The 72,089-nt window shown below is 38.3% G+C and overlaps 2 protein-coding genes across 2 annotated transcripts; both read right to left on the bottom strand.

Annotated features, from left to right (window-relative positions):
• Positions 1 to 23,079: 23,079 nt before the first annotated feature.
• On the bottom strand, positions 23,080 to 59,065 carry LOC130033670 (amine sulfotransferase-like). The gene is made up of 6 exons (XM_056125464.1): positions 59,056 to 59,065; positions 37,385 to 37,593; positions 33,809 to 33,935; positions 32,922 to 33,016; positions 24,598 to 24,781; positions 23,080 to 23,265 (listed from the first exon to the last, which is right to left on the bottom strand). Exons 1-6 carry the CDS (start codon positions 59,063 to 59,065, stop codon positions 23,144 to 23,146), a joined length of 747 nt encoding a protein of 248 aa, XP_055981439.1. The 3' UTR covers positions 23,080 to 23,143.
• A 5,576-nt stretch (positions 59,066 to 64,641) lies between these two features.
• On the bottom strand, positions 64,642 to 71,237 carry LOC130033552 (amine sulfotransferase-like). Its single transcript, XM_056125318.1, has 3 exons — positions 71,144 to 71,237; positions 66,722 to 66,905; positions 64,642 to 65,095 (listed from the first exon to the last, which is right to left on the bottom strand). Exons 1-3 carry the CDS (start codon positions 71,150 to 71,152, stop codon positions 64,974 to 64,976), a joined length of 315 nt encoding a protein of 104 aa, XP_055981293.1. The 5' UTR covers positions 71,153 to 71,237; the 3' UTR covers positions 64,642 to 64,973.
• Positions 71,238 to 72,089: the final 852 nt, after the last annotated feature.

Raw genomic sequence — 72,089 nt, 5'->3', positions numbered from 1 at the left:
TGGGGACATACCTGGCCCTTGATAACCTGAATTAATAAAAGCTTTTATTTTGTTTTGGATCACACCTACAGTGCTCTGGGATCACTCCCAGCTTGGTGCTTGGTGATCACTTCTGGCAGTGCTTGGGCAATCTGACATTGCCAGGTTGAACCCAGAATAGGCACCATCCTGTTGAGCTATCTCCCCAATCCTAATAAACCAAAGGTGGCCTATAGAGATAGTAAGGCAGGTAGGACACTTGCCTTGCATGCAGCCTACCGGATTCTATTCTCTGCTCCCATCTGGTCCCTTAATTCCCCATCAGGGATGATCTCTGAGCACAGAGCCAGGAGAAAGTCCTGAGCACTGCTTGGTATGGCCCCAAAAGAAAACCAAAAAAATTGAATATTTGGATTTAATACTACATTGATGAGATGGCTTCAAGTTAAAAGGTTGCTCATAAATTATAAATTCATAGAACATAATATCTTTTTACTCCCAGATATTAAAACTGGAGCTCAAATCCTTTACTAATTTAATAGGAAATATGAGTACTTTTTAAAGGATTATTATTATTTGAATTGTATCTTCACAATATTGTTAATTTTTTTCTTCAGTTTAAAATTCTAGTTATTTTCTTAGAAACACCACTTGGTGTTTGACTTAGGCTTTATTGATATTTGTCCACAGTATCATTTCCTAATGAAATTAACTAGTTCAGCTTAGTTAAATCAAATGAAATCATCACTGTATCACTGTATTACTTTCATCCTGTTGTTCATCAATTTACTCGAGCAGGAACAAGTAGCATCTCCATTTGTCCCAGCCCTGAGATTTTAGCAGCCTCTCCTTGCTTGTCTTTCCCAACGCTGCCTTACTGGAGGCTCTTTCAGGGTCAGGGGAACGAGACCTGTTATTGTTACTGTTTTTGGCATATTGAAAAAGCCACAGGTAGCTTGCCATAATCATCCAAATTGTTAACTACTATTAGCTAAATTTTTAATTTGCATTTGTTAAATATAGCTGAAGTTTTAAGTACAGAAAGTACAAGAATAAACCAATGGTAACGTGAAATTTAGATCATCTGGGCAATTTATAAAGCGGATATTCAAGAAGTCTGAGGCACAATTGCAAGAGAGAGAAAGTTCTTGTTTAACCTACAGTAAATGATAGCAAGAAAAATTAAGACGTAAAGAACAAAGGGAATTTCATTGTAAAAATGCTATCAATATTTCTGTTCTAATATATTTGGCTTTTACCTTTAGATCAATGTAAGAGAAAAATTTATTTAAAAATAAAAAACAAAATTTTGGTCTGTCTATTAAATACTTAGAAACGTTTTCATTTTTAATTGATGTAGACATTCATGTTGGAAAAACAAAATCCAAAACAAGGTAAAAAGGGTATTGAGTCCCATAACAAAAAATCAGCCTATTTTTAGAAAGAAATCTCTATTTACCTCAATATCTTTACCTTGCATTGCCACTGAAGATACTGTTATGAGAAAACTTTTTGTTTTTAAACCATAGACAAAGAGCTTGAATGACCAGATTAACAAATAAAACAAATTCAGAAAGTATTTAAAGCCATAAGATATTTCTAGTAATTAGGAATAGTAGTATTTCCTAGTGTTTCTTGCAGAAACCAGCATTCATTTGTTACTCTAAAATTTTTTTTATTCAGTGTTTAAACACATCAAGGAAAATATATTTATTTAAATTCACAACCTTTCTTTTGTTCTCACACCAAAAAAGAAATAAACTTAAGTTTCCTTCAATTTTCTCATTAAATATGATTTTGCTTTGTCTACCCTATTGTGATAACTGGATTTTTAAAGGCTATCATATAAGGTTTCTTAAACATTATTGGATTTGGGGGAAAAATTTTATAAGACAACCATAGCAGTAGTGAAGAGATGAATTTGTTAGACATTCTCACTCAAATTATGAGTCAGAAATCAAGAAATAAGTAATACCTTTTTTCCTGCTGGAATTTAGAGGATTTTTCTATGTTAAATGTTGCAGTGTAGAAAGTTCAACTACATAAAAGAGATGGTTATAAGAATAGGAACTTTTAAAGTTTTCAGTTGACTGTTTTACAGTCAGTTTAAATCTTTTTTGGGGAAGAATTACTTTTGACATCTCTTAGCAAAATATTAATCAAAAACCCTTTTATCCAGACTAACATAACAAACATGTGCCAACAACTTTAGCACACCAACCTCCATGCTCAAAGTTCAGGCAAACCAAAGTAATCCCTTTTTAAGTCAAAGTTCATATTTGGAAAGATAAAACAAAGTGTTTGAACTAGAACCAAAATATTGTTTTGGTTTAGGAGACTTTAAATGAAAAATGGTTGTGAATAATACATAGGACATCTACTTTTTGGAATATGTTGCAAAAAAATAGATGTTCTATTTATTATTTTTAATTTACTTTTAATTTTATTACTTTCTAATATTTACTTTTAATTTTACAAAAAAAACTCCAGAGTTGTATTGTTCTGAAAAGCAATGAAAGGCATGCACCTCTAATAGAAGATTTAGCATATCTGACCAAGTAAGACACCAACTTCTAAGAAAATATGCTTCATGCACTGTACTGGTTTTGTTTTGTTTGTTTCTTAAGATGGAAATATTAATACATTATTTATTTTTCCGAGAACCAGGATGGAATGATCCAGATGACCTGTGATGCTTGTGAAAGGTAGTGGTTGTTCCTAGATACTGTGTCCTGGGTTCAGGGTTCTTCAGAGTTTTCACCAATCTCCTGGCTTTCAGGGGATCTTGATCTTGTTTGTCTTCTTTTTATGATCACCAGATAAAGAATATCTAGAACAACTTCTCTTTCTGGTCCTCTTAGTAGAAGATGATGAACTTGAATAAGATCTTTGATATGGGCAAGAGGAGCCCATGTGTAACCTGGAACTCAGTCTTTATTTTGACCCACAAGATCTCAACCATTCTCTGGAACTGGAATGAGATCTGAACTGCAAACTGGAAGAACTTCTTGAATGGGACCTGGACCTAGACCTTGAACTTGAGTGGGCAGAATGTGCATGATGAAGACTGAATGAGAAGATTGAGACTGAGCAACTTTGTGTATTAAATTTCTTTAATTGTTATCTTCTTCACTGGCATCAAGATAATATATTGAGAGAACATCATAGTCACCTCATTCTCATCCCTCTGTATTTTTTCCTCTTCCATATGTTGGGTATGGAGTGGGACATGACAGACTACATAATGGACTCCATTCTTGAAGCCCCTGCTCCATGCCCCTTTTTGCATTCCCCTGTCCCACAAGTTGTTTTTCTAAATAGTTTGTAGCTCTCAACAGTCTGGTTTTCTTAGGATTGTGCCACCCCCTCCCCCGGCCAAGACTGTCTGCGAAAAAGGGGCATCTGGGCTGAAAACTCGGTCCTGGTTCTTAGAATTCGACCTTGGCCAATAAGACTCTACTGTCCACTATCTAGAGAAACCACCTGGACAGGGCAGGGGAGGGGGAACTACCGCCAGTGTAGTCTAGAAAACAGGATAAGGCAAACTATCTGCAATTGTTCATTATGCTGTTTGAAATTATGCTGAAGCTTGCTTTTTTACTTATGTTTTTCTCTGAACTTGTAAGTGTGGGCTATGATGTAAGTGTTAACTACAAAACTTGCAGCTTCTCCCTTGCTCAGGGTCTTGCTTTGGCCACGTGCCTGAGAGCTTGACCCCAGCTAGCTGGCTTGAATAAACTCCACTTGTGTTTTGCATTACTGGCTGTACTCTGTGTGGTTCGGAGAGGGGAAATTATCAACCTCAGACCCTAACAAATGCAAACTAATATTCACTATCAGATTCATCTCTGTATATTTGACATTTTCTCTTTCATTAAAACCACCACCATATCCTGTTCTTTCCTTTAACTTAGCATACATTGGAGTTTTACCCATTATACTCTGATCTTCAGCTCCAGTTCACATTCCTGCAAGTTTTACACTGCCAGTCATTAGCACTAAACAGTCCTTGGGGATATGCCACAGCCATTCTGCCAGACCCTGCACCAGGCTGTTTCATTTGGGGCAACCCCGGTACAGGGATGGAAGGGGAGTGGAAGGAGGCCCCTCCCGTCCAAAAGGAGCCAACCCTAGCAGTCAAAAACCTCCAGAAGTCAACCAACACCATGATCACATCCACTCTCCACACACTCTGAGGAGCCTCACACTGTGAGTTAACCAGTTCCTGGATATTTCATCTTTTATACCACTGATATACCAAGGATAGAACACAACATCTGATGGACTTTAAAGTAGAAGGCAACCAATCTTAGGGGAAAATATGTATACAGATACAACACACACACACATATCATTTGTATCACTTGTATCACTTGTCATCCCGTTGCTCACCGATTAGCTCAAGCTGGCTCCAGTAATGTCTCCATTTGTCCCTGTTGCTTGCTAGTGTAGCCCAATGGCATTTTCTTGCTCCAGGAACATGAAGAGCCTCAAACCATTTGTTCAGGGTTTTGACAAAGAAGTATGACCATCTCGTAGGTGGGCGGCCATGCATTCTTTTGACATCCCATGGAATCCAGTTGGTAACAGGTAGTCCAGCAATTGTCTCTAAATCGCATTATGTCTGATTTTCAATGCCTTGGCAAATGAGACAGCGTCCCTGATTTTTGATCCTCAATGGAGGTTAAAGCTCCGGATTCCTTCTCTCATTTGATCAAAACGTGATACTCCAAGCACAGATCTTTTGACTCCTCTTTGGGATACCCGAATAGGGTTCTCATCCTGTTTTTCAGGGCCCAGATCTCTGAGGTCTATGTTACAGCAGGAAGAATGGTGGAATTGAAAAGATGTGCCTGGAACCAAAGGTTCTTCATCTTCTTAACCACTTCTTCAATGCTCTTGAAGGCGTTCTACTCTGCTCTCTGGCACCTTCGCAGTTCGGGTGCCAGATCATTCATCATGTTGAGTTCTCAACCTAGGTACACATAACTGCTGCATCTGGAAATGTTCGTTCCATTGAGAGCAAATGGAACATCAGGGACTAGTCCATTTCTCATGAACATTGTCTTGGTGAGATTCAGCTGCAGTCCGACCTTTCCACAGCCACGGTCAAATTGGCTGATGTTTCGTATTATTAGAACGATGTCATCAGTGAAACGAAGGTGGTGTAGTTGCCGACCATCTATCTTCACTCCCATTCCTTCCCATTCCAGTCATCACATGACATTCTCGAGGGTGGCACTGAAGAGTTTCAGTGAAATGGTATCGCCCTCTCTAATTCCTCTTTACATTTATGATCACTTCCTTGTAGAATGGTGAGTTCCTGGTGGTGAATCCATAATACAGCTCATGGAGGATCCTGATGTACTGAGTTTGAATGCCCTGTTTGGCTAGTGTTTCGATGACCACTTCAGTCTCAACAGAATCAAAGGCTTCTTTAAATCAATGAATGTTAGACAGAGTGGCATCTTGAACTCTCGCAAAACCTCAATGAGTTTGGTCAACATGTGGATAGAGTTCATTGTGCTGAATCCTTTTTGGTACCAGGCTTGCTCACATGGTTTTCCTTAGTCTAGTGTTCTGCCAAACCTATTCATGATAACTTGAGTGAATAACTTGCAGACGACAAAAAATAGGCAGATCGGGCGAGAGTTGCCAAAGTTTTGGATGTCTCCCTTCTAGTACAACAGAACGGTCCTGCTGGTTTTCCATTGGGATGGAACCTTGCCTTTAGACAGGTAGTGTGTGAAGAGATGAGCCAGTGTATTGACGAGTACTGGCAGCAGATTCTTCAGGTGTTTGGGTCTGACCTTGGCTGGACCGAGTGTTCTACGCTTCTTTACCAACAAAATGGCATGTTGGATTTCAGAAGGGAGAATATGGAATGAAATATCCATCCTGCAGAATTTGGTATGTGAGCAGGTGGATGTGGCTATTGAAGATCTCTGAGTAGAAAGCATGGATAACCTATTCCATTACCCTTCTGAAAGATGTGATAGTTTCATCAGGACATCAGAGGGCAGTCATCTTGGTCTTATACTTGGCGAAGGACAGGCGGGTGTTGAGAATACTTTTCCCGGTTTCTGCCACATCAGCCAACACTGCTGCTCTTCTCTTTTTGAGGTCTTCCTTTATCACTTCTCTGTACAGCTTTTCATGCTCAGACATTACCTTTGATTGCCTGAGGCTAGTGCCAAACCACATTAGTGAATCAGTTCGAGAGTTTCGGAAGACAGGCATCTTTTGTGGCTTTCTCTCTCTCTCTGCATTCCCCACACAATCATGAAGGTGCTGAACCAGTCAATCATATTCTTTGTCAGTGTTGTCAATAAGGCATCTTTCCATATTTCCACAATAGTGCCAAAAAGTTCCCAGGTGGTGTTTGTTCTGGGAGTTTTCTTCTTAAACTTAGCAGCCCTTTCTCCCCACTCTGTGAAGTAGAATGTAGCATGAAGGAGATGGTGGTCTGATCCCATTTGGAATTTTGGGACAACAGCAACATCAGTCAGACAAAACCATTGATTGAATATGACGTGATCAATTTCATTGTGGAACTGTCCACCTGGAGACTCCCATGTCAACCCTTTAGATTTGGCCTTCTGGAACTGCAAGTTGCCATGGATGGTCTTGGTCGACATGATGAACTCAGATAGTCTCTCATTCTGTTTGTTTCATTCTAGGCTATTGGTCCCGATGTGGAGTTCTTAGGGCAACCCAGAATATATCTGGGTAATATCTCAGTAATATCTTGGCATTAAAATCACCAAAAATGACTTTGTTGAAGGTGTGGTCTTCTTTATAGAACTTCTCCAGCACCATGTAGAACTTCTCAATTTCTTCTTCATCATAGGTGGAAGTTGGTGCATAGACGACAAAGATAGAAACTGCTGACAATGAGCCACATCAATTCAAATGTAAGCATCCGATTTGGGTTGTTAGGCATTCAAACGGATCAATGCTCATGGCCAAGTACGTGTTGACGGGGACACCGACACCACTGACACCTCTACTATTGCATGTTCCAACGAACAGTTCTTCTCCAGTGTTGAGACTGTGTGTATGTATGTACACATATGTATACATACCTATATGTATATGTATGTATATATGTATACATACCTATATGTACCTATACCTATATGTATATACATGTTGTTGTACGTAACATGTATGTACATGTTACCAATCTTTTATAGAAGGGTTAATGGTTCCTGGGTGAAAACAACAGTCTTCACACACTTTCTTCTAAGAAACATTTTTGTCTCATTTTTTTAGTAGATAATCATAACAAGCATTACAAAATAAAATATTTTGGTTCTGCTTTAGGGGGCAGAGTTTGGGGTTCAGGATGGAAATATGGTGGTGGGAAGGTGTAATGGTGGTGGGATTGGAGTTCAAATATTAAATGTAATCAAATATTGTGAACAACTTTTAAAAAATTAAAAAGTAAACAGGCCTTGACTCTTCTCTGCAAATCTCTTTACTATTTCAGTGCACTGAGCTTTCCTCACCTTAACCTCAGTCCTTGTTCCCGACCACATCTATTACAACTGGTTCTTCTGGAAAAATTTACCACATTTTTGACAAGGACAAATCCAGTTGCCTTCACAAATCACAAATCACAACCATCCTGTTATTTGTCGATTGCCTCGAGCAGGCCCCAGTAACGTCTCCTTTGTCCTAGCCCTGAGATTTTTAAAAACTGCTATATTCAAGGCTCTTTCAGAGTTAGGAGAATGAGACCCATCATTGTTACTGGTATTTGGCATATTGGGTACACCACGGGGAGTTTGCCAGACTCTGCCGTGTGGGCAGGTTACATTCGATAGCCTGCCAATTTGTCCAAAGTATAAATGAGATAATAAAATGTCATAATAAGATGTTGCGCGGCCAAGAATGCAGCCACGCACTTCCGGGAGCTGGGTTTTGTAGTCTCTGAGTCTTGACTGTTGATGGGATTACAGGGCGCCAGGGGGCCAGTTGGTGGGTGTGACCCCCGCCTACTGGAATTTGGAGGATCTGGGTGGAGGATGCTCAGTCCCGGTCCGAGTAGGCCTACTCGATTCCAAGTAGCCATCCAAGTTGCCTTCACTCACTCAGAAATTCTTGGTTGACCTCTTGGGTGCCGCCAACACAGCCACCTCCTGTTACGTCTTCCATGTTTATGGCTTTGATATAGTTAATGTGCCTCATTTCCATCAAAGTGCCCAAGATCCTCAACCAATAGGCTTATTTTTCTTCAAATCCACCCCGTTCACCTTACTCATAGCTTGCTTAACATTCTTAGTTCTGTAATCCAAGGTCAAGGATTTGTTATCATTTGATAATATTTTCCCTTTTTATTCCTCTGTTTACTCTAGGTGGGTAAGATCATCTTGTATTTGTGCTCTAACTTATTTTGCTTAATTTGATACTCCAGTTGCAGTTACTGCATGATTTCTTCTTTTCTTAAGGTTATATCATATTCTATTGTGAATATATTCTACAACTTAATTATGCAGTCACCCGTTATTGAACATTTGGGTTTCTTTCATATCCTGGCTATTTTACTAAGGACTGCATGAACACAGTGTGCACATATCTTTTTGAACTAATGTTTTAGTGTTTGAGGAGTCAGATGACAAGAAATGGAGTGTCTGGGTCATATGAAATCCCTATTCTTCCATTTTTTGAGAAATTGATGCAGTTTTTCATAAAGGCTGGATCAGACAACATTCTACCAAAATCTCCAGATCCCTTCTAGCCCTGGTTACCAGTCTTTTTGGTATATGCCATTTCACTGGCATAAGATGATTTCTTACTTTGATTCGTAATTACCTAATAGTGACTATGAACACTGTTTCATAACATGCTGGCCACTTGTTCCTTCTCTTTGGCATCTCTTTGGCATCTCCCCATTTTTATGGGGTGTTTTGTTTTTTCATTATCCTTTTTTTTCATTTACCAGCAATATATTCAAATTTTACTACCATTTTCTACAGAATTTCAATACCAGCCTCTGTGCGCCCAGTCCAGGGAGACAGAGAGAAGAGCTTACGCACCCCTGCAACTAAGAGAAAACTTTTGACAAGACTCTCAATTCCATGAACGGAGCCCACCAAGATGAAGGAATCTAGTTTGGGGACATCAGTGAACCTACCACTGAGAGAACACTACAAGGAATAGTCGGATATCCCACAGACTGAGGGGAGTTCAGCCTTCCTCCAGGGATTTTATATACACGGAGATATTATCAGGCTCACAACACAGAAGCCCGTACATGATAGCTCTCTGCGGAGTTAGCAAAGCACTTGAGACACATTTGCTGCACAGTTCGAGCTTATTGTGTGAGACATGGACAGTGCACTTATACTCGAGTCACATCCACACAGACCAAGAATAGGACCCAACAGCAGGCTACTGAGGAATACGAGGTCCATCTGGACTGCGCTATGTAGGGACAGTCTTAGTGCAGACAGGTCCAGGGCTGGCAGATTCCAGACATCGGTGGGTGGGCAGGTGGGCCGCTGTGGCCAGCTCACAGCAGGGCCATTTCCAGAGGGCAGCAGGTGTCTCAGGCAGATGGCCACAGGGCATCAAGGTAACAACTCGTTTTTCTCACAAGCTGCACAGGGTCAGTCTGGAGATCATCAGTGGCGCCTCACCAGCCATAGCCTTTCAGGACAAGGAAGCATTGATGATGGGTGCCAACGTCTTCCGGGAAAGTGAGCACAGGGTAGTTTCTCACGGGAGTGCGGGAGAGGCACGGAGCTTCCCAGCGAGAGCTTGGCCTGTGTGCAGATGGGCTAGCATCAGCCTTGTGCCTCAGGGCTTCGCTGTCGGGCCACTAGTTTTCGTTGGGTTTCGGTGGTGCTGCAAAGGGGGCCTGGGATAGACATGCAAAGCACATACATGCTCCATGCCCTGCCACTGACCCAGTAGACTATGCCCTGTACACTGGACTGTGAACGCAGTGTAAAGGCAAAGGTGGGGCCATCCAAGAAAACTGAAACAACAAAATTGGTCTCTGAGGAAGTGGGCACTTCCTGCTACCTAGGGGGAACATGGAGAGATGTTCCCATGGATGCCGCAAGGTGGCGAGTCCCGTAAAATTACGAGCTGGTAAGAAGCCACATGCCAGAGCGAGAACAGAAGCATTTCGCTATTCAGAGGAAGCACAGATCTTCATGAGAAGTCCTCACCACCACTCACCGCTGCATCCCAGAGCTTCTGGGCGGGAGCAGGGTTTCAGACTGACCCACCTTTGTTTGGTCCTCAGAGGACCCGGGTGGGTGCCTTGCTCTCGGGGGTCTGGCACACCCATGGGTAGCTTCCACCTATTATTCTTTTTGGGCACTTTCTACATTTTTAATATTAACCCCTTACCTGACATATTGTGCACAAATATTTTCTCCTACGAGAAGAGGGAGAAAACTTTATATATATTTTTAAATTCATTAATTTTTTTATTTTGTAGAGGTATTCACAATATTTGATTACATTTAATATTCGAACACCAATCCCAATACCATACACCTTCCCACCACCATATTTCGGGTGTTTCCATCCGTACCCCAATCCCTGCTCCAAAGCAGAACCAAAATAATGTATTTCCCTCTAAGGTTGGTTGCTTCCTACTTTTCATGCCATCAAAAGTGGTGCAAAACTCTTGGAGTATGGGTAGGGTGTGTTCTTTGAAGTGTCACATGGCCACATTTGTGGCTGTGCGGTCTAGGAAAAGGTTCATTAGTGTCTGAGGCTGGGCCTGAGTATGTGGAAAGTGGCCAAGAACAGGGTAGTGGTTGATTTGTGGAGGTTTTCAGCTGCAGGGACTGAGTCCCTTGGGGCAGATAGAGGTCTCACCCAGCTATCTGGGCAACTCGAGTTGAGGGCATGGGGTCCGGCAGCATGGTTATGGTGAAAAGATCTCAAAATAGCGCTAGGGAAAATCAGAGAGCTAGGGGATGAATCCAAGAGGAACAACATTAGAATCAGCAGAGTGCCAGAAGGAGAGGGAGACAACTCCAATGAAAAGGCCACAGTTAAAGATGTCATTGCTGAAAAGTTTCCAGAGCTGGAGAATGCAGGTATCCATATCCAAAGAGCCTGAAGGGTGCCAGCTAAAAGAGACCCTAATAAAAAGACTCCAAGACATATCATAGTCAGGATGATGGATGCCATGAATAGAGACACAATGTTGCAAGCAGCAAGGTCAAAGAAGGAAATCACATAAAAAGGAGCACCCCTTAGATTCACAGCAGACCTATCAGAGGAAATCCTTCAAGCCCAAAGACTATGATGGGATATAGTGAAAAAAAAACTCAAAGAAATAAACGCTTCACCGATACTTTATCCAGCTAAACTCTCACTCAAACTTTAAGGAACGATACACTATTTTAAGGATAAACAACAGCTCAGGAACTTCATAGACTCAAGACTAAACTTAAAAGAAGGACTAAAGGGGCTACTGTAAGACAAGAAAAACACCAACTGTAATACAAGACAAGTACAACAAGCCCCTACAGAAAGATGGCACAAAACTCCATAACAATAATTTCTCTCAACATCAGTGGTCTAAATGCACCAATTAAGAGACACTAAGTGGCAAAATGGATTCAGAAACTGAACCCAACATTCTGATGCCTGCAAGAAACACAACTTAACAGTCAGAGCAAGCACTGACTCAAAGACATAGGATAGAAAATTATGCTACAAGCAAATAACTCCCTCAAAAAAGCCGGGATTGCCTTGCTAGTATCCAACAACATAGATTTCAGGTTGAAAAAGACTAGAATAGGAAGCAAAATCTATTTTTTATTAATCAAGCGATATGTAAAGCAGGAAGAAATCACTCTTCTAAATGCATATGCACCCAATGAGGGACCAGCTAAATACATAAAACAACTTCTAACAGATTTTAAGGAAGACAATGTTAGCAACAAAAAAGTACTTGGAGCCTTCAACACCACCTTATCACCTCTGGATAGATCAACAAGATTAAAACTCAGCAAGGAAACATTGGCTTTAAAGGAAGAAATAGAAGAGAGAGGGATAATAGATCTATACATGGCATTACATCCCCATAAAAAGAGTACACATTCTTTTCCAGTGCACATGGAACGTTTTCCAAAATAGATCATGTGCTGGGCCACAATACATACCTCAATAGAATCAGGAAGATAGAAACTATATAATTCTCTTTTCAGACCACTATGCACTGAAAATAGAATTTAATCATGCACAGACGCAGAGAACTAAATCAAACATCTGGAAATTAAACAACTCAATGCTAAGCAACGAATGGGTCAGGAAGGAATCAAGGAATAAATCAAAAGATACCTGGAAACAAGTGAGAATGAAGACATGAGCTACCAGAACCTGTGGATGCAGCTAACACCGTGTTAAAGGGAAAATTTAATAGCTCTGCAAGCTTATCTCAGGAAGAAAGAAAGGGCCCACATAAATAACCTCACAGCTCAAAACCTTAGAAAAAGACCAATAAAGGAAGCCTAAACCAGGCAGAAGGAAAGAAATAATAAAACTTAGAGCAGAAATCAACGACGTGGAAACCTAAAAATCTATCTGAAAGATCAATGAAACCAAAGGCTGGTTCTTTGAGAAAATAAACAAGATTGATAAACCCTTAGCAAGACTCACAAAGAAAGAGAGAGAGAACCCTAATAAACCAAATAAGAAATAGGGGGCATCACAACAGAAACCAAAGAAATTCAAAAGATCATCAGAGACTACTTTAAAGTTTGTATGCTACGAAACAAGAGCACCTAGAAGAAATGGAAAAATTCCTGGATTCCTATAACCTTCCAAGGCTGAGCAAAGATGACTTGGAATTCCTTAATAGACCTATCACGATCAAAGAAATTGAAACTGTAATCAAAATTCTTCCCCAAAACAAAAGCCCAGGTCCAGATAGGTTCACTAACGAATTCTTCCAAACATTTATAGAGAAGCTATTGCCAGTTCTTTTCAAGCTTTTCCAGGAAATCAAGGAAACAAAAACACTCGGAAATAGTTTCTATGAGGAACATATCAGCCTAATACCAAAAACAAACAGAGACACCACTGAAAAAGAAAATTACAGGCCGATATCTCTGATGAACATGAATGCGGAGATCCTCAACAAAATATTAGCAAATAATAAAAATATTAGCAAACAGAATCCAACAACTCACCTGAAAGATAATACACCAAGACCAAGTGGGATTCACCGCAGGGATGCAAGGATAGTTTAACATTTGGAAGTCAATCAACCTAATTCATCATATCAACAAAAGAAAAAATAAAAACTATATGATAATATCAATAGATGCAGAGAAAGCATTTGACAAGATCCAGCGCCTGTTTATGATGAAAACTCTCAACAAAATGGGTGTAGAAGGGACCTTACTCAAAATAGTCAAAGCCATCTACCACAAGCCTACAGCAAGCATCATCCTCAATGGGGAAAAACTAAGAGCCTTCCCTCTAAAATCAGGGACAAGACAAGGATGCCCACTATCACCACTGCTGTTCAATATAGTACTGGAAGTACTTGCAATAGCTGTTAGGCAAAAAGATATTAAGGACATCCAGATAGGAAAGGAAGAAATCAAGCTCTCACTATTTGCAGATGATATAATACTATATTTAGAGAATCCCAAAACCTCTACCAAGAAACTCCTAGAAACAATAGATGTGTATAGTAAATTCACAGGCTATAAAATCAATATCCAAAAGTCCATGTCTTCCATATATGCAAATAATGAGAGAGAAGAAAGTGACATGAAAAAAAATCAATCCCATTCACAATCATGCCTCAGAAAGTCAAGTTAAGCTCGGAATCAGCTTAACTAAGGAAATAATGAACCTGTATATAGAAAACTACAAAACGTTACTCCACGAAATAAAAGAGGACATGAGGAAATGGAAATATATCCCCTGCCAATGGATTGGGAGAAGTAACATTGTCAAAATGGCAATACTTCCCAAAGCATTATACATATTCAATGCAATTCCTATAAGGATACTCATGAAATTCTTCAAAGAATTGGATCAAACACTCCTGAAATCCATAAGGAACAAAATACCCCCAGGAATAGCTAAAGCAATTCTGGGGAAAAAAGATGGGAGGCGTCATCTTCCCCAACCTCAAACTCTAATACAAAGTGTTAATAATTAAGACAGCATGGTTCTGGAACAAATGCAGAGCAGTATACCAATGGAACAGGGTTGAATATTCTTCCACACACCCTCACATATATGATCATCTTAATCTTTGATAAGGTAGCAAGAAATATGAAGTGAATCAAGGAACTCATCTTCAACAAATGGTGCTGGCAAAACTGGACAACTACATGCAAAAAATGGGCTCAGACCTCTACCTAATGCCATGCACACAAGTCAGATCAAAATGGATTAAAAACTTCAACATCAGACTGGAATTTACAAGGTAAATTGAAGACAATGTCGCAGAATCCTCCAGGATATCGAAGCTAAAGGTATCTTCAAAAATGAGTCGCAAATGAACAGGCAAGTGGAAACAGAGATAAACAAATGGGACTATCTCAAACTAAGAAGCTTCTGTACCTCAAAAGAAACAGTGACCAAAAAACAAAGACAATCTACAGAATGGGAAAGAATAATCACTAGTCACCCAATACCTATCTGATTAAGGGTTGATATCAAGGATAAACAAGGCACTGGTTGAGCTCCACAAGAAGAAAACATCCAACCCCATAAGAAAATGGGGCGATGAAATGAACAGAAACTTTCTCAAAGAAGAAATCCAAATGGTTAAAAGGCACATTAGAAAAATGCTCTACATCACTAATCATCAGGGAAATGCAGCTCAAAACAACAATGAGATATCATCTCACACCACAGAGACTGGCCCATATCCAAAAGAACAAAAGCAGGAGGTGCTGTCATGGATGGGGGAAGAAAGACACTCTCCTTCACTGCTGGTGGGAATGCCAACTGGTTCAGTCCTTTTGGAAAACATTATGGACTTTTCTCAAAATATTAGAAAATGAGCTCCCATTTGACACAGCATTACCACTTCTGACAATATACCTCACAGATGCAAAAAAAGTATAGTAGAAATAACATCTGCCCTTGTATGTTCATTTCAGTGTGTTTACAATAGCCAGAATCTGGAAAAAACCCGAGTACCCGAGAACAGATGACTGGCTAAATAAACTTTGGTACATCTACACAATGGAATACTATGCAGCTCTTAGAAAATATTAAGTCATGAAATTTTCATATAAGTATATTAACATGGAGAGTATCATGCTAAGTGAAATGAGTCATAAAGAGAGGTATAGACATAGGAAAACTGCACTCATTTATGCAATATAAAGTAACATAATGGGAGACTAACACCCAAGGATAGTAGAGACAAGGACCAGGAGAATTGCTCCATTGCTTGGAAGTAGGCCTCGCATGCTGGGGGAAAAGCAGCTCAGATAGAGAAGGGGCCACCAAGTAAAGGATATTTGGAGGACCCGCTCGGGATGGGAGATGTGTGCTGAAAGTAGACCATAGACTGAACTTGATGGCCACTTAATACCTGCATTGCTGACCAAAACACCCTAAAGAAGAGAGAGAGTAAAAGGCAATGTGCCTGCCACAGAGGTGGGGGAGCAATGGGGGAGGGGAGGGATACTGGGAACATTGTTCATGGAGGATGGGCACTGGTAGTTGGATGGGACTCGATCATTGTATGACTGAAAATTTGTAAGTCTGCAACTGTGTCTCATGGTGATTCATTAAAAATTTTTAAAAATTTTAAAAATAAAGAAAAAAGTATTGTCTGAAAATAACAACAGCAACAACAACAAAAAATCAGGAGAAAACCCCACTGACAAAAAAAGAAAACAGACAGTACTTGAAAGATAAGGAAAACAGTGTCTGCACATAGAAACAAGTTTCAGTTGGCAAGAAGGTGAAGGACAAACTGTCCCAAGCAAGTTGAGATAACAGAAGCTGGTTGATAATTAACTATAAACTTGAAAGGCAGCACAAAGGATGTATTTCCAAGACCTCTAGAAGTGTAGGATTATGAGTTTAGAACAAGGTGAAGGACAGGTTCCTTGAAAGATTAGACTCTTGACTGAAGCTGGCAGTCTAAGAGGTAAAATACAAACAATAAAGGATAAATTGAAAGGACACATTTGGAGTTGATCAAAAGTGATTTTTTTTTACTTTGTTTATTGAATCGCCATGAGAACAGTTACAAAGCTTGAGTCTTGGTCATACAATGACCAAACACCCATCTCTTCACCAGTGCACATTTCCCTCCACCACCAACCTCAGTATTACCCCCTCCCACCCCTACCCCTGACAGTGTGGCAAATAATTTACACATTACTCTCTTTATACTTAGATTACATTCACTATTTTTACACCAGTCCCAACATTAAAAAGCAAAGGCCCTCCCGTTGATCTTCGATTTGCTCGAGCGGGCCCCAGTAAGTCTCCATTGGAGACTTTGTTGTTACTGTGTCTGGCATATCGAATACATCACGGGGAACTTGCCAGGCTCTGCCGTGCGGGCGAGATACTCTCAGTAGCTTGCCGGGCTCTCCGAGAGGGGCGGAGGAATCGAACTCAGGTCAGCCATGTTGGCTGTGTGCAAGGCAAACGCCGTACCGCTGTGCTATCGCTCTAGTCCCAACATTATTATTTGGAATTTTCCTCCAACACTCAGACATGCCAAATAGGCAATATTAGACAATTTTTTTCTATTGCTGGTTATGAATAGCATATGATGTCATGGGTCCGCTTGTGACCGACCGATCTTGGAATTTTAAAATTTTAATAATTAGGCTTGGGGAGATTTCTGTCAAGAGCCACTCGGTTCCGAGATTCATTTCTGTGTCTCTGGGATCATGGCCTTTAAGAAACTTAATAAATACCTGGGAGGGCTGTTCAGAGGCAGCAGGTTGGGGTCCCATCAGGGTGGGGGAGGAGAGGGACTGGCTATTCCCCAATTCTGTGAGGCCCGGTGTGTGTCATCACTTCTGGCCCATACCTGGTATGCCTAATGACTTTAGGAAGTTGGCAGCCTCCAGGCTTCCTAGAGAACAGGCAGAGGGACAGCATCTATTCCTAATTGGGGTGGTCCAGTGAAGGTGGCCTAATGCAAAGTCCGGAGGTTTGTCTGCTGAGAGTCGCTCTGTTCCAAGATTCGTTAGTGTGTCTCTCAAAAGTGAATATTTTTTTACCCTCATACAACACACTACAATGTATTTAGTCATTGACATTTTTTGAGTAAATAAGAATGATGTTAAAGTAAGGCTGAATAAAAATTAGAGGTATTAAAATTAGAGGTATAAAAGAGCAGAATGTTAAATTACAGAATTAAGTGTATACATCTTCTAAAGATATAACAAAGTACTGAAAAGTAGATGTTTTTAGGCAACAGAGTCTAGAATCTGGGTGTAGATAAGTAGGGCCATAAACTTTCTTCAAAATCTTCCTTGCCATTTGAAATCCATTTTTTGATAACCCCAGGCAGTCCATGGATTGCCATGTTATCACTCCAATCCATGCACCCGTCTCTACATAACATTCTTTATGTCTTCATATACCTTTGTATGTGTGTGTGTGTGTGTGTGTGTGTGTGTGTGTGTGTGTGGACACCACTTAGGGGCTGGAGAGATGCTACAGTAGTTAAGATGGTGTATTGATCTCTGGTATTGTATATGCTACCCTGAAAACTTCCAAGAGTTATCTCTAATCATAGAACAAGGACTAACCCCTGTGCACCACATGGTGTACCACTACTAGCCTCCACCCCAGTGGACACCCAGTCATGTGGATTAAGGGTCCACTTTATTCTAGTATAATCTCATTAGTTAACTGCATCTGCAGTAAACTTATTTCCAAGGAAAATCATGCTCTGAGGTTCCAAGAACTTTGGGAGATTAATGATCTAAAATAGCATTTTCTTGATCACAAATGGGGATTTTTTTCATATACCTAGTGCCCATCTTTATGTCTTCTTTTGAAAAGTATCAATTCATTTCTTATTTTCACCATATTTTGATGTAAAAATGTGGTTATGTGTGTGTTGTTTGTGTGTGTGGTTTGCTTAGTTTTACATGTGCTTTTTATATCTTGTATATTAACTCTTTGTCATATGAGTGCTGGATATAAATATTTATCCCATTCTGCGGACATTGTTTTATTCTAGCCATCAATATTTTGATTTGTCTCTTGTGGTGAAGGAGCTTAAATTGAGGAAGTCTTAAAAAAAGATTTACTTCTATTTTATTGACCAAATACATTGAGTTATGATGATGCTAGATTCAAATCAATTTCCACCTATTTTTTCCTCAATATAATTTATGGTTTGGATTGACATTTTGGTCATTGTTATATTTTAGAATGACATTTTTGTAAATACAAATTCTTTTACATGGCTAAGCAGTTTTCAAATGCCATTTCTTGAAGACACTTACATTGCTCCATTCCACATTCTAGCTCCTTTATTGAAGACTTAACTGACAATATTCATGATGGTCTGTTTCCGTGCTCTCAGTCCTAGTTCATTGATCAGAAATTCTTTTAATATTCAATTTCTTTATTCCTGTGTTACTACCCAGTATTCAAGTCATCAAATGACTTGACTTTTTACTTATTTGTCATACTACCCCCTCAAAATGACCAGTCTCCAACTAAAATCTAAGACTAATATCAATTGCTTATATAATAAACCATGCAAAAATCTGTTCTTTCATTTTATATATATAATCATAAATGGTAATTCATGCATCATTATTGATATTTTCTTGCATTTGCTTATTTCGCTGTGGATGGATATTGTACCATTCCCATTTGATGTTTTCCTTTTTGTTTGTGTTTTAAATTATTCTGAGAGTTGCTTCCTTAGTATTTTGAAGGAAGTAATTTCCAAATCCTAAGTTGGAAGTATCAGATCCTCAAGGGCCCATGCAGTGCTCAAAGGGCCATACAGTCCTGTGTAAGGCCTTGCACATGCATAACATGTGCTCTGTCAACTTGAACATTGCCAATTTTTCTATCTATATTTTTGGAGGAAGGTCCTTAAAATACTTGTTAGCCAATTTTATAAATTTTTCCTATTGTTTTTCTTTATAATTGTTAACTAAAAATTGTTAATTGTATTTCAGGTAACAGAATTACAGCAGTATTTAATTTTAAGAAATTGATATAGAAAGTTACTTCATACCACCACCATCGATGTGCCCATGATTCTTCACACCTGTTCCTATGTCACCTCTGGTTTGACCTTCCTTAACTCCAACTAATTCTCTCATTATTTGTTGATTGACAGTCATGGTTTTTGTTGTAAACATTCTTTTCCCAATTGAATCACTGTGAGATAGACCCTTATAAAGCTGTTCATGATTAGGTTTCAGTCATACAGTGTCCCCACACCCATACTTCCACCAGTGTACATTTCCTTGCACTAGTGTTCCCAGATATCCTACCATCACCCCAACCCATGCCCAGCCTGTCTCTTTCTCTCTCTCTACTTTTGGGTTTGTAATACAGATGCTGAAATTTTATCAGGAGTATCCCCATACCTACTTTTAACACTCAGTTCTCGTCCAGCGAGATCCTTTCCAGTTATTATTGTCATATTGGTCCTTTCTCTATGTTATATACATCTACTCCCCTCCAACACACATACACACACACTTGTTGATTCCAACCATTTAGGGGACCTAACACTATGCAGGTGTTAGGAAAAGTGAAGTCATGAAATTTGCCTATAAATGAATGGACATGAAGAGTATTATGCTGAGTGAAATGAGTCAAAAGGAGGACAGATACAGAATGACTTCATTCATTCAGAGAAGATTAATATCCACGGCCAGGAAAAAATATGGGCTAGGAGGTCCCCTGTTGTATACTTTTAACTCCCTTGGCCACTACACATGTTCCAGAATTTCAACATATGTTCCCAGGTACTTCAATCAACTTGATAGTATTCCCTTATCCTCTCTCCTCCAACATAACACTCTCAGTTCTGAAATCTAGTGTCCACTGTCCATGGTTTATTTTCTATTGATATTATCCATATTCTTGATTCATTTCTATATACCACTCATTTGTGAGATCATCTTGTAGTTGTTCTGGTTTTTGATACTTTCATTAAACTTTATATCCTCCAATTCCATTCATCTTACCATAAACTGCATGACTTTTTTGTGGTTGCACCGTATTCCATCATATATATATATATATATATATATATATATATATATATATATTTCTTCCTTCAACCCTCTCTGAGAGCCCAGGCAAGCTACCGAGAGTATCTTTGCCTCATCGCAAATCCTGGCAAGCAACCCGTGACATATTCGATATGCCAAACACAATAACAACAAGTCTCACAATGGAAACGTTACTGGGCCCACTCGAGCAAACCGATGAACAATAGGAGAACAGTGATAGTGACAGTGATGTCTTTGAGCATTTGGGTTACTTTTATACATGGCTATTGTAGTAAAAGATACAACGAACATAGATATGCATACACATTTTCAAATTAATGTTTTTGTGATTTCAGGGTAGGTACCTTAAAGTGGAGTAGATGTGTCAAATGGGAGTTCCATGATTAGTCTTTTCAAGAAATCTCTATATTGTTTTCCAGAGTGGATGTACAATAAAACATTCTTACCAACAGTGAATAAAGTTTTCTTTTTTTTGCTATACCCCAAAAATCACTTGTTTTATTTATTTTTGATATATGCCATCCTCACTATGATTCTGATTTGTGTTTCCATCATTCTATTATAGAAAATGACCTCTTTTTCATAGGATTCTTATTCATATAAATTCTTCAGAAAAGTGTCTATTTATCCCTTCTTGCCATTTTTTCTGGCTTTTGGGTTATATACATCTTAGTCAGGGTTATTCCTGGCTTTACACTCAGAAATTACTCCTGGCGGTACTATGGGGACCATAAGGGATGCTGGAGATTGAACCCAGGTTGACCGCATAAAATGCAAACACCTTACCTTTGGTACTATTGCCACGGCCCTCCTCATTTTTTGATTAGGGATATTGTTTTTTCCATTTTCTGGTGTCTCCTATCCCTTTCTTAAGGAATGGTCCTTCCTATTCATTTCATACTTCTTATAGTTTAGGTATTTCATATACATTGTTAGATTGATTACTAGATATTTAATTTTTTACCACGACTTTAAAAGGAATAGATTTTCTGGTATTTATCTCTTTTGGTCCGTTGTTTGCATATAAAAATAAAACATATTCAGTGTATTCATTTTGTAAGTTTTTACTTTGCTATCCTGGTTTATTATAAATAAGGATAACTTGACTTTTTTTTTCTACTTTTATTCCCTTGACTTCTTTTTATCGTCCAATGACTGTGGCAAGTCCTCCTAAGATAATATTGAACAGTAGTGGTAAAAGAGGACATTCTTGCCTTGTACCTAATCTCAGAGGGGAGATTTTTTCTTTGTAACTTTGGGTATAATTTAGCTGTAGGTTTGTTTTAAATAGTTATTACTGTCTTGAAGAATGTCCCTTTTATACCAGTTTTGTTGAGGGCTTTTATTGGTCATGAACTGATGCTGAAATTTGTTAATTTTTTTCAGTAAAACTTGGTATATCATATTATTTTAATCTTTTTTGTTGATATTTTTGTTCATTATATTAATTGATTTGCATATGTAAAAACAACCTTACAGTCCTGGATGGAATCTTTATTGTGGTGTATCATCCTTACATCCTACCGAACGTAACCTGCCCACACAGCAGAGTCTGGCAAACTCCCCGTGGCGTACCCAATATGCCAAATACCAGTAACAATGATGGGTCTCATTCTTCTAACCCTGAAAGAGCCTTGAATATGGCACTTTTTTAAAAATCTCAGGGCTAGGATGAAGGAGATGTTACTGGAGCCTGCTCGAGGCAATCGACGAACAACAGGTCGTGATCGTGATTGTGATCATACTTTTTATTTGTGGTTGGATTCCATTCATTCAGAATTTTTTGAGGACTTCTGTACTGGAATTTAGATCTATAATTTTCTTTTTTTAAAGTTGCATCTCTGATTTTGGTACAGTGATGTCTTTATAAAGATATTAGCTTTCTTCAAGATTTCGAAGTATTTTCACAAGTACAGCTTGTACATTTTCTTTAAATTTTGGTAAGACTCACTAGTGAACCTATCTTCCTGGTGAAATTTATACTTGGAGAGATTATTTTTAATTACTATTTCAATTTCCTAACTTAAGATTGGTATATTTAAGTTTCCTCTTACACTTGATTGAGTTTTGAAAAGTCATATGTTTCTGAAATTCATCCGTTTGTCTAGTTTCTCCACCTTGGTGGCATAGAGTTAATCATAATGGCCTCTTATGATCTTTTGGAGTTTGGAATATCCATTGTAATTTCTCTCCTTTCATGCCTGATACATTTTATATTGTTTTCTCTTTTCTTGTGAATCTAGCTACATGTATATCTAATATCTAGATAGATAGATAGATAGATAGATAGATAGATAGAGAGAAAGACTTGTAGCTAGATTCACAAGAAAAGGGAAAACAAAATAAAATATATATACATATATGTATACACATACACACACATACATATATATATGATATGGCACCTCTCATAACTGCCATGTTGATTCACCCACTGGTCCTGCTCTGATGGTTACCAACTTAATCTCCAAAAAGTTGCAAGTCAAGCAGATGAAATTTATGGAAACACAATTTTCTGCAGCTCCAGAGGACCCTTGGGAGATAGTGGGCATAGTACAGGCCTTGCTGAAGTCCCAGTAGCTGTGCTCATAATTCACCAGATGGAATTTAAATCAAATAATCAATGCTTAATTATAAGGATACAATGATTTTAATTTTTATTGATACTAAACATAGTAATAAACAAGGAAAAATGCACACTACTGAAAACTCAAGGCATTTCCAAATCCAGTTGAAAGTTTCCCACACCTCTTTATTGTACAAGATAACAGTACACAGCATCTTCCAAGTACTTTTAATTTTTAAAGTTTCACATGCATCAGACAGACAGCACGTTCATGAAGTGACTGTTCACTTTTATTAATCAACTTTTATCACTTATTTTTTATGGGAAGTACTATTTGAAATGTATCTTAAATGTGTTCTTTGATATATTGTTACATGATTCTTTCACACTGATTCTACTCCTCTTTTATATCCCAGATGAACTTCAATGGTATGTCTTTCATCTTCCTTTGGAATATCATGTCAAATCTTTCACTTTGTGCCACAGTGAAATGGTTTTTCCAATCACCAATGGTACCTAATGTGATAAGTACATGTTAGATCATAGTAAAGTAGATTTTTTGAGGCAAAAATTTCCACAACACTGTTTACTCTCCTTTCTAAGAAAAAAAAATTATTCATTGTCAGTTAGGCTTAAGAATTCAGTTTTCCTTATATAAGTATGTCAAATTATTTATCTCCTAAATTTCATCAACTAACATAATCCACTTATAATCTGACTTTGGAAAAAAATAAATATGAACTGAATAACATTTTAAGATCTATTTTAATAAATTCCAGGCAATATACTTCTCATCAAGCTATAGATGATACATAACATAATTGCAACACACATACAACTGAATATGTCTTAAATTTTTATAAATAAATCAGTATTTTTAAACTATGTAAACAGAACAAAAATATTTAAACAACAAAGTCATGTTAAAAATGATTCCCAGAGCTTCCATTGCTGCAATTTTACTTGAAAATGGAATTTATAGCAGATTTGGTTAATGAAATTCATAATTAATAATTCACAATGAATTATGCATTCATAATTCACAATGAATTATGCATTCATAATTCATAATGAATTACTAATTCATAATTCAAATAAATTCAGAATAAAATTCAAAAAGCCGATTTGGTTACAATATTTGCTGCTTCCAGAACTCATTCAATTGGATTAATGACATCACTTTTTTCATCACAAAAAATGTTGAAAAGGAAATATATTTTTAATCCGCATCTCCTCTCCTGTACAAAATCTGACAACTATGTGTATTTCTAATATTTTTGTTGTATTTGAGGTAACATATAAATTAAGGTGTTAATGTTTTTGGTATGCAGTGTAACAGCCCATCAAAATGTAAAAGACACTTTTCCACTCTCCTTATAACACCTTAAATATAAGTTTTAAATGAGAGAGATTTAAAATAAAAATTCTGAATTAAATTTTAAAATGAAACTGAATTATAACTTTAAAAGTACTGTTAAATTAGTAAAGAGTAATAAAGAAAAATTAATAGAAACTCTCTTGGTCACATATATCCAATTATATTTAGAAAAGATTTGTTGGCATATTTTAAAATATAAACTCCTGTAGAAGAAAAAATAACTGAAAACTAAACTTTAGTATTAAATTTATTTATTGATTTTTTTCTTTTTACAGAAAGAGTATTCATATTAATAGGATATTTTTTAGACATTTTCAGGTGAGATCTTTGATTTTGTTTAAAAGGCCAATTTGTTGTATTTTGAGGGTTATATAGGAATTATAAATTATTTAACCTAATAACGAGAATTCAAGGAAATGCCAATACCTATGCTTCTCTAAACCACTCTAAACCTCTCTAAACCACATTACCTTTGCGCATATAATGTCCATCACTTTTTGAACCAATTATAGTTTTGAGTATATTATTGTAATTTGCTCGTGAATCAGATTTCATATTATCAAATGTAGCTTGTCTCACAACAGCATCCATGTCATTGTCACTTAGTTCTTTCCCAAGAAAGTTGCAGAGTTTTTGCACAGCACTTTTGAGATCCTGAAAGAGTTTTGAGTTTGAAAACCTATTCAGTTAATAAGGAATCCATGAGATAGAGATTAGCATCTCTCTCACACTTTAGAAAACAAAAACTGTTTGTTCTTATTCTAAGCCTGAAGTTTAAAAAGGATCTATTGCTTCCTAGTTTTATATAGAAAAGCAAGTGTTTTAGTTGGCAGCTTTGTTAGAACTTCCAAACTCTTTAATTTTATGAAAATAGCTTCTTTTTATTCATTGATTCATTCATTTAACCCATACCTTTAGAATGTCTTATGTTTGAGATGGTATGCAACCTGATAACTGTAAACATATGCTACCTCTATTTACTGAGTTAAAATTTAATAAGAAAAAAACTAAAATAGCTACATGTCTTTCTTGAATTACAAAAGGATGATGTTCCAATAAATCCATACAAATTGACAATATCTCAGGTCAAAGAAGATATTTTTTGAAAGTGTTGTATTTTTAATCATTGCTATAATTTAACTGCATTATTTGTGTAACCACATGTATATTTTTTATTGTATCTTTTTTTTTTACAGTTGTAGATTTACAATTTTTTGTGCTTGGGTTTCGATTATACAATGATCAGATACCCATCCCTCCACCAGTGCCCATTTTCCACCACCATGGATAATATCCCCCCACCCCCATCCCCCCATACCCCCCTGCCTCTGTGGCAGGGCAATCCCCTGTGTTCTCTCTCTCCTTTTGGGTGTTGTGGTCTGCAAAAGAGGCATTGAGTGGCAAACATGTTCAGTCCATAGTCTACTTTCGACATGCATCTCCCCTCCTGGGAGGATCCTCCAAACACCCTTTATTTGGTGCTCCCTTCTCTATCTGAACTGCCCTTTCCTCTAGGATACCCGGCTGGCCTCTAAGTTATGGGGTAATCCTCCTGGTGCTGATCTCAGCTATTCTTGGGTATTAATCTCATACTTTGTTACTTTATATCCCCCAGAGGAATGCAATCTTTCTATGTCTATCCCTCTCTTTCTGACTCATTTCGCTTAGCATGATACTTTCCATATTGTACCACTTGTATATAAATTTCATGACTTCATCTTTTCTAAGAGCTACATAGTACTCCATTGTGTAGATGTACCAAAGTTTCTTTAACCAGTCATCTGTTCTTGGGCATTCAGGTTTCTTCCAGTTTCTGGCTATTGTAAAGAGTGCTGCAATGAACAAATAAGTGCAGATGTCACTTCGACTATACATTTTTGCCTCTCTGGGATATATTCCCAGGAGTGGTATTGCTGGGTCAAATGGGAGCTCAATTTCTAATTTTTTTTTATTTTTTTACAGTTGTAGATTTACAATTTTTTTTGTGCTTGGGTTTCAATTATACAATGATCTGATACCCATCCCTCCACCAGTGCCCGTTTTTCACCACCATGGATAATATCCCTCCCACCCCCATCCCCCATCCCTCCCTGCCTCTGTGGCAGGGCAATCCCCTGTGTTCTCTCTCTCCGTTTGGGTGTTGTGGTCTGCAAAAGAGGCATTGAGTGGCAAACATGTTCAGTCCAGAGTCTACTTTCGACATGCATCTCCCCTCCTGGGAGGATCCTCCAAACATCCTTTATTTGGTGCTCCCTTCTCTATCTGAACTGCCCTTTCCTCTAGGATACCCGGCTGGCCTCTAAGTTATGGGGTAATCCTCCTGGTGCTGATCTCAGCTATTCTTGGGTATTAATCTCATACTTTGTTACTTTATATCCCCCAGATGAATGCAATCTTTCTATGTCTATCCCTCTCTTTCTGACTCATTTCGCTTAGCATGATACTTTCCATATTGTACCACTTGTATATAAATTTCATGACTTCATCTTTTCTAATGGCTACATAGTACTCCATTGTGTAGATGTACCAAAGTTTCTTTAACCAGTCATCTGTTCTTGGGCATTCAGGTTTCTTCCAGTTTCTGGCTATTGTAAAGAGTGCTGCAATGAATAAACAAGTGCAGATGTCACTTCGACTATACATTTTTGCCTCTCTGGGATATATTCCCAGGAGTGGTATTGCTGGGTCAAATGGGAGCTCAATTTCTAATTTTTTGAGAATCGTCCATACTGTTGTCCAGAAGGGCTGAACCAGTGGACATTCCCACCAACAGTGAAGGAGTGTCCCTTTCTCGCCACATCCACGCCAGCATTGGTTGCTTTTGTTCTTTTGAATGTGGGCCAGTCTCTGAGGTGTGAGATGGTATCTCATTGTGGTTTTGATCTGCATCTCCCTGATGATTAATGATGTAGAGCATTTTCTCATGTGCTTTTTTGCCATTTGGATTTCTTCTTTGAGAAAGTTTCTGTTCATTTCATTGCCCCATTTTTGGATGTGGTTGGATGTTTTCTTCTTGTGGAGTTTAACCAGTATTTTGTATATCCTGGATATCAACCCCTTGTCAGATGTGTATTCGGTGAATATCCTTTCCCATTCTGTAGACTGTCTTTGTATTTTGGTCACTGTTTCTTTGGAGGTGCAGAAGCTTCTTAGTTTAAGATAGTCCCATTTATCTATCTCTGTTTTCACTTGCTCGGCCAGTGGCGTGGCATCTTTGAAGATACCATTAGCTTCAATGTCATGGAGGGTTTTGCCAAATTTATCTTCAATGTACCTTATGGTTTCTGGTCTGATGTTGAGGTCTTTAATCCATTTTGATCTTACTTTTGTACATGGTGTTAGGCAGAGTTCTGAGCCTATTTTTTTGCATGTAGCCATCCAGTGATGCCAACATAATTCATTAAAGAGGCTTTTCTTACTCCACTTCACATTACTTGCACCTTTATCAAAGATTAGATGATCATATGATTGAGGGGAGATGTCAGTGTATTCAACCCTGTTCCATTGGTCTGCAGTTCTGCCATTGTTCCAGTACCATGCTGTTTTAATTATTACTGCTTTGTAGTACAGTTTGAAGTTCGGGAGATTGATTCCTCCCATTTTCTTTTTCCCAAGAATTGCTTTAGCTATTCGTGGGGGCTTATTGTTCCATATAAATTTCAAGAGTGTTTGCTCCATTTCTTTGAAGAATGTCTTGGGTATCCTTATAGGGATTGCATTGAATTTATACAATGCTTTCGGTAGTATTGCCATTTTGACAATGTTAAGTCTCCCGACCCATGAGCAGGGGATATCTTTCCATTTCCTCATGTCCTCTTTTTTTTCCTGAAGTAGCGTTTTGTAGTTTTCTTTGTACAGGTCCTTTACTTCCTTAGTTAAGCTGATTTCTAGGTACTTGATTTTCTGGGGCACAATTGTGAACGGGATTGTTTTTTTATGTTGCTTTCTTCTCTCTCACTGTTTGCGTATAGGAAAGCCATGGACTTTTGGGTATTGATTTTATAACCTGCAACTTTACTATACGAGTCTATTGTTTCTAGGAGTTTTTTGGTGGAAGTTATTGGGTTCTCTAAGTAGAGCATCATATCATCTGCGAATAGTGAGAGCTTGATTTCTTCCTTTCCTACCTGAATGCCCTTAATATCTTTTTCTTGCCTAATCGCTATTGCAAGTACTTCCAGTACTATATTGAACAGAAGTGGAGAGAGTGGGCATCCCTGTCTCGTCCCTGATCTTAGAGGGAAGGATCTCAGTTTTTCCCCATTGAGGATGATGCTTGCTGTAGGCTTGTGGTAGATGGCTTTAATTATGTTGAGGAAGGTCCCCTCTATACCCATTTTGGCTAGGGTTTTCATCATAAAGGGGTGCTGGATCTTGTCAAATGCTTTCTTTGCATCTATTGATATAATCATATGCTTTTTATCTTTTCTTTTGTTGATATGATGGATTATATGATTGATTTTCGAATGTTAAACCACCCTTGCATCCCTGGGATGAATCCTACTTGGTCATGGTGTATGATCTTTTTGATGAGTAGTTGGATTCTATTTGCTAGTAGTTTGTTGAGGATCTTTGCATCTGTGTTCATCAGGGATATCGGCCTGTAATTCTCTTTCTTTGTGGTATCTCTGTCTGCTTTTGGTGTCAGTGAGATATTTGCTTCTTAGAAACTGTTTGGAAGTGTTTTTGATATTTCAATTTCGTGGAAAAGCTTAAAGAGCACTGGGAGTAAGTCCTCTTCAAAGATTTGGAAGAATTCACTAGTGAATCCATCCGGGCCAGGACTTTTGTGCTTGGGGACACTTTTTATTACCATTTCAATTTCCTTGATGGTGATAGGTCTGTTCAGGTATTCCAGGTCTTCTTGGTTCAGCCTTGGGAGTCTGTAGGAGTCTAGGAATTTATCCATTTCCTCGAGGTTTTGATGTTCTGTGGCATAAAGCTTCTCAAAGTACTCCCTGAGGATCCTCTGAATTTCTGTGGTTTCTGTTCTAATGACCCCCTTTTCATTTCTGATTCGGTTTATTAGGGTTTTCTCTCTCCCTTTCTTTGTGAGTTTTTCTAGAGGCTTATCGATCTTGTTAATTTTCTCAAAGAACCAGCTTTTGGTTTCATTGATCTTTCGGATTGTTTTTTGGGTTTCCATCTCGTTAATCTCTGCTCTGAGTTTTATTATTTCCTTTCTCCTGTTCGGGTTGTGCTCCTTTTTTTGGTCCTTCTCCAAGCTCTTAAGCTGTGAGGTTAGGTTACTTATGTGTGCTCGTTCCTCCTTCCTGAGGAATGCTTGTAGAGCTATAAACTTTCCTCTTAACACAGCCTTTGCTGTGTCCCATAAGTTTTGGTAACTCGTGTTCTCATTTTCATTCGTTTCTAGGAATCTTTTGATTTCCTCTTTGATTTCCTGTCTAATCCACTCGTTGTTCAATAGTGCACTGTTTAATTTCCAGGTGTTTGATTTAGTTTTCTGTTTTTGTGTGTGATTTACTTCTAATTTCAGCGCATTATGGTCTGAGAAGATTGTTGATACAATCTCTACCTTCTTAATTTTATGGAGGCATGTTTTGTGGCTCAGCATGTGGTCTATCTTGGAGAATGTTCCATGTACGCTTGAGAAGAATGTGTATTCAGCTTTTTGTGGATGAAGTGTCCTGTATATATCTACTAAGTCCCTTTCTTCCATTGTTTCCCTCAAATGAAGTATGTCCTTGCTAAGCTTGAGTCTGGTTGATCTATCAAGAGGTTACAAAGCAGTGTTGAAGTCTCCCACTAGTATTGTGTTGCTATTGATGTCTTTTTCCAAATCTATGAGTAGTTGTTTTAAGTACTTTGCTGGTCTCTCATTAGGTGCATATACATTTATTATTGTAAGTTCTTCCTGTTGTACAGATCCTCTGATCAATAAGTAATGGCCTTCACTGTCTCTTATGACCTTCCTCACTCTGAAATCGATGTGGTCTGATATAAGGATGGCTACCCCAGCTTTTTTATGGGAGCTGTTTGCCTGTAGGATTGTTTTCCAGCCTTTGACTCTGAGTCTGTGTTTGCTTTGACTATTGAGATGTGTTTCTTGCAGCCAGCAGAATGTTGGGCTCAATTTTCTAATCCATCCTGCCACTCTATTTCTTTTAATTGGTTCATTTAGCCCATTGACATTGAGAGAGATTATTGTTATGGGATTTTGTCCCATTGTTCTGTTAAAATTTGGTGTATTTGAGGGGCCTTTCTTGCCTTAAAGTAGCCCATTTAGTTGTTCTTGTTTAACCATGGTTTTGAGTCTATGAAGTTCCTGAGCTGTTGTTTGTCTGTGAAACTGTGTGTTGTTCCTTCTATTATGAATGAGAGTCTTGCTGGGAAAAGTATTTTTGGGGAGGCATTTATTTCATTGAGTTTTTTCACTATGTCCCACCACTGTTTTCGGGCCATGAGGGTTTCATCAGAAAAATCAGCTGTGAATTTTAAGGATGCTCCTTTGTAAGAGATTTCTTTCTTCGATCTTGCTGCTTTCAGAATTTTGTCTCTGTCTAAGGTTTTGGTCATTTTGATCAGAATGTGTCTTGGGGTATTTTTATTCGGATTTCTTCTAGCTGGTACCCTTCTGGCCTCCTGAATGTGGTCACAAGTTTTCTTCAGCTCTGGAAACGTTGTTGCAATGATGTCTTTGATAGTTTCTTCTTCATCAAGGTTTTCTTCCTGTCCCTCTGGGACTCCAATAATTCTTATGTTACCCCTCTTGGCTTCATCACGATCTTCTCTTGCCATCTGTTCCCGAATTGTGAGTCTCTTTTCCATTTTCTGCTCTTTTCTGGAGAGTCTCTGAACTTCATCTTCGAGCTCACTGATTCTGTTCTCAGCAGCTCTTACTCTGCTGCTGAGGCCTTCCACTGAGCTTTTCAATTCGCCTACGAGATTTTTCAGTCTGACATTTCTGATTGCATTTTCCTCATTTCTGCCTTCAGATCCTCTTGTCTTCTATTGGCATTGCTTTCCATTGTTTCTTTTAATTCCCTATGCATCCTAAGTAGCTCCCTTCTGAATTCCTTGTCAGAGAGGTTGTCTAACACTACAGTACTGTTTGTGTCATCTGGCCTAGACTCTTCAATATGAAAGTTTGGTGGGCTTTTGCGTTGCTTTACCATTGTGAGAGGTGTGGTTTAGTCCTTCACGTTCACTGTTACTATTCTGCTTGATATGCAGTGTGAGTTCAGATAGGCTTATGAGTTATTGGCTACTGTGTTTCTAGTGGCTGAGCTAAAATAGAGAAGTTTCCATCTAAGAAGGTAGCTTATGGTTCCTATGGCATACATAGTGGGAAAATATTTTGTGGTCGCATTAGCGGCCGCGGCTCTGGAAAGAGTCCCTGGCACTGGGCGAGGAGTTGGGAACGTCTCCTGTTTGGAATTGGAGCCGTTCAGCTTTGTTGCCCAGAGCTGGGCCTCCGTGCCCGTCCCGCGCAGATCAGGGGTTGAAAACTGGCTTTCTAGGAGCTGGATCTAGCTGCGCATGCCCAGAGAGGATCCCAGGCCCTTGGGGGCGGGCTGTACCTGTTTGGAATTGGAGCTGTTCAGCTTTGTTGCCCAGAGCTAGGCCTCCGTGCCCGTCCCGCGCAGATCCAGGTCAAAGAAGATTTTATACACTAGAGTATATTTTAATATAATCTACTTGAATAAAAACATACCGAAATTATTTTGTTTACAATTAAGAAAATGATCAAATGCATTTTCTTCGATAATAAAATATTGAACATATTATAATTTAGTAACACAGCCACAGTCATCCTTATGACCACTCTCCACATGCTCAGACAAGCCTCATGCGTGAAGGAACTGGCATAGGAACCCAGGTGTTCAGGATCGGGGGGGTGAGATCCCCAAGCCTGCTCGGATTGTAACTGGGCCTCCTTCACCCAGATCCCCCATCTTCCAGTAGCTAGACAGTTACACCCACCAACTGCCCGCAGCACCATGTAATCACCTCAACGGCCAAGATCCAGAGACTATAAAACCAAGCTCCCAGGTCTTGTCTAGTTCTCACCCTCGGAGAATCCAGCAGGCTACCGTGAGTGAGTATCTGGCCCACAGGGCAGAGTCTGACAAGCTCCCCGTGGTGTATTTGATATGCCAAAACCCAGTAACAATGATGAGTCTCATTCTCCCGACCCTGAAAGTGCCTCCAATGTGGCACTTGCTAAAATCTCAGAGCTAGGATGGATGAAGACATTACTGGTGCCTGCTCGAGGAAATCAATGAACAATGGGATGACAGTGATACAGTGATACTGTCAAGGAGTGAGACTTTGAGTGAGATGTAATCTGGAGTACGTGCTAATGGGATAGGGAAGCGGGTGGTGGAGTGGAGATGGGAACATTGTGTGCCTAAAACCCATGTAAATAACTATGTAAATCACAGAGTCTAAATACAAGAAAAATAGAAATAATAGGTTTTTTAAAACCAAGATTTTATTCACAGTACACAAAATCTCCTCTGGCAAATCAGTCATATCTTAGTAACTTTTTGCCCTTGTGCTCCAGAGTGCCCTCGCTCTTATTTAAATTTATTAAACTGCTGTCTTAGAAATGTAAGCCTGTAGTTTTGTTCTAACTCTACATAAACGTGAATCACAAAATATAACTATGTAGTGAGAAGAAAATCCTTGCAAAGATCAAAAATTGAGGTCTGAGCAGGAAATTAGTACACAAAAAAGGGCTATTTATATGACTATAACAAAAAAAAGTCGTTCATTGATACAAAGATAAGAAAGGTTTCAAAGAAACATATAGTAAAGATACTTCTCTTACCTTCCTCATCTCCTCATATGACAAAAACAGAATATTAAATTTATGTCTGTGTTCATACCAGTCTTTAACGTGATCAAACCAAATGCTTCCTACAACTGTGAGGAAATAAGTAGCAAGGTAAGTTTGTTGCTTCTTTTTTTTTAGCAGAAAGCTTTCTAAAGAAAGTTCACACCTCTTGACAACCGTGCTTCCTTCTAAAATGAAGTCTGGGGAAAGAATAATATGAATTAATTAAAACCAACTTTTGTTAGCTACTCTTTTTGTGAAAAACCAGTGAAAAACAGTAAGCCCAAAGAACAGGCTTTGACATTTTCTTTAGATTTAGCAGCATCCTTGTATTACTTCTTCCACATTCAAACTCCTCATTATTTTTACCTTTGTTTATTTTTAAATCTGTGATAACAACTTCAGCTATCCATAATGAAACAGAACCTGAATATAATCTTCTAAATGAGTGTCATCCCAGTTCTACATTCCACAAGCTTGTGCATCATTCTGCTCTCTGTAGTAGAGTGGAGATACCACATGCCATATGATTCCTGCACATGAAGAGGACAAGCTACAAATAATTCTACAAATAATTCTATAAATAATTCTATACATAGCTATGCAGAAACATATGCTTCTAGCTTTTGCTCTAAATAGTTAGGATCCCAAGTTCATGGGAATCTCTCTTATGATCTAGTCAAAATACTACTTCAGCAGCACATGATATTGCAACATCGAAAATCTCCATCATAAGGAGATGATGATAAAAATCATGAGGTGGCAGGTTAAATTCTCTGAGGTAGCAACAGATGCATTCCACCTTTCACGTAAACTTCTCTATCTTACAAAATATTTTCCTCAAATTTGCAAATTTGGCTAAAACTAAATAAATTCTTTACCTTTTCCATCTAGAAAATTATGCATGAAAATGTCCATATTTTCATATCCTTCTAATAGCCCAGCTAAATTTGAAAAATGAAAATATGAGGTAATAACATCCTTGGGGTTTCTGTAGATGTACACAATCTGTAGGAGGAAGGATGAAATAATTTTAGCAATTCTTGACTTATGCACGATTTCTTAAACACCTAAATAACACATCATGATATCAATGCATAATCATTTATTTCATTATTATAATCATTATCATAATCATTTATTTCATTTATTTAAATCATGGTAATTTATATTGTCAATAGTTTGTACTATTTTAAAGACAAAATCAAATATATATACAAATATCACTTCATACCTACAAGAAGATAGGATAAATTTCAAAAAGTGAAATTATTTATATGAATTTTATTAACATAGAAAATTAATCATGTAGTAAAATTTCCCACCATGAAAATTAAGTGAGATTTAATATGCAAAGTTTCATTGAGAACAGTGACCAAAGCAAAAACTAATTAAAAGATACAAAAAGGGCTGAAGAGATAGTATAGATTTTATAGTGGTTAGCGTGAGTGTCTTTCATATGTCCAACCTGGGTTCAATCTCTGTTACCCAATCTGTTTCCTAAATCCCCCTTCTGAGTACAGAGCCAGGAGTAAGTCCTGGGCACCACCAGCTATGACCCAAAAAGCAAAGAAACAAAAAAGGATGGTTTAAAAAATAATCTACTCAAATAAAATAGATAAAAATAACCATACTATTAAAAACTACAAATGGTTTAAGTATTTAAGAAAGTAAATAAAACTGATATTAAAGTTATTTTCCTTTTTCTTGGTGAAGTATTTCCCAATCAAGAAAAATTTTTACTAAATAACAAATTATTCTGACCCTGGTAAGCTACCAGGGGCATATTCGATATGCCAAAAGCAGTAATAATAACGGGCCTCATTCCCCTGACCCTGAAAGAACCTCCAATACAGCAGCGTATTTATATAACCCTTGTTTCATGAAAAACTGGTACAAATTCTTTGTTTTAAAAATATGCATATACTTTGTGGATTTGCTATTATATTCTTGGGTCATAAGGGCTAGGAAATTATAATTCCAAAATGTCTTATAAATTTACCCAATTAAATTTTTAATATGTTTTCATAACAAATTATTGAGCAAATTACAAAATTTTTTCGCAGTGTGCCAAAATAAGTACTACGTGCAGTTAGGAGTTAATCCATAAGTAGAAAGAGACTAAATTATTAGTAAATCTTATTGCATTCAAGATTATAATGGGTGAAATGTTGGTTTTCTTTATAGTTGCAAAAAGAAAAAAGTCATTTCACATTAGGGTTTTTTCTGGAAACAGAGCAAAATCAAAAATAAAAGTAAACTTCAACAGAAAAAAGAGTAAGGAAATTACCAGCATATGTGTTCCTAAAGTCAATTTTAAAAAAGCAAGAAAAAATGCTAAAAATACTAAAGTAAAGGCTTAATGGAAAATATTTTTTTATCACCACCATTATATTTTTCTATAGATTTCAACTACGGAAATAGAAAAATTGGTTTCAATATTGGAAATTCAAAGGGAGAGGCTATGGAAACTTTATTATGTAAAAAGGTAGATTTCAAAAACAGTGCCAAAAATTATCTAAATTATATGCTGAGGTTCTTGAAAATAACATGCAACAACCATATTTTAAATAAAATGCAGCATTAAACAAATTATAATTTTATTTAAAAAAGAAAACTATGTATATAATGAACATGTATAGACAGAACTGGAGAAATTGTATAACTATTATGATGGGGGAAGTATTATCCAGCAATACACAAAATCTGAAAGGTATGAAAATAAGATTAATAGACTGAGTTTACAAGCAACACAGTAAAGACAGTTTAGAAATAAGAAGTCTACATAATCTCTAAACAAAACACGGTAGCACAGTAGCACGGTGCTCCCATTGTTCATCTATTTGCTCTAGCGGGCCCAGTAACAACGTGAGACTCCTTGTTACTGTGTTTGGCATATTGAATACGTCACAGGTAGCTTGCCAAACTTTGCCTTGTGAGCGAGATACACTTGATAGCTCGTTGGGCTCTTCGGGAGGAAATGAACCCGGCTTGGTAGGTTGCGCTCAAGGCAAATGCCCTACTGCTGTGCTATCACTCCAACCCAAAATAGAAGCATCATTGAAATGCTTCTAAAAACCATAAAGTGAAAGATAAGCTAAAGAAAACTGGTACAGAAGCAGAAACAACACTTAAAAGTTTAGAAAACTATAAAAATCACATTCTAATTTACTGAAACTAAAAGATACACAAATTATTGCTAATGTCAATCATTGGAGAATATGTGAAGAAACAAATATTCTTAAATGTTGTTTGATAAAGCATAAATTGTTAGATTATGAAGACAGTAATAATACCTACGAACATAATACTAAAGATCTTTGGAAACTTTAAACTGAAAAGTCCTCTTTTAGGAAAATATTTCATTGGAAATAAATGTAGAAATATTGCTGCTACTACTTTTGCACAAGTGTTGCCCAACAATATTCCTTAAATATTTTATTTCCATATAAATCCTCCTAAACATTTAAAATATGATTTTATGAGCTTACATTTAAAAATTTGCTACGTGGTTTAGAATTACAAAGCAAAAAAAATCTGTGTGGTGACATAATATAATTACTTAAAATTTCACATTGATTTTATTTATATTTGGGGTCTTCCAAATGATTCTACAGAAGACAGAGGATCTATTCCAGACATTATTAGTCCACCAGGCCACCAGTTTAATGCAGGGGCCTGAGCATACAGCATTACTCAAGAATCAGTGGCCTGCAGTAATCTCCATGCAGTTTTCCTTGGGAAATCATGTGGCACTGGCATTAAGTCAAGCAACTAACCCCTGTACCATCTGCTAGCCCCTACGGTATAAAACATGTTATTAAATAAATTAATATTAATAAATATTAATATTAATAAAATTTATAATATTAATATTAAAAGGTAAAGGTAAAGGCCCTCCCGTTGATCGTCGATTTGCTCGGGCTGGAGCGATAGCACAGCGGGTAGGGCGTTCGCCTTACAAGTGGCCAACACGGCCGACCCGAGTTCGATTCCTCCGCCCCTCTCGGAGAGCCCGGCAAGCTACCAAGAGTATTCGATATGCCAGACACAGTAACAACAAAGTCTCCAATGGAGACGTTACTGGGCCCGCTCGAGCAAAATATTAATATTAATATTAATAAATTAATTAAATCAATATTAATTTAATTAATAAGAATATCAATTTAAATTTTAAATTTAAATGTTAATAATATTAATTTAATTAAATTAGTATTAATTTAATTAATTAAATTAATGTTGATGATATTAATTAATTAAAATAATATTAATAAATATTAATATTAATAAATATTAATGTTAATATTAATAAATTAAAATTAATATTAAATTTACGGTATAAGACATCTTATTAAAGACATGTAATAATAATTTTTAAAGGATTTGGATGAATAGAGGAAAAACGAGACTTGCAGGTTTTTTTTTTGTTTGTGCTAAAAGCTATTTCCAAGACATACTTTAGCTTTTTTGTTCTTGAGATCATTTGGTACTAAATAATATGGCACATGAGAACAGAATATGCAAGGGGATGGTCTCTTGGTAAAGTCCATCTTGCATATGTTATATTCTAGAAAGGGAACTCGGTCAAGTGTTTCCAAATTTTCAGTTTGTTTATGATGTGTTTCAAAATAAATCAAACTTAATATCTGCTGAGTCCAGATGGTACCTGTGAAAATAAGGAATCATTTTCAACTCTGAGTTCTTTTTAATTTTTATTTATTTCATTATTTTTTGGTTAAAATTTCATTTTTTCATTTCATCATCCTGTTATTCTTCGATTGCCTCGAGCAGGCCCCAGTAACGTCTCTTTCATCCTAGCCCTGAGATTATATTCAAGGCTCTTTAGGAGAATGAGACCCATCATTGTTACTGGTATTTGGCATATTTGGTACACCACAGGGAGTTTGCCAGACTCTACCCTGTGGGCAGGCTACATTCGATAGCCTGCAAGTTTGTCCAAAGTAGGAATGAGACAATAAGATGTCATAAAAAAAAATTCTGATAAGATGTCCGGGATCTGGATTTTATAGTCTCTGAGTCTTGGCCGCTGATGGGATTACACGGCGCCAGGGGGCCAGGTGGTGGGTGTGACCCCCGCCTACTGGAATTTGGAGGATCTGGGTGGAAGATGCTCGACTCCAATCCGAGTAGGCTTGGAGGTCTCAGCCCCGGAACCCGCGTGGCTTTGTCCCTCTGCCAGTACCTTCATGTGTGCGGAGAGTGGTCTCAGCATGGTGGTGGCTGGTCCTGGAGGTCTTCGGCTGCCTTTTTTTGGTTAAAAAAAGAAAGTTTTTATTGAAACTTATTAAGCGAATGTGAGGTGAAAGAAAAGTGAAGTGCATGTTGGAGAACACAGGCATTTCCAGAATGGAAATAAGCAAGCAAAGAAACACAGAGACAAGCAAGTGAAATTTTTGTTCAAGAGATAATATGAGCTTGAATAACAAGCTTGAAAATTAATGTTTAATAATAAATGTCATTTTAAATGCCACACATCTCTAAAGTACTTGGAGCTTTTAATTTCTTTCGTGCTCTTAGTAGCCTTGGATTAACATATTAAGTAACACATTGTGAAGTACATAGAAGCCTAGTAATCTATTGATGTGCTATTCCAGAACAAAAAAGGTATCAGTAGTTGTAATATAACCACTGTGGGTAAAGTGTAGTCATAATACTGAACTTTGGCAACTATGCAAGAAATAAAAAAAATGCACTGAAAATTAAAACAAATTCTTTGGGCATGAGAGTTGGTTATTATATTATTTTACACTGCTCTCAGATTGCTGATTATCTTTACACTCAGGGGTCACTCAGGGTACCATATCTGATAACAGGATTGCACCGGGTCAAGAGCATTCAAGGCAAGCTCCTTTCCCACTCTACTATCTCTCTGGCCTTCAACCAGTTTGAAAGAGTTCTGCAATAATTGGCATTTTTCTCAAACCTGTCCTAAAATAGGGCTGGAGCGATAGCACAGCGGGTAGAGCGTTTGCCTTGCATGCAGCCAACATGGTAGACCCGAGTTCGATTCCTCCGCCCCTCTCGGAGAGCCTGGCAAGCTACCAAGAGTATCTCGCCCACAGGGCAGAGCCTGGCAAGCTACCTGTGACGTATCCTATATGCCAAACACAGTAACAACAAGACTCAAGATGGAGACGTTACTGGGCCTGCTCGAGCAAATCGATGAACAACGGGAGGACAGGAAAGGTCCTAAAATATCTACTGGACTTTGCATTCATTCTTTTGTCATCTGCTGCCCACATAATCTGCTCTTTGATAATTGTTCTCAGGTTTCTACTTAGCACATAATTTTGTCCCAATGTACATATTTTAATCCTTTCAATTCACAGTTCTTCACAAGTATTAAAAGGATTTAGTTGAATGGTTATTTAAAGGTTATACATTTTTAAGCCATATCTTATTTCAGATAGAATTATGTATTAAGATTATAAATCATTTTTGGGTAAGTGACATAACCTGAAATAAATAAATCCAAGAGAGTAGATTATTAAAATAAACAGTTTAGCAGTTTAGTTCATAATTTATGATTTTATTATGCATTTTTATGAAAACTAATGCTTAAGAGACTATTTGCATATCAGATAATTTGCAGATTCTCTCTAAATAGAATGCTCTGTAATAACACTACAGTGAAAAGAACAGTATTGATCTGTTTTCTACAGTAGCATTACTTTCTTCATTTCTATAGCAAACGAATATAAGTTCACATAGTTACTGTGAATGTTAGTTCTTTTTTTCCATGTAATTTTCCATAACTTAGAAAATTAAAAAATTTCCATAACTTAAATTTAAAAATTTAAAAATTTAAAAATTAAATTTAAAACTTAAATTTAAAAATTTAAAAATTTCCATAACTTAGAAAATTTTCCATAACTTAGAAAATGCTTTTAAAATATTTTAAGTGTTTCTTTTTTTTTTTTTAAATAATTTATTTATTTATTGAATCACTGTGGGAAAAGTTACAGAGCTTTCGGGTTTAGGTCTCAGTCATGTAGATACCGAACACATTTCCCTTTACCAATACTCATTTTTAACCCCGAACCCCAATAGACCCCCACCTCCCACCCCTCCCAATTCTTGTGAGGCAGATGAGTTCTAGTTAATACTCTATCTACTTTGACTAGATAGATTATTTCGATAGAAGATGCACAATTATTCTTTAGAGTTTACGACCCCCCCCCCCCCCCCATCAGACATGCTGAAACAGCGTTGTGAAATGATTTGCTTTCTACAACTTGGTTTAAGAATAAAATGATGGTTTTGATAAAAAATGGTTTTGAATTTCTGCTATTTTACTTATTGGCCCTGGAAGAATTTCTATTAAAAGTTAGCTAGTTAAGAGATTGGTTTCTGTGCCCTGGAGTCGTGGCCGTGCCGGAGAGCCGCTCGTGGGGGGCAGCTGACGACCTCGGTGGGGCGTGGGGGACGGCCCACAAAGCCCCCCTTCCCATGAGGTCCCCGCCGCTCCCCCGAGCCCGGCTCAAACCTGCTTTCCACAAGGCTCCCGTGCGGCCGCCATCTCTCTTTCCAGAGAGGAGCGGGCGGGCCGGTCAACGCCCTTCCCCCTCCGGGCAGGCTTGGTGGCGCGGATCAACACAAGTCCATTTGCTTTTCTGCTCCAAGCGGCTGGTTCTCTGTGCTAAGTCCTTGTGCCTCCGGGGCCGTGGCCGTGCCGGAGAGCCGCTCGTGGGGGGCAGCTGGCGACCTCGGTGGGGCGTGGAGGACGGCCCACAAAGCCCCCCTTCCCATGAGGTCCCCGCCGCTCCCCCGAGCCCGGCTCAAACCTGCTTTCCACAAGGCTCCCGTGTGGCCGCCATCTTTCTTTCCAGAGAGGAGCGGGCGGGCCGGTCAACGCCCTTCCCCCTCCGGGCAGGCTTGGTGGCGCGGATCAACACAAGTCCATTTGCTTTTCTGCTCCAAGCGGCTGGTTCTCTGTGCTAAGTCCTTGTGCCTCCGGGGCCGTGGCTGTGCCGGAGAGCCGCTCGTGGGGGGCAGCTGGCGACCTCGGTGGGGCGTGGGGGACGGCCCACAAAGCCCCCCTTTAAGTGTTTCTTTAATGGTCTGTTTTTCTACTGGGAGCCACCACCAACCACTGAGTTGAAGCCACAACCAGCAGTGCTCAGGAACCATATACAGTACCTGGGATCAATCCAACTTCAGTCATGAAAAGATTAGCACTTTATTCCTGACCTTTCTCTCCAGATCTGTAATGATCTATAGTAAATATCTAAAGGCTAGGTGCTAGAGCATAGCACAGCAGGTATGGCGTTGACCTTGCACATGGCTGACCTGGGTTTGATTCCCAGCATCCCATATGGTCCCCTGAGCACCACCAGGAGTAATTTCTGAGTGCATGAACCAGAAGTAACTCCTGTACATCGCCAGGAGGTGGCCAAAAAAAAAAAAAGAAAGAAAGAAAGAAAAGAAAAGAAAAAGGAGAAAGAAAAAGAAAAAAGTAACTGAAGGTGAAATTTATCCTACAATAGTTTCCTTTTCTTCTTACTTTGTATCAATTCACTATATGTTTTTTTTTCTTAAGAGCCTCAAGAAATAAGGTAGTTGAGAACACTTAGCACATAAAATCATGCCATATTACGTTTTCTCCACTTCTGCTGGGATAACGTAGTAGCATTAAGTCAGAGAAATAAGAAGTCAGGAGCTTGTTTTCTAAACATCATTCTTTCTATACTGATACTGATTGAGAATATTTTATGTGCATATTTTTTAAAGAAAAGTTGTTAATACATGAGATTATTTTATTGGTTCTTTGTTAAAAAGAATGGAAAACCAGCAGGACTGTACTACTACACAAGAAGGGAGACTGCAATAACATTGGCAACTATAGCCCAAAATGCTTATTGTCTGTCATCTACAAGCTATTCACTTGAGTCATCCTGAAGAGGATTGGCAGAACACTAGATGAAGGACAACCATGCGAGCAAGTTGGGTTCTGAAAAGGATTCAGCACCATCAACCATATCCACACGATAACCAAGCCCATTGAGATTTCTCGGGAGTTCAAGATGCCACTCTGTCTAACGTTCATTGATTCAAAGAAGGCCTTTGATTCTGTTGAGATGGATGCAGTCATCGAAGCCCTAGCCAGTCGGGGCATTCAAACTCAATACATCAGGATCCTCCATGAGCTGTATTATGGATTCACTACCAGGATCTCACCATTCTACAAAGAAGTGATCATCGATGTCAAGAGAAGGGTTTGACGGGGTTATACTATTTCATCGAAACTCTTCAGTGCCACCCTCGAGAATGTCATGTGACGACCGGAATGGGAAGGAATGGGACTGAAGATAGATAGTCGACAACTATACCACCTCTGCTTTGCTGATAACATCGTTCTAACAACACCAAACATCAGCCAAGTTGCACAAATACTGACCGACTTCTATTGTGAGTTTGGAAAGGTCAGATTACAGCTGAATCTCACAAAGACAAGGTTCATGAGAAACAATCTTGTTCCTGACGTTCCATTCACTCTCAACGGAATAACCATCTCTGAATGCAACATCTACGTATACCTAGATCGAGAAGTCTACATGATGAATAACCTGGCAACTGAGTTGCGCAGGAGGAAGAGAGTGGCTTGGAATGCCTTTAAGAGCGTCAAAGAAATAGCTAAGAGGATTAATAACCTCCTGCTCTGGCACAACTCTTCGATTCCACTGTTCTTCCTGCATTAACATACACCTCAGAGACCTGGGCCCTATGAAAACAGGATGAGAATGCTATTCGGGTCTCCCAAAGAGGAATTGAAAGAGCTATGCTTCAAAAATCACGTTTCACTCAAATGAGAGAAAAAAATCCAGAGTTCCGACCTCCGTCAATGCTCAAGAATCAGGGACGCTGTCTCATTTGCCAAGGTATCAAAAATCAGATGGGCTGGACCCATAATGAGATTTAGAGATGACCACTGGACTAGAGCCATTACCGACTGGATTCTACAGGATGTAAAAAGATCGCGTGGCTGCCCACCTATGAGATGGTCAGATTTCTTCGTCAAGACCCTGAATGATCGGCTTGAGGCTCTCCGTGTTCCTAGACTGAGAAGACGCCATTGGGCTACACTAGCACATGACAGGGATGAATGGAGACATTACTGGCACCGGCTGGAGCAAATCAATGAGTAACGGGTTATCAAGTGATAAAGTGATCAAGTGTTAAGAAGAAATCACCGTTGTGTTTTGCCTTAAATTTTATAAACTACACATTAGTTAAAATTTGTTGATTTACTCTTTGTTTCAAATAAATAGTAATAAATAAAGAATATAAGAAAGAAAGAAAGAAAGAAAGAAAGAAAGAAAGAAAGAAAGAAAGAAAGGGAGAAAGGAAGGGAGAGAGAAAGAAAGGAAGAGAGAGAGAGAGAAAGAAAGAAAGAAAGAAAGAAAGAAAGAAAGAAAGAAAGAAAAAAAGAAGTAGAAAAACAAACAACAAAACAAAGTGGAGTCAGGATAAACTGTTGGCTACAGAGCAGGGAAAGACGGAGGAAAGAAAAAGTGATCTTATAAAGTCTTATTATATTCTAACATGTAAAACTACTCAAAGAACACTGGAGATTTGTCAAAATGTGCCAGTGACAGCTTGAATTTGTGGTATCTCGTTAAGTCTGGAAGAATTTGAATATTGACAAATAATGATTACTTTCTTCGATATGCAGAGTTCCTTTTTTATAATTTGATGTAAAATGTTATCCTGCCAGTTTATTTGGCATTTGTTTTGAGATTAAAATTTTTTCATCAGATCTTTATCAAGGAACATGATTTCTGTGTTTTCTCCCAGGAGTTTCACAGCTTTATGTCTTACATTGAGTCTTTAATTGATTTTAAGTCACTTTTTCTTTGTGGTAACTAAATGGTTAATTTTCACTTTTTTACATTTGTCTACCATGTTTTCCTTGCCTACTATGTTTTCCAGCAGCCCTCATGAAAGAGATTCCTCTACTTGTTTGCATATTATCAGCTAGTATTTATAGCTTAATTGACTCTATTCATATGATTTCCAAAGATCTCTATTCTATTCCATATTTTAGAGTCTGTTGTTTTGATTTTTAATTTTGGGGGGAGGAAGGGGCAAATCCAGTTGTGTTTAGGACTTACTCTAAGCTCTGTGCTCAGGGATCATTCCTAGTGAAGCTTGACACAGTCATATGAAGTGCCACAGATCAAACCCAGTGTTGGCCGTGACTCAGTGCCAAGCAAGTAACTTAACACGGGTACTATCTCACGAGCTCAGCTTCTGGAGAATTTTGTATAGACAGTGAGATCACTCACTGACACTGACATGAAATCTAAATATCTTTTTTGTTTGTTTAGGAGCCATACCTGGCAGTGCTCATGGCTTGTTCCTGGTCCTACACTCAGGGATCAGTTGTAGTGGACTCAGGAACCTTAAGCACTGCTGAGGACCCAACTCTGATCAACCTATGTATTAGGCGTACTATGACGCCAGTCCCTGATTCCACTCTCTCTCTCTCTCTCTCTCTCTCTCTCTCTCTCTCTCTCTCTCTCTCTCTCCATCAATGCTAATCAGGGACATCACGTATAATTTCCTTTTTCAAAGTAACATCCTTGATTTTGGCATTAAGGTGTGTTAGCTTCGTGAAAATTGTTTTAAGTGACTTCTGTTTCTTGAGTATTTTGAAAGAGCTTGAGAGGTATAGGTAGTATTTCTTTTAAAATAAGGCAGAGTTAATTAGTGTACCCATCCGGACCAGTTATATATCGAGATCTATGCTGCCTGTATTTTCTCCCAGGAGTTTTAGAGTCTTGCATCTTAATTCAGTATTTAATTGACTTTAAGTTACTTTTTCATCAGGACTTCGGAGGGCAGTCATCTTGGTCTTGTAGTTGGCGAAGGACAGGTGGGCGTTAGTAATACTTTTCCCGGCTTCTGCCACATCTACCATCACTTCTACTCTTCTCTATTTCAGGTCTTCCTTGATCTCATCTCTGCACTGCTTTGTAAGCTAGGATGTTCGCTTGTGATTGCCTGAGGCATGCACCAAACCACAGTGGCGAATTAGCTCAAGAGTTTTCGAAGACAGGTGTTTTTTTGTGGCTATCTCTCTCTTGGCGTTTCTCGCACAATCATGGAGGTGCTGAACCAGTCGATAGTATTCCTCGTCAATGTTGTCAACAATGGCATCTTCCCATGTTGCCGCAATAGTGCCAAAGAGCTTCCAGTTGGTGGTCATTCTGGGAGTTCTCTTTTTGAACTTTGCAGCCCTTTCTCCCCGCTCTGAGAAGTAGAATTTTGCATGAAGGAGATGGTGGTCCAATCTCGTTTTGAATTTTGGGACAACAGCGACATTGGTCAGGCAAAACCGTTGATTGAATATGATGTGGTCTATTTCGTTGTGGAATCGTCCACTAGGACATTCTTCCCGAACAGCAATGGAGAACATTATCCATGACTTCTACTCAAATCTCTTCGATAGCCATGTCCACCTGCCGACATACCAAATTCAACAGGATTGATATGTCGTTCCCAATTTCTCCCTTCCGAAATCCGACACACCATTTCATCAGTAAAGAAATGAATAGCACCTGGCCCAGACAAGGTCAGATCTGAATATCTGAAGAACCTGCTATCAGTACTCATCAATACGCTGGGCTCTTCACATGCTACCTGTGTGAATGCAAGTTTTCGTCCCAGTGGAAAACCAGCAGGACTGTACTACTGTACAAGAAGGGAGACATCCATGACATTGGCAACTATTACCCGATCTGCCTATTGTATGTCATCTACAAGCTGTTCACTTGCGTCATCCTGAATAGGATTGGCAGAACACTAGATGAAGGACAATCATGCGAGCAAGCTGGGTTCCACAAAGGATTCAGCATGATTGACCATATCCACATGATAACCAAGCTCATTGAGGTTTCTCGGGAGTTCAAGATGCCACTCTGTCAAACGTTCCTTGATTTAAAGAAGGCCTTTGATTCTGTTGAGACAGAAGCGGTCACTGAAGCCCTAGCCAATCAGGGCATACAATCTCAATACATCAAGATCCTATGTGAGCTGTATTACGGATTCACTACCAGGATCTCACCATTCTACAAATAAGTAATCATTGATGTCAAGAGAGGGGTTCGGCAGGGTGATACCATTGCACCTAAACTCTTCAGTCCCACCCTCGAGAATATCATGCTATGACTGGAATGGGAAGGGATGGGAGTGAAGATAGATGGTCGGCAGCTACACCACCTCCGATTTGCTGATGACATTGTTTTAATAGCACCAAACTTTAGCCAAGCTGAACAAATGCTGGCCAACTTCCACTGTGAGTGTGGAAAGGTCAGACTACAGCTGAATCTTACGAAGACAATGTTTATGAGAAACAGCTCATTTCTTTTTTTTTTTTTTTTTCAATTTTTTTTTTCCCATTTATTTTATTTTATTTTTTTTAAAGTTGTAGATTTACAATCTTTTGTGCTCTGGCCTCAACCATACAATGACCAGACACCCATCCCTCCACCAGTGCCCATTTTCCACCACCATGGATAATATCCCTCCCACCCCCATCCCCCCACCCCCCCGTCTCTGTGGCAGGGCAATCCCCTGTGTTCTCTCTCTCCTTTTGGGTGTTGTGGTCTGCAAAAGAGGCATTGAGTGGCAAACATGTTCAGTCCATAGTCTACTTTCGACATGCATCTCCCCTCCTGGGAGGATCCTCCAAACATCCTTTATTTGGTGCTCCCTTCTCTATCTGAATAGCCCTTTCCTCTAGGATACCCGGCTGGCCTCTAAGTTATGGAGTAATCCTCCTGGTGCTGATCTCAGCTATTCTTGGGTATTAATCTCATACTTTGTTACTTTATATCCCCCAGATGAATGCAATCTTTCTATGTCTATCCCTCTCTTTCTGACTCATTTCGCTTAGCATGATACTTTCCATATTGTACCACTTGTATGTAAATTTCATGACTTCATCTTTTCTAAGAGCTACATAGTACTCCATTGTGTAGATGTACCAAAGTTTCTTTAACCAGTCATCTGTTCTTGGGCATTCAGGTTTCTTCCAGTTTCTGGCTATTGTAAAGAGGGCTGCAATGAACAAACAAGTGCAGATGTCACTTCGACTATACATTTTTGCCTCTCTGGGATATATTCCCAGGAGTGGTATTGCTGGGTCAAATGGGAGCTCAATTTCTAATTTTTTGAGAATCGTCCATACTGTTTTCCAGAAGGGCTGAACCAGTGGACATTCCCACCAACAGTGAAGGAGTGTCCCTTTCTCGCCACATCCACGCCAGCATCGGTTGCTTTTGTTCTTTTGAATGTGGGCCAGTCTCTGAGGTGTGAGATGGTATCTCATTGTGGTTTTGATCTGCATCTCCCTGATGATTAATGATGTAGAGCATTTTCTCATGTGCTTTTTTGCCATTCGGATTTCTTCTTTGAGAACGTTTCTGTTCATTTCATTGCCCCATTTTTGGATGGGGTTGGATGTTTTCTTCTTGTGGAGTTTAACCAGTATTTTGTATATCCTGGATATCAACCCCTTGTCAGATGTGTATTCGGTGAATATCCTTTCCCATTCTGTAGACTGTCTTTGTATTTTGGTCACTGTTTCTTTGGAGGTGCAGAAGCTTCTTAGTTTAAGATAGTCCCATTTATCTATCTCTGTTTTCACTTGCTCGGCCAGTGGCGTGGCATCTTTGAAGATACCATTAGCTTCAATGTCATGGAGGGTTTTGCCAACTTTATCTTCAATGTACCTTATGGTTTCTGGTCTGATGTTGAGGTTTTTAATCCATTTTGATCTTACTTTTGTACATGGTGTTAGGCAGAGTTCTGAGCCTATTTTTTTGCATGTAGCCGTCCAGTGATGCCCACACAATTTATTAAAGAGGCTTTCCTTACTCCACTTCACATTACTTGCACCTTTATCAAAGATTAGATGAGCATATGATTGAGGAGAGATGTCAGTGTATTCAACCCTGTTCCATTGGTCTGCAGTTCTGCCTTTGTTCCAGTACCATGCTGTTTTAATTATTACTGCTTTGTAGTACAGTTTGAAGTTTGGGAGGTTGATTCCTCCCATTTTCTTTTTCCCAAGAATTGCTTTAGCTATTCGTGGGGGCTTATTGTTCCATATAAATTTCAAGAGTGTTTGCTCGATTTCTTTGAAGAATGTCATGGGTATCCTTATAGGGATTGCATTGAATTTATACAATGCTTTCGGTAGTATTGCCATTTTGACAATGTTAAGTCTCCCGACCCATGAGCAGGGGATATCTTTCCATTTCCTCATGTCCTCTTTTATTTCCTGAAGTAGCGTTTTGTAGTTTTCTTTGTACAGGTCCTTTACTTCCTTAGTTAAGCTGATTCCTAGGTACTTGATTTTCTGGGGCACAATTGTGAATGGGATTGTTTTTTTCATGTTGCTTTCTTCTCTCTCACTGTTTGCGTATAGGAAAGCCATGGACTTTTGGGTATTGATTTTATAACCTGCAACTTTACTATACGAGTCTATCGTTTCTAAGAGTTTTTTGGTGGAAGTTATTGGGTTCTCTAAGTAGAGTATCATATCATCTGCGAATAGTGAGAGCTTGATTTCTTCCTTTCCTACCTGAATGCCCTTAATATCTTTTTCCTGCCTAATCGCTATTGCAAGTACTTCCAGTACTATATTGAACAGCAGTGGAGAGAGTGGGCATCCCTGTCTCGTCCCTGATCTTAGAGGGAAGGCTCTCAGTTTTTCCCCATTGAGGATGATGCTTGCTGTAGGCTTGTGGTAGATGGCTTTAATTATGTTGAGGAAGGTCCCCTCTATACCCATTTTGGCTAGGGTTTTCATCATAAAGGGGTGCTGGATCTTATCAAATGCTTTCTCTGCATCTATTGATATGATCATATGCTTTTTATCTTTTCTTTTGTTGATATGGTGGATTATGTTGATTGATTTCCGAATGTTGAACCATCCTTGCATCCCTGGGATGAATCCTACTTGGTCATGGTGTATGATCTTTTTGATGAGTAGTTGGATTCTATTTGCTAGTAGTTTGTTGAGGATCTTTGCATCTGTGTTCATCAGGGATATCGGCCTGTAATTCTCTTTCTTTGTGGTATCTCTGTCTGCTTTTGGTATCAGTGTGATATTTGCTTCGTAGAAACTGTTTGGAAGTGGAGAAACAGCTCATTTCTGAGGCCCCATTTGTTCTCAATGGAACGACCATCTCTGAATGCAACAGCTATGTGTACCTAGGTCGAGAAGTCAACATGACAAATGACCTGGCACCTGAGCTGCTCAGGAGGAAGAGAGCGGCTTGAAACGCCTTCAAGAGTGTTGAAGAAATAGCTAAGAGGACGGAGAACCTCTGGCTCTGGGCACATTTCTTTGATTCCACTGTTCCTCATGCATTAATATACACCTCAGAGACCTGGGCCCTACGCAAACAGGGCGAAAATTGCTATTCGGGTCTCCCAAAGAGGAATTGAAAGAGCTATGCTTGGAATATCATGTTTCACTAAAATGAGAAAAAGAATCCGGAGTTCCAACCTCCATCAACGATCAAGAATCAGGGATGCTGTCTCGTTTTCCAAGGCATCAAAAATCAGATGGGCTGGTCACGTGATGAGTTTTAAAGACAACCGCTAGACTAGAGCTGTTACCGACTGGATTTCACAGGATGTCAAAAGACCACGTGGCCGCCCACCTACCAGATGGTCAGACTTCTTCATCAAGATTATGAACGATCGGTTTGAGGCTCTTCGTGTTCCTAGAGCAAACAGACGCCATTGGGCTACACTAGCACGTGACAGGGACAAATGGAGATGTTACTGGCGCCTGCTTGAGCAAATTGACGAATAATGGGAAGTCAAGTGATCAAGTGACTTTTTATGATGATTTTTTTGAGTAGTGTTTTCCAAAAGGTTGGACAAGTCAGCACTCCCATCAACAGTGGATGAGGCTTCCTGTTTTCCTTTACATCCAACAAGCTCTGATCACTTTGGCTTTTGGTATGCACCTACCTCACTCCTGTGAGATGCTATTTTATTGTTTTCATTAGCATTTTCTTGATCATAATTGCGGGCAATTTTATTTAATACAACTAGTGCCCATCTGTATGTCTTCTTTTGAAATGTATCTACTCATCTCTTCTTTTCCCCATATTTTGATGTAATGTGTTGTGTATATGTTTCTCTGTGTTTTGCTAAGTTTTACATGTGCTTTTTTATATCTTGGATATTAATTCTTTGTCATATGAGTGCTGTGCATAAATATTTCTCCTGTTCTGTGGGAATTGTTTTATTCTAGTCATCAACATTTTGATTTGTTTGTTGTGGTGCAGAAGCTTAAATTGATGTTATGATGAAGCTAGATTTGATTTAATTTCTACCTATGTTTCCCTCGATATACTTTATGGTGGGTATCTAATATTAAGCTCTTTGTTACATTTTAAAATGACATTTGTGTAAATACTACTTGTATCACTTGTCCTCCCCTTGCTCATTAACTTGAGCAGGCACCAATAACGTCTCCATTCCTCCCTGTCACTGCTACTGTAGCCCAATAGCATCTGCTCGCTCCAGGAACATGAAGAGCCTCAAATCATTCATTCAGGGTTTTGACAAAGAAGTCTGAATATCTCGTAGGTGAGAGGCCACACATTCTTTTGACTTCCCGTGAATCCAGTTGGTAACGGCTCTAGTCTGGAGGTCATCTCTAAATCAGATTACGTGTCAGGTCCATCTGATTTTCGATGCCTTGGCAAACAAGACAGCATCATTGATTCTTGATCATGGATGGAAATTGGAACTCCGAATTCCTTCTCTCAGTTGAGTAAAATGTGATCTTCCAAGCAAAGTTTTTTTCGATTCCTCTTTGGGATACCTGAATAGCATTCTCATCCTGTTTTTGTAGGGCCCAGATCTCTGAGGTGTCTGTTAGTGCAGGAAGAAAGGTGGAGTTGAAAAAGATATGTCCAGAGCTGGACATATCTTCCTTTAAACAGCTTCTTGGATGCTATTAAAGGCATTCCAAGCCTCTCTCTTCCTCCAGCGCAACTCAGATGCCAGGTCATTCATCATGTTGAGGTCTCCACCTAGGTACACATAACTACTGCATTCAGAGAAGTTCGGTTCGTTGAGAGCAAATGGAACATCAGGGACTAGTTCATTTCTCATGAACATTATCTTGGTTAGATTCATCTGCAGTCCAACCTTTCCACTCTCATGGTTGAAGTCAGTCAGCATTTGTGCCAAAACTTACCTTATATTTGGTGTTATTAGAACAATGTCATCAGCAAAGCAGAGGTGGTGTAGTTGCCAACCATCTACCTTCACTCCCATTCCTTCCAATTCTAGTCCATCCATGATATTCTCGAGGTGGCACTGAAGAGTTTTGGTGAAATAGTATCACCGTGTTGCACCCATCTCTTTACATTGATGATCACTTTCTTGTAGAATGTTGAGATCCTGGTGGTGAATCCATAATACAGCTCATAGAGGATCCTGAAGTATTGAGTTTAAAAGCCCTGTTTGACTCGGGCGTTGATGACTACTTCAGTCTCAAAAGAATCAAAGGCCCTCTTTAAATGAATGAACATTAGACAGGGCAGCATCTTGAACTTTCGTGAAAGCTCAATGAGCTTTGTCACTGTGTGGATATCGTCGATCATGCTGAATCCTTTTCTGAACCTGGCTTGCTTGAAAGGGTGTCCTTTATCTAGTGTTCTGCCAATCCTATTCAGGACGACAACAGTGAATAACTTGTAGACAACGGACAACAGGCATATCTGGCAATAGTTGCTGATGTCTGAATGTCTCTCCTCTTGTACAACAGAACAGTCCTGCTGGTTTTCCACTGGGATGGAACTTTGCATTCAGACAGATAGTGTGTGAAGAGCCAAGTCAGTGTATGATGACTACCGGTGGCAGATTCTGTAGTGTTTGGATCTGACCTTGTCTGAACCAGGTGTTGTATGCTCCTTTACAAACGAAATGGCTGGTCAGATTTCAGAAGGGAGAACACTGGGAACAACACATGCGTCCTGCAAAATTCGGTATGTGGGTAGGTGGACATGGCTATTGAAGAGATCCGAGTAGAAGTCGTGAATAACCTTTTCCATTGCCATTCTGGTAAAGATGTGGTAAATCCATCAGAATGTCGGAGGGCAGTTATCTTGGTCTTGTAGTTGGCGAAGGACAGGCAAGCATTGCAAATCCTTTTCCCAGCTTCTGCAGCATCAGCCAACACTACCGCTCTTCTATCTTCGAGGGCTTCCTTTATAGCTTCTCTGCACAAGTCTGTGAGCTTGAACGTTAAATATAAAATAGTCATTTTCTTGTCAAAACTCTGTCCTCCCGTTGTTCATCGAGTTGCTCCAATGGGCCCAGTAAAGTCTCCATTTTGAGACTTCTTGTCACTGTGTTTGGCATATTGAATACTCTCAGTAGCTTGCCAGGCTGTCCGAGAGGGGCAGAGAAATTGAACCTGGCTCGGCTGGACTGGTTGCGTGTAGGGCAAAAGCCCTACTGCTGTGCTATCACTCGTCTCATTTTCTTATACATGGCTAAGCAGTTTTCAAATACCATTTGTTGAAGAGACTGACATTGCTCTATTTCATTCTAACTCCTTTGTTGAAGACTTAACTGACCATATTCGTAAGGGCATGTTTCTGTGCTCTGAGTCCTAGTTCATTGATCAGAAATTCTTTTTATATTCAATTTCTTTCTTTATGTGTAACTACCCCATATTCAAGTCATCAAGTGACTTGTCTTTTTACCAATTTATGATTCTAGCCCCTCTAAATGACCAGTCTCAATCCAAAATCTAAGACTAATACCAATTGCTTATATAATAAACCATGCAAAAAATTTTGCTCTTTCATTTTATATATATGTATATATACATATAATCAGAACAAGTAATTCATGCATTATTACTAATATTTTTTGCCATTTACTTATTTAACTGTGGATGGATATTGTGCCATTCCCATTTGATGTTTTCCTGTTTGTTTGTTCTTTAAATTATTGTGGGAGTTCTTTCCTTACTATTTGGAAGGAAACAACTTCCAAATCCTAAGTTGGAAGTATCAGATCCTCAAGGGCCCAAGCAGTGCCCAAGGGACCATAATGTCCTATGTAAGACCTTGCACATGCATAACATGTGCTTTGCTAACTTGAACATTGCCAATTTTTATATTTATATCTTTTGGGGGAAGATGCTTTAAAATACTTATGTTAGCCAATTTTATAAATTTTTCCTATTATGTTTCTTTCTCGAGCGGGCCCAGTAACATCTCCATTGGAGACTTTGTTGTTACTGTGTTTGGCATATTGAATACTCTCGGTAGCTTGCCGGGCTCTCCGAGAGGGGCGGAGGAATCGAACTCGGGTCGGCCATGTTGGCCGCTTGTAAGGCAAACACCCTACCGCTGTGCTATCGCTCCAGCCCAGCACAGCGGGTAGGGCATTCGCCTTACAAGCGGCCAACATGGCCGACCCGAGTTCGATTCCTCCGCCCCTCTTGGAGAGCCCGGCAAGCTACCGAGAGTATTCGATATGCCAGACACAGTAACAACAAAGTCTCCAAATGGAGACGTTACTGGGCCCGCTCGAGCAAATCGATGATCAACGGGAGGGCCTTTACCTTTACCTTTATGTTTCTTTCTAGTTATATTTTTTCCTTTAAAAATTGTTAATTGTAGTTCAGGTAATAGAATTACAGCAGTATTTAATTTTATGAAATTGATATAGAACTTTTCTACACACCACTGAGATCAATGTGCCCATGATTCTCCACTCTTATTCTGATGTCACCTCTGGTCTGACCCTCCTTTGCTCCAACCAATTATTCCATTGTTTGTTGATTAACAGTCATCGTTTTGTTATATATATATATATATATATATATATTCAATTAAATCACTGTGAGATAGACCCTTATAAAGCTGTCATGATTAGATTTCAATCATATAGTGTCCTACCACCCATCCCTCCACGAGTGTACATTTCTTAGCACCAGTATCCCCAGTTTTCCTCCTATGACCCTATCCCACCACCAGCCTGCTGTTTCTATGGCAGATTCTCTTCTTCTTCTTCTTCTTCTTCTTCTTCTTCTTCTTCTTCTTCTTCTTCTTCTTCTTCTTCTTCTTCTTCTTCTTCTTCTTCTTCTTCTTCTTCTTTGTCTTCCTCTTCTTCTTCTTCTTCTTCTTCTTCTTCCTCTTCCTCTTCCTCTTCCTCTTCCTCTTCCTCTTCTTCTTCTTCTTCTTCTTCCTCCTCTTCCTCTTCCTCTTCCTCTTCCTCTTCCTCTTCCTCTTCCTCTTCTTCTTCTTCTTCTTCTTCTTCTTCTTCTTCTTCTTCTTCTTCTTCTTCTTCTTCTTCTTCTTCTTTGTTTTCTTCTTCTTCCTCTTCTTCTTTCTTCTATTTTCTCCTTCTTCCTCTCTCTGTCTCTCTGTCTCTCTTTCCTTTCGGTTTGCAATACAGATACTGAAAGTTTATCGGGAATATTCCCTTACCTATTTTTAAGACTGGGACTGGAGCGATAGCACAGCGGTAGGGTGTTCGCCTTACAAGCGGCCAACATGGCCGACCCGAGTTCGATTCCTCCACCCCTCTTGGAGAGCCCGGCAAGCTACCGAGAGTATCTCGCTTGCACGGTAAAGCCTGGCAAGCTCCCCGTGACGTATTCGATATGCCAGACACAGTAACAACAAAGTCTCCAATGGAGATGTTACTGGGCCCGCTCGAGCAAATCGACGATCAATGGGAGGGCATTTACCTTTACCTTTACTTTTAAGACTCAGTTCTTGTCCAGCGTGATACTTTCCATCTATTATTGTCATACAGTTCCCTTCTCTATCTTACCTACCTCAACCCCCCACACATATACTTGTTCTTGATTCCAACCAATGACAAGACCTCCTAGTCCCTATTTTCCCAGGCCATGGATATTAGTCTTCTATGAATGAATGCAGGCACTCTATATATGTCCTCCTCCTTCTCACTTATTTAACTCAGCATGATACTCTCAATGTCTATCCATTTACAGACAAATTCATGAATTCATTTCTTCTAACACCTGCATAGTGTTCCATTATATAGATGTTCCATGGTTTCTTTATCCATTCCTCTATTCTTGGGCACTAAATTGTTCCCAGATTCTGGCTATGGTGAATAGTGCTGCAATGAACATAGTAGGGCAGATGGTGATGGGAGGGCATCATCTTTACCAACTTCAAACTCTACTACAAATTGATAGTAATTAAAACAGCATGGTATTGAAATAAAGAAAGACCCACTTGCCAATAAAATAGGGTTGAATATCCTTACACACACCCTCAAATATTTTCTCATTTAATCTTTGACAACGGAGCAAGAAATATGAAGTGGAGCAAGGAAAGTCTCTAACAAGTGGTGCTGGCAAAACTGGAGAGCTACATACAAAAAAAGTTGGCTGAGACAGATATCTAACATGCAGAAAAGTCAGATCAAAATGGATTAAACACCTCAACATCACATATATAAGATACATGGAAGAAAATGTAGACTAAACCCTCCATGATATTGAAGCTAAAGGTATCTTCAAAGATAAAATGCCACTGACCAAGCAAGTGGAAATAAAGATAAACAAATGGGACCACTTTAAATTAAAAAGCTTCTGCATTTCTAAAGAGACAATGACAAAGATTCAAAGATACAAAGACAGCCTACTGAATAGGAAAGGTTATTCAACCAATACCATTCTGATAAGTGCTTAATATCAAAGATATACAATGTTCTGGTTGAACTCTACAATAAAGATCATCTAACCCCATCAGAAAATGGGGCAATGAAATGAACAGAAACTTTCTCAGAAGAGAAATTTGAATTGCCAAAGGACACAAAAAAGAATGCTGTTCGTCACTAGTCATCAGGGAGATGCAAATCAAAACAACAATGAGATGCCATATCACACCACAGAGATGGCACACATCTAAAATAATAAGAAAAGCAAAGCCAGTTCTGGTACAGATCCATGGATAAAGGGACTCGTCTTCATTGTTTGTGGGAATACCTACTGGAAGCTCTTTTGGAAAACAATTGGGCATTCCACAAAACAAAACAAAACAAAACAAAAAAACTAGATATTGAGCTCTCATTTGACCCAGCAATACAACTTCTGGAATATACCATGTTGTATATTTTTAACTCTCTTGGCAACTACTCATGTTCCAGAACCTCAACTTATGTTCCCATGTAACTTCAATCAACCTGATAGTGTTCCCTTACCTTCTCCCCTCCAACATGGCGCTATCAGTTCTGAAATCTAGTGTACAAGGTTTATTTTCTAGTGATATTATCTATACGCTTGATTCATTTCTCTATACCACTCATTAGTGAGAGCATCTTGTAGTTGTTCTGCTTTTTTCCTTTCATTAAGCTTGGTATCTTCCAATTTCATTCATCTTACAATAAACTGTATGAATTTTTTGTGGTTGCACAATATTTTATTGTGTATGTTTATCACAATTTTTATATTTTATTCACCAGTCTTTGAGCATTTGGGTTACTTTCGTACATGGCTATTGTATTAGGTGATACAATGAGCATAAATATTTTCAAATTAATATTTTTGTGTTTTCATGGTAGATACCTAAAAGTGGGTTAGATGTGTCAAATGGGAGTTCCATTTTTAGTTTTCTCAAGAAACCTCCATATTGTTTTCCAGAGTGGATGCATCATAAAACATTCTTACCAACAGTGAAAAGGGTTTCTTTTTTTGCAATACCCCTGTAAACACTTGTTTCCTTTGTGTTCTATATATGCCCCCATCACTATCATTTTGATTTGTGCTTCTATCATTCTAATAGAGAAAATAACCTCTTTTTTCATAAGCTTCTTATTCATATAAATTCTTCACAGAACTGGGTATTTATCCCTTCTCCCCATTTTTTCCTTTTTTTGTGTGTCACATACAGCATGGTCAGGTTTACCCCTGGCTCTGCATTTAGGAATTAGTCCTGGAAGTACTTTGGGAACCATAAGGAATGGTGGAGATTGAACCAAGCTTGGCCACATGCAAGGCAAACACCTTACTTTTAGTACTATTGCCCTGTCCCTCCTCATTTTTTGATTGGGGATGTTGTTTTTTCCATCTTCTGTTTTCTCTTATCCCTTTCATAAGGAATAGTCCTTTCTATTCATTTCATACCTGTTATAGCTTAGGTATTTCATATCCATTGTTAAATTGATTACTAGATATTTAATGTTGTACCACGACTTTAAAAAATATATTTTCTGATCTTTATCTCTTTTAGTCTATTGTTTGAATTATAATAGTGGAACATATTTTGTGTATTCATTTTGTAGCCTGTTACTTTGCTACCCTGGTTTATTATAAAAAAGAATAATTTTACTTTTTTTCCACTTGTATCCCCTTGGCTTCTTTTTACTGTCTACTGACTGATGCAAGTCCTCCTAAAATAATATTGAACAGTAGTAATAAAAGAGAATTTTCTTGCCTTGTACCTCAGAGGGGAGATTTTCATTTGTTATTTTGGGTATGATTTAGTTGTGAGTTAGTTTGAAATAGTTATTACTGTCTTGAAGAATGTCCCTTTTATGTCAGTTTTGTTGAGAACTTTCATTGGTCATGAACTAACTGATAATAAATTTTGTTGAAGCTTTTCTCAATAAAACTTGGCATATCATATTATTATTATTTTTTAATTTTTATTAGTGAAAAACCATAAGGTACAGTTGTAGACTTACAAACTATTGTGCTTGGCTTTCAATTGTACAATGATCAAATACCCATTCCTCCACCAGTGCCCATTTTCCAACACCAAGGGTCCCAGTATCCCTCCCACCCCCCATCCCCCCATCCCACCCTGCCTCTGTGGCAGGGCATTCCCTTTTGTTCTCTCTCTCCTTTTGGGTGTTGTGGTTTGCAAAAGAGGCATTGAGTGGCTATCATGTTTGGTCTATAGTCTATTTTCAGCATGCTTCTCCCATTCTATGAGTATCCTCACAGTACCCTTTATTTGGTGCTTCCTTCTCTATCTGAGCTCCCTTTTACCCTACCATGTGTGGCTGGCCTCCAAGCCATGAAACAAACCTCCTGGTACTAAATTCGGCCACTCTTCAAGAAGAAACTTGGTCACTCCACAAGAAGAAAACAAAAGGACTGAACCAATCGGCATTCCCACAATGAAAAAGTGTCCCTTTCTCACCGCATCTGTGCCAGCACCAGTGGCTTTTGTTCTTTTGGATGTGGGCCAGTCTCTGTGGTGTACATACAACACTTGTACGTAAATTTTATAACTTCATTTTTTCTAACAACTACATAGTACTCCATTGTGTAGGTGTACCAAAGTTTCTTTAACCAGTCATCTGTTCTTGGGCACTCAGGTTTTTTCTAGATTCTGGCTATTGTAAAGAGTGCTGCAATGAACAAACAAGTGCAGATGTCACTTCGACTATATTTTTTTTGCCTCTCTGGGATATATTCCCAGGAGTGGTATTGCTGGGTCAAATGGGAGTTCAATTTCTAATTTTTTGAGAAACGTCCATACTGTTTCCAAAAGGACTGGACCAATCGGCATTCCCACTAGCAGTGAAAGAGGGTCCCTTTCTCACCGCATCCGTGCGAGCACCAGTTGCATTTGGATGTGGGCCAGTCTCTGTGGTGATATCTGATATCTCATTGTGGTTTTGATCTGCATCTCCCTGATGATTAATGATGTAGAGCATTTTCTCATATGCCTTTTAGCCATTCGGATTTCTTCTTTGAGAAAATTTCTGTTCATTTCGTCACCACACATTTGATGGGATTGGATGTTTTCTTCTTGTGGAGTTCAAGCAGTACTTTGTACATCCTTGATATCAACCACTTGTCAGATTTGTACTCGGCAAATATGCCTTCCCATTCTGTAGATTGTCTTTGTATTTTGGTCACTGTTTCTTTTGAGGTGCAGAGGCTTCTTAGTTTAAGATTGTTTCATTTGTCTATCTCTGTTTTCACTTTCTTGGCTAGTGAGGTGACATATTTGAAGATACCATTAGCTTCAATGTCATGGAGGGTTTTGCCAACTTTGTCTTCAATGTACCTTATGGATTCTGGTCTGATGTTGAGGTCTTTAATACATTTTCATCTTACTTTTGTACATGGCGTTAAGGAGAGATCTGATCCCTCTTTTTTGCATGTAGCCATCCAGTTTTGCCAGCACAATTTGTTAAAGAGGCTTTCCCTGCTCCACTTCACTTTTCTTGCCTCCTTATCAAATATTAGATGCTCGTATGCTTGGAGGGAGATGTCAATATATTCAACCCTGTTCCATCGGTCTGCAGCTCTGCTTTTGTTCCAGTACCATGCTGTTTTTATTATTACTGCTTTGTAGTAGAGTTTGAAGATAGGGAGGTTGATTCCTTCCATTTTCATTTTCCCAAGACTTGCTTTAACTATTTGGGGCGCTTATTGTTCCACATAAATTTTAGGAGTGTTTGCTCCATTTCTTTGAAGAATGTCATGGATATGGTTATAGGGATAGCATTGAATTTGTACAGTGCTTGGGGAAGTATTGCCATTTTGACATTGTTAATTCTCCCGATTCATGAACGGGGATATTTTTTCATTTTCTGGTGTCCTCTTTTATTTCCTGAAGTAGATTTTTGTAGTTTTCTTTGTACAGGTCCTTTAGTTCCTTAGTTAAGCTGATTCCTAGGTACTTGATTTTCTAAGGCACAATTGTGAATGGGATTGTTTTCTTTATGTCACTTTCTTCTCTTTAACTTTTCGAGTATAGGAAAGTCATGGACTTTTGCGTATTGATTTTATAGCCTGTCACTTTACTATACAAGTCTAACTTTTCTAGCACTTTCTTGGTAGAGGTTTTAGGTTCTCTAGGTATAGTATCCTATCATCTGCGAATAGTGAGAGCTTAATTTCTTCCTTTCCGACCTGGATGCCGTTAATATCTTTTTCTTGCCTAATTGTTATTGCAAGTACTTCCAGTACTATATTGAACAGTAGTATAGAGAGTGGGCATCCGTGTATCGTCCCTGATCTTAGGGAAAAGGCTCTCAGTTTTTTCCCATTGAGGATGATGCTTGCTGTAGGCCTGTGGTAGATGGCTTTAACTATATTGAGGACATTTTGCGATTGTTTTCATCATAAATGGATGCTGAAACTTGACAAATGATTACTCTGTATTTATTGATATGATCATATAGTTTTTGTCTTTTCTTTTGTTGATATGATGCATTATGTTGATTGATTTCCGAATGCTAAACCATCCTTGCATCCCTGGGATGAATCCTACTTGGTCATGGTGTATCATCTTTTTGATGAGTTGTTGAATTCTATTTGTTAGTATTTTGCTGAGAATCTTTGCATCCATGTTAATCAGGGATATCGGCCTGTAGTTTTCTTTTTCTTGTGGTGTATTTGTTTCCTTTTGGTATTAGAGAGATATGGGCTTCATAGAAACTGTTTGGGAGAGTTTCTGTTTTTTTTTTTCACATTCCTGGAAAAGCTTGAGAAGATCTGGCAATAGTTCCTCTTTACATCTTTGGAAAAATTCGTTAGTGAATCCATCTGGACCTGCACTTTTGGTTTTGTGAAGACTTTTGATTACAGTTTCAATTTCCTTGATGTTAATAGGTCTATTCAGGTACTCTATGTCTTCTTGATTCACCTTCAGGAGGTTAAAGGTATCCAGGAATTTATCCATTTCTTCTAGGTTCTCTTGTTTTATGGTATACAGTCTTTCAAAGTAGTCTCTGATTATCTTTTGAATTTTTTTGTTTCTGTTGTGATATCCCCATTCTTATTTCTGATTTGATTTATTAGGGTTCTCTCTATATTTCTTTGTGAGTGTTGCTAGTGGTTTATCTATCTTATTTATTTGCTTGAAGAACCAGCTCTTGGTTTCATTGATCATTTGGATGATTTCTTTGGTTTTCGTGTCATTGATTTCTGCTCTAAGTTTTATGATGTCTTTTCTTCTGCCTGATTTCGGCTCCTTCTGCTGAACCTTACCTAAGATCTTGAGCTTTGAAGTCAAGTTGTTTATGTGCATCCTTTCTTCCGTCCTGAGATATGCTTGAAGAGCTATATATTTTCCTGTTAATAAAGCTTTAGGTGCATTCCATAACTTCTGGTAGCTTGTGTCTTCATTCTCATTTGTTTACAGGTATCTTTTGATTTCGTTCTTAAATTCCTTCCTGATCCACTCATTGTTCAGCATTGAGTTGTTTAATTTCCAGGTTTTTGATTGGGTTCTCCGTGTCTGTGTGTAATTCACTTCTATTCTCAGTGCATCATGGTCAGAAAAGAATGTTTATATTTTTTCTATCTTCCTGAGTGTTTTGAGGTATCTTTTGTGGCCTAGCACATGGTTTATTTTGGAAAATGTTTCGTGCACACTGGAGAAGAATGTGTATTCTTTCTTTTTTGGGGTGTGAAACTCTGTATAGGTCTATAAGCCCGGTTCTCTTCTATTTCTTTTAAAGCCAATGTTTCCTCGCTGAGTTTTGTTCTTGTTGATCTATGAAGAGGTGATAAGCCTATGTTGAAGTCTCCGGCTCTTATTGTGTTGCTAGCAATGTCCTCCTTAAAATCTGTTAGCAGTTGTTTTAAATATTAGCTGTTCCCTCAGATTCGTATACATTTAAGACTGTGATTTCTTCCTGTTGTACTTATCCCTTGATGAATAGAAAATAGCCTTCGCTGACCTTTCTAATCTTTTACAACCTGAAATCTATGTTATCGGATACAAGTATGTCCAACCCAGCTTTTATGAGGGAACTCATTGCTTGCAGGATTGTTTTCCATCCTTTAACTTTGAGTTAGTGTTTGCTCTGACTGTTCAGATGAGTTTCTTGTAGGTAACAGAATGTTGGGTTATGTCTCTGAGTCCATTTTGCCACTCTGTATCTCTTAATAAGTGAATTAAGACCATTGACGTTGAAAGAGATTATTTTTATGGGAATTTGTGTCATCTTTCTGTAAGGGTTTGTTGTGGTTGTAAGGTTTGTCTTGTCTTATGATAGCCCCTTTAGCCCTTTTTTAGTTCTGGTTTTGAGTCTATGAAATTCTTTACCTGCTGTTTATCCAGAATATATTGTACAGTTCCTTTGAGTTTGAGTGAGAGTTTTGCCAGATGGAATATTCCTGGTGAAGCATTCATTTCAGTGAGTTTTTTCACTATATTCCATCATTTCCATCAGGCTTGGAGAGTTTCCTTTGATAAATCTGCTGTGAATCTAAGAGATGCTCTTTTGTATGTGAGTTTCTTCTTTGACCTTGTTTCTTGCAGTATTGTGTCTCTATCGGCAGCATTGATCATTCTAACTATAATATGTCTTGGAGTGTTTTTGTTAGGATCTCTTTCAGCTGGCACCCTTCGGGCTCCTTGGACCTGAATTGCTGGATTGTTGAGCTCTGGGAATTTTTCAGCAATGATTTGTTTAACCGTGGTCTTTTCATTAGGATTGTTTCCCTGAGCTTCTGGTAGTCCAATGATTCCAATGTTGTTCCTCTTGGAATCATCTCCTAGGACTCTGATTCTCTATAGAGCTATTTTGTGGTCCCTTGCCATTGTTTGTTGTTGCCTGTTAGCTTGGTTTAGCTGATCTTCCAGCTCACTGATTCTGTCTTCAGCTGCAGTCATTCTACTGTTGAGGGCACAGACTAAGTTTTTTATTTCATCTATGGAATCTTTAATTTGTGACATTTCTGTGCATAGCTTTTCAATTTCTACTCTCATTTCTTCCTGGATTTTCTTGAATGTCTGATCCATTGTTTCTTTCATATGCTCCTTCAATTTACTGGATGTCTGTCTGACTGTTTCATTGAGTTCATAGAAAATCTTCATGACTTCATATCTGAATTCTTTGTCAGAGAGGTCCCTTAGGTGAGCAAACCTAGAGAAGCTTCTGGACTCTTTTCATCATCCTCCCCATGTGGTGGGGATTTGCTTTTTTTCTTAGGTTGGTGTGTATGTATGGGAATTAGGTTTCTTGGTATAACTAAACTACCTGCGGCTGCATGACCATTGGCCCGCCTAAAATTAAGCCACACTCACTTCTACTGAAGCCACACCCACTTGAAAAAGGCCGAGCCCCCACGGGTACCTGGTGTTTGTGGGGGGAGTAAAGTCTGCATGGGGAAGAATACCAACACAGCTTGGGGGAGGAAGAGGAAGAGTTAGAGGCTAAGGGCTGCTTTTCTCTCAAGGTTCAAGAGGATGCCTGGGGGCTTGCAGGGAGAAATCTAAGTCCAGGGTTCGAATACTTGTGTATAAACTGACCTGGTTGGGGGAGAAGAACACACAGCTTAGGGGACGAAGAGGAAGAGGCAGAGGCTCAGGCTGCTTTTCTCCTAAGGTCCGAGAGGAAGCCTGGGAGGCTTGCAGGGAGAAATCCAAGTCCTGGGTTTGAATACCAGCGATAAACTCACGTGGGTGGGAGAGAAGACCAGCACAGCTTGGTGGACGAAGAGAAAGAGGCAGAGGTTCAGCGCTCCTATATCATATATTTTTATCTTTATTTTTGTTGATGTCTTGGCACATTACATTAATTGATTTGCATATCTCAAAACAACCCTGCACTCCTGGAGTGAATCTTTATTGTGATGTATCATCCTTTTGATATATTGTTGTATTCCATTCATTCAGAATTTCTTGAAGATTTCTATACTGTTTATAAGACATATAGATGAGTATTTTTCTTTTGTATTTTTTTAGAAACATCTCTGCTTTTAGGTACCACAGTGATGTCTTTCTAGAGATATTAGTTTGCTGCAAGGTTTTCAAGTATTTTGACAAGTACAGCTTGTACATTTTCTTTAAATTTTGGTAGGTCTCACTAGTGAACCTATCTTCCTGGTAAAATTTATTCTTGAGGAGATTTTTTTAAATTAATATTTAAATTTCCTAACTTAGATTGGTATATTTTAGTTTCCTCTTACTCTTGATTGATATTTGAAAAGTTGTGTGCTTCTGAAATTTATTCATTTGTCTAGGTTCTCTGTTGATGGCATAAAGTCAATCATAATGTCCTCTTATGATCATTTGGAGTTTGGAATATCTTGATTAATTTTAGACTTAATGATTTTAATAATGGAGCTTTGTTATCTAATCAATTTCAACTTTAGAATTATATTAACAGTTGTGACTTTTTCCTACATTAAAATAAAAATCCATCTTAAAAAACGAATATGCTCTGGTTTCATATTCTCTTTGTATTATTTGCTAACTACTTTTGTGACTCAATTTTATTCACCAGTTGAGAATGGTAAATATACTCCTATATTTCCTAGTTATTCAGAGCAGTTTGACTTCAACTTTAAACTATTATATACATGTACATTAGTCATTGAAAGGCATAATAAACACAGTTTTCCTAGCGAAGTATTAAAGTAGCACTGTAGCACTGTTCTCCTGTTGTTTGTCGATTTGCTCGAACAGGGACCAGTGATGTCTCACAACAAATAGTGAGAATTGTTGTTACTTTTTTGGCATATTGAATATATCACAGGTAGCTTGCCAGGCTTTCCTGTACTGGCGAGATACTCTCAGTAGCTTGCTGGGCTCTGTGAGAGGGATGGAGGAATTGAACCCAGGTCAATTACATGCTTGATTCATCTTTGGAACTGGGTGCAAACTTTGTGATCTAATGAACTATCAAAGAGATGCTTCATTGTTTGACATGGAATTTATATCAAATTATCAAAACTTAAATATAAGGATACAATGATTTTAATCTTTATTGATATGAAACATAATAGCAAACAAGGGAAAAAACGCATACTACTGAAAATTCAAGACACTTCTTCCGAATCCTGTTGAAAGTTTCCCATGACTCTTTTTTGTACATGATAACAATACACAGCATGCTCCAAGTGCTTTTAATTTTGAAAGTTTCACTATGCATCAGACAGGCAGCACATTTATGAAGTGACAGTTCATTTTTATTAATCGACTTTTATGACTAATTTTTTATGGGAAGCACTATTGAAAATTTATCTAAAATGTGTCCTTTGATAGATTCTTACATGATTCTTTCACACTGATTCTACTCCTCATTTATATCCCAGATGAACTTCAATGGCATGTCTTTCATCTTCCTTTGGAATATCATGTCAAATCTTTCACTTTGCGCCACAGTGAAATGGTTTTTCCAATCACCAATGGTACCTAATGTGATAGTTGCATGTTAGATCCTAGTTGAGAAATTAGATTTTTCAAGGCAAAAAATTTCACAATACTGTTTACTCTCCTTTCTAAGAAAAGATAATAATTATTCATTGTCAATTCAGCTTAAGAATTCACTTTTCCTTTTGTAAGTATGTCAAATTATTCCTCTCATAAATTCATCAACAACCATAATCCAATTATGACCTTACTTTAGAGAAAAATAAATATGAATTGAATAACATTTAAGATATATTTTAATAAATTTCAGGCAATATACTTCTCATCAAGCTTTAGTTGTTACATCACATAATTGGAACATAAACATAAAATTGAGGATGTCTTAAATTTTTATATGTAAATCAGTATTTTTTTTTGCTTTTTAGGGTCACACCCGGACATTGCACAGGGATTTCTCCTGGCTCTGCACTCAGGAATCACTCCTGGTGGTGCTCGGGTCACCATATGGGATGCTGGGAATCATATCCGGGTCAGCCGCGTGCAAAGCAAATGCCCTACCCGCTGTGCTATCACTCCAGGCCCCAAATCAGTATTTTTAAACTGTGTAAACAGAACAGAGATATTTAAGCAACAATGTAATATTAAAAAATGATTCCCAGAACTTCCATTGCTGTAATTTTACTGGAAAATGGAATTTACAGCTGATTGTGTTAATGAAATTCATAGCCGATTTGGTTACGATATTTGCTGCTTCCAGAACTCATTCAATTGGATTAATGTCATCACTTCTTTCAACATAAAAAATGTTGACTAGGAAATATATTAATCCAAATTTCCTCTCCTGTCCAAAATCTAATACCTCTGTGTATTTTTTATATTTATAATGTATTTAAGGTAACATATCTATTATAGTATGAATGTTTGTGGTACACAATGTACAAGCCGCATCAAAATGCAAAAGACTCTTTTCCTCTCTCTGTATGTCCCTTAAATATGTTTTAAATAAGAGAGATTTAAAATAAAACTTGTAAATTAAATTTAAAATTAAACTGAAATATAACTTTAAGGGTACTATTAAGCTAGCAAATAGAAATAAAGAAAAATTGACAGAAATTCACATATATCCAAATATAGTTAGGAAAGACTTCCTGCAATATTTTAAAATATAAGCTCTTATAAAAGAAAAATAATTGAAAACTAAACTTTAATATTAAGTTTAGTTATTGATTTTCTTTTTTTAAAAAAGTGTTTAGACTAATAGGATATATTTTAGATATTTTCAGGTGAGATCTTGATTTTGCTTAAAAGCCCAATTTGTTATGTTTTGAGGGTTATTGAGGAATTATGGGCTGGAGCGATAGCACAGCAGGCTAGGGCATTTGCCTTGCACACGGCCAACACTGCCGACCCAAGTTCGAGTCCTCCGCCCCTCTCAGAGAGCCAGCAAGCAACCGAGAGTATCTTGCCCCCACGGCAAGGCCTGGCAAGCTACCCGTGATGTATTAGATATGCCAAACACAGTAAAAAGTCTCACAATAATACTGGGCCCCCTTGAGCAAATTGATGAACAACGGGAGCACAGTGACAGTGACAGTGAGGAATTATAATATATTTGGCCTAATAACTAGGATTCAAGGAAATGCCAAAACCTAAACCACTAACTGTTACCTTTGCGCAGAAAATGCCCTTCACTTTTTATTCCAACTGTATTTTTGAGTATATCATTGTAATTTGCTCGCGAATCAGATTTCATATTCTTAAATGTAGCTTGTCTCACAACAGCATCCACATCATCTTCACTGAGTTCTTTCCCAAGAAAGTTGCAGAGTGTTTGCACAGCACTTTTGAGATCCTGAAAGAGTTTTGAGTTTGAACGCCTATTCAGTTTATAAGGAATGCATAAGATACAGATTAGTATCTCTCACATTTTAGAAAACAAAACCTATTTGTTCTTACTCTAAACCTGAAGTTTAAAAAGGATCTGGTGCTTCCTAGTTTTATGTAGAAAGGCAGGTTCTTAGCTTTGTTATACCTTCCAGTCCTTTAATTTTATGAAAACACCTTATTTTTATTCATTGATTCATTCATTTAACCAATACTTTTAGGATGTCTTATGTTTTAGCTGGTGCGCAACCTGATGAGAAATGTAAATATATGCTTCCTGTGTTTACTGAGCTTACATTTTATTAGGGAAAAAACTAAAATAATTGCAGGTCTTTCTTGAATTACAAAAGGATGATGTTCCAACGGGTTTAAGTGATAGCACAGAAGATAGGGCACTTGCCTCACATGCGGCCAACATGGCCAACCTGTATTCAATTCCTCTGCCTCTCTTTGAGAACCTAGCAAGCTACCGAGAGTATCTCGCCCGCACGGCAAACCCTGGCAAGCTACCTGTGACGTATTCAATATGCCAGAAACAGTAACAACAATTCTCATGATGCAGATGTTACTGGGCCCACTTGAGCAAATCAGTCAACAAGGGGAGGAGAGAGACAGTGACAGGGATGTTCCAACAAATCCATACAAATTGAAAATATCTCAAGTCAGCAAAGATTCTATGCACTAGTGTATATTTTAATATTATCTACTTGAACACAAACATACTCAAATTGTTTGTTTTAGTTTACAATTAAGAAAATAATCAAATGCATTTTCTTTTATAATTAGGCCCTCCTGTTGATCATCGATTTGCTCGAGCGGGCCCAGTAACGTCTCCATTGGAGATTTTGTTGTTACTATGTCTGGCATATCGAATAGGTCACGCGGAGCTTGCCAGGCTCTGCTGTGCGGGCGAGATACTCTCGGTAGCTTGCCGGACTCTCCAAGAGGGGCGGAGGAATCGAACTCGGGTCGACCATGTTGGCTGCATGCAAGGCAAACGCCCTACCGCTGTGCTATCACTCCAGCCCTCTTTTATAATAAAATATTGAATATATTTTGAATATATTATAATTTATTAACAATTACACTGAAATATATCTTTTAAAAATATTATTCCCCAACTACAAAGATTATTTCTACTAAATTGATATTGCTGTGGTACCCCTGTAAAGTTTAAAAGTCATCATGCTGTCCAGAGAGAAGGTACAGTGATAAGGCAATGTGCCAACCAGGATTCAGCTCCCAGCAATTCAAATGGTCCTTATAGCATTGGCAAAAATTTTCCCTCAGCACAGAGTCAGGAATAATCCCTGAGCTCAGACAGTAGTGGCACAACAATTGAAAGGAAAAACGGAGTTATGTTAACGACCATCTTTAATAATTATAATTATATTTAATAATTATATGTATCCAGAAAGAAAAGCTCAAAACGTTTAAGAAAGATTTAACATAAACCTTGCAGTAACACTTTCAAAAATTGAGATAAAATAATTCTAAAATCCTTCTACTTGGTAGCTTTAGCTTGATACCCAATTTAGAGAATGAATGTTAAGGGCTGGTAGGAATCTAGAGGTTCTTACTTTTGTGTCAGAATACCTCACATAAATCCTTCAACAAAAGCAGGAACTAGATTCACTCCTAAATTCCTGTTGAAATAACTTTAACTGTAATGGAGATAGAACAAACAACACAGGCAGAAGCAGCAATGTGTTATTGACAGAACTTGAAAAATAATTCTGAGTCACAAGAACCAAATTCTGAAGGATGGTGACAGTGGTGGTGGAATTAGTGTTGAAATACTGAATGCCAGTGTTGAAATACTGTATGGGAAGGAAGACTGGGACAGCTCTAATCAGATCAAATAGCTTATTTTGCTACATAATAAGAGATAAGAATAATCACTCTATTGTGGTAAGCAACCAGTTGAGAACTCTCTGACCTGATGCCCAAAGTGCATATATCAACATAGATGCATTGAATGATGGGGCAGCAAAATTTATAAAGATACTATTTACGGAATGAAATAAATCATCAATAGAGACAAAGCCATAGTTGAAGACTTCAACACTCCACTTTCACCATTGGATAAAGCAACCAGATGGCAAATCAGTAAGTATAAAGTGCCCGAAATGAGCATCTGGAAGAGCTGGGATTTATTGATAGCTACAGGATTGTATCCCCTCAAAAAGCTGAATACAGTCTTTTGTAGTGTCCATGGAGCATTGTTCAGGATATATCACATACTAGGACATAAAATAAAATAGAGAAAGCCACAAAAATAGAAACTTTATCGAGCATCTCAGATAACATTTTGAAGGTTGAAATTAAACGGCAAAAGAGAAGATAGGGGAAAGCTCCAATACTTGAAAACTGAACAGAATGGTGCTGAATAGCAACTGAGTCATAGAGGAAATCAAGAAGAAATTAAAAGCGTGCTTGAAACTATTCAGATTTAAGCAGCAAACTACCAGAATTTATGAAACACAGCAAAGGTAGTATTAAAGAGGAAATTTATAAAAATACAGGCCTATATTTTAAAATAAAAAAGGTGCATATCAGTGTTCTAAACACATATCTTAAGGACCTAGCCAAATATGAGTCCCCAAATTAGCCAAAGAATGGAGATATTAAAAATGAGAGATAAAATAAGTAATATAGAAATTAAGAAAACAATATGTATGTACAAGGAAACAAAGATCTTGTTCTTTGAAAGAATAAGGATAACATACATACCCAACCCTTAGCTTGTCATATGGGTGGGTGGGAGGAAGAAATAGGAAAATAGATATATTGGATCACAGATGAAAGGGGAGAAATTATAATAGATTTCTCAGCAATACAAAAATTATAAGAGTTCAGTTCTTATGGAAAACATTATGGAGATTCCACAAAAATTTAAGACTAGAGCTCTCATAAGACCCAGAGATCCCACTGCATGGTATCTCCAGAAGTGCTAAAATAAAGACATGGAGACACAGTACTCATTGTGGTTCTTAGCTCTTCAAGCCCTGGCAGTTCAAGAGTGGATAATAAAGTTGTGGTATACATATACATGGAGTACTACTTAGCCGCAAAGAGAAACGAAACCATGCGATTTTCTGCTACATAGATGAAACTGCAGGTTCTTATATTAAATGAAATAAGTCAGAAAGAAAAAGGTCAAGCCTGGATGTTCTCATACAAGTCATAGAATAATATGCCTACCGAATGATATACAACAAAGCTCAGAGAAACACTAGTTCTAGATCATTTGTTACCAAAACCAAAATTGTCAAGGAAAGCAACATGAAGAAGAGGTAAACAAGAAGAGGAGGTCTGGAGGGACAAAGATCAGGGACCTTGAGTCCCCCTATGGTATAGAAACAAAGTGTCTATATAATATATATATGTATATATATATGTGTATATATATATATGTTCACTGTACTTTAGTGCACATTATTGTAGCAAAGGATTCAAACTACAGCAACGAATCTTAGATTTGCTACTGTCAAGGTATGAGACTTCGAGGGAGCTGTAATCTGGAGTAAGTGCTATTGGGATGGGGAATGGAGATAGTGTAGTGGAGGTGGGAACATTGTGTGCCTAAAGCTCATGTAAATAAGTATGTAAATCACAGAGTCTAAATACAAGAAAAATAGGAATGATAATTTTTTAAATAAAACGAAGATTTTATTCACAGTACCCATAATCTCCTCTGGCTAATCAGTCATATTTTAGTGACTATTTGTCCTTGGGCTCCAGAGTGCCCTCACTCTTATTTAAGTTTATTAAACTGCTGCCCTAGAAATGTGAGCCTGCCATTTTGCTCTCACTGCCTACAGAAAAGTTAATCACAAAATATTGCACAGTGGGTAGGGCGTTTGCCTTGCACGCAGCCAAAATGGCCGACCAGAGTTCGATTCCTCAGCCCCTCTCGGAGCTACCGAGAGTATTCGATACGCCAGACACAGTAACAACAAAGTCTCCAATGGAGATGTTACTGGACCCGCTTGAGAAAATCGATGATCAACGGGAGGGCCTTTACTTTACTTTACTATCTGTATTGAGAAGAAAACCCTTACGAGGACCAATAATTGAGGGCTGAGCAGGAAATTAGTACACAAAAAAGTCTATTAGATATGAATATAATAGAGAAAACCTTGGTCATTGATACAAAGATGAGAAAGGTTTCAAAGAAACACATGCTAATGATACTTCTCTTACCTTTTTCATCTGCTCATATGAGAAAAATAGAATATTAAATTTATCTCTGTTTTCATACCAGCCTTTGATGTGATCAAACCAAATGCTTCATATCACTGTGAGGATAATGAATAAATAGCAAGGTAAGTGTGTTGCTTTTTTTTTGTCTTTTTTTAAAATTGCTATTTAAAAAAAATTTATTAGTAAGAAACCATGAGGTACAGTTGTAGACTTACACATTTTTGTGCTTGGGTTTGAATTATACAATGATCAAATGCCCATCCCTCCAGTAGTGCCAATTTCCCACCACCACGGATCCCAGTATCCCTCCCACCCCTCATCCTCCCCATCCCACCCTGCCTCTGTGGCAGTGCATTCGCTTTTGTTCTCTCTCTCCTAATGGGTGTTGTGGTTTGCAAAAGAGGTAATGAGTGGCAATCATGTTTATCTATAGTCTACTTTCAACATTCATCTCCCATCCTGGGAGGATCCTCCCAACACCCTTTATTTGGTGTTCCCTTCTCTATCTGAGCTCCCTTTTCCCCTAGCATGTGTGGCTGGCCTCCAAGCCATGGAGAGAAATTCCTGGTAGTAAATTACTTTTTTTTTTCTTTTAGCAAAAGTCTTTCTAACGAAAGTTCCCAGCTCTTGACAACTGTTTTTCCTTTTAAAATGAAGTATGGGGAAAGAATAATATGACTTTACTAAAACCTACTTTTGTTAGCCACTCTTTCTGTGAAAAACCAGTGAAAAATAGTAAGCCCAAAAAACAGACATTTTTTTATGTTAGGCAGAATCCTTTTACTACTTCTTCCACATTCAAACATCTCATTATGTTTATTTTTAAATCTGTGCTAAACAATTTAAGCTATCCATAATAAAACAGAACCTGAATATAATCTTCTAAATGAGTGGCATCCCTGTTCTACATTCCACAAGCCTTGTGCACCATTCTGCTCTCTGTAGT

This window comes from Sorex fumeus, unplaced genomic scaffold, assembly GCF_029834395.1.
Source record: "Sorex fumeus unplaced genomic scaffold, SorFum_2.1 ptg000054l, whole genome shotgun sequence".
NCBI classification, from domain to species: Eukaryota; Metazoa; Chordata; class Mammalia; order Eulipotyphla; family Soricidae; genus Sorex; species Sorex fumeus.
This window is presented reverse-complemented; position numbering and strand designations above follow the sequence as displayed.

Coding starts and splice junctions, on each gene's coding strand:
- LOC130033670 (XM_056125464.1), bottom strand. Junction 33,017..33,808: donor TAATTTTCTAGATGGAAAAG/GTAAAGAATTTA, acceptor ATTTCCTCACAG/TTGTAGGAAGCATTTGGTTT. Junction 23,266..24,597: donor TGGACATTATATGCGCAAAG/GTAATGTGGTTT, acceptor TTATCACATTAG/GTACCATTGGTGATTGGAAA.
- LOC130033552 (XM_056125318.1), bottom strand. Junction 65,096..66,721: donor AGGGCATTTTCTGCGCAAAG/GTAACAGTTAGT, acceptor CTATCACATTAG/GTACCATTGGTGATTGGAAA.